This window comes from Leuciscus leuciscus (genome assembly GCF_965113295.1).
Source record: "Leuciscus leuciscus genome assembly, chromosome: 1".
NCBI lineage: Eukaryota > Metazoa > Chordata > Actinopteri > Cypriniformes > Leuciscidae > Leuciscus > Leuciscus leuciscus.
In genome coordinates this window covers 52,533,092-52,602,024 of record NC_138725.1, presented here as the reverse complement: position 1 = coordinate 52,602,024, position 68,933 = coordinate 52,533,092, and the positions used below count along the sequence as shown (strand labels likewise).

Below are 68,933 nucleotides of genomic sequence, written 5' to 3'. Positions count from 1 at the left end.
ACTGATATGTTTTCTCCCCATTACAACTGTTATGTTTAGGTTGATCAGAGTGTTTGTGGATTCAATGTAGACTTTATTCTTTCTTGAACTATACTATATGCTGGTCAGCACCAAAAGACTATAATCTGAACAGTCTACTACAAAAATGTAATTTAAAATATTAACAAGTATGAACAAAAGACAAGCTCATTAATGGACATTAAGAGCTTAAAGAAATGTTGGTGTTTAAAGCATGTTTAACAAACTCCGTAGATTTTTATATCCAACTATATCTATACTGAAAAACATGGCGAATGTAGTAAATCCAGATTACATTCATATAGGCTACACACATTCATACATGGGGTGAGCAGGGCTAGTTGTAACACACATGGTTTAAAACTTTCCACACTTGCATGACAAAACTTGGTGTATTTACTAGTTGCCATATCAACACTATATATATATATATATATATATATTTATATATATATATATATATATATATATATATATATTTTTTTTTTTTTTTTATTAAAAAATCTTTGTAAGAAATCACTGAACATTTATTTAACCATAGCAAAAGTAAATTTCTCACTGAAGTTGATTTTTCATCTCTGTTTTTGTGTTAATTTAAAATTCGACAAATCTGATATTATTTTAATCTCATCTGTTATTTAACCAGCAGAAGACACTAGCAGGGTTTAAATTAGTTGCGCAGGTGCAGGGGCACAACCCTATTAGAACTATGCTATTCTATACATTTATACAATCTATTGAGAAGCCATGAGAAATAGATGAATTAAGACTGAAAGTCAATGTTCAGAAATTATTAATTATTATTGTTTTGAACTATGCTGTATAGCTGTGTTTTGCGGTGTTTTTGTTGTCAAACTCAAAAATGTGTTTATTTTTAATTATTAAAAAATCCCATTATTTTATATGAAAAAGTTAATAATTGTATTTTATTGATAAAATATTTTAGTTTGTCTTGTATATTTTTTTGATTAGACCAGATAACATTTGAATCTGTCATATGATCATGTTACAATGTGCCCCTCACATGTTACAACATGCCCTATCTATGGGGCATGTTGTCACATTTTACTTCCATTCTTTCAGGGTAAATCAAGAAAAAATATACACTGTATTAAAGAAACAAAACCACATAATTGTACTAGACATGTGTGAAATTAATGTGGAAAAGAAATTCCCTGAACCCCAAGTGGATTTACACAAACTGAGAAAGTCAAAATGTGTTAGGTTGTGCCCTGCTCTCCCCTACACATGGTTCTTTACGCGTAGTAACAGTTCTATTTAGAACTGTATCATCCTGAAGAACCATGTTCTGAAATGGTTCTTTGTGTAAAAGTTTAGGGTTCTTTATTCCCGCCTTTTTGTTTTTCAAATCTGTAACTGTCAAAGCCACCTCACTACTGGTTTTCTGGAGCTCATGCAGCTGTACAACTACACAGGCTGTCAACAAACTCTCAACAGGTAAATTATTTATTTCTTAAAATGTCTATACATTTTCATTTTAAAAATTGTGACTAGTTTCCTATCAATTATGTCTTTTTCTCTTTTTAGTTTAACAGAACATGTAAGTGTGAGCAGCTCTGCTCAATTAGGGACACTCATCTTCTCTTCTCCACAAAGTAAGAGATATTGAATTTATGACTTTATATCACTTTTTCCTTTTAACACCATTTTTGCTAATTTTGGCCTTCATAAATATAACTGTTTTTACATAATCAATTGGAAGAGACAAACTTTAACTCTTAACTCAATTGTGTATTTCAGGTGCTGTCCCGTATCATAACCTCATCGTCTGCAGAGAGAAATTGTCACTCAGAATACACACATAATGAAGGACGTAAAGACATCATATATAGAGAGCATTGTAAAGATATTTCACTGGAACTTCATTACATCTGTATCATGTTTTTGCTACAGTTTGCCATGTCAATCAAAAGTAGAAGTACCTAATTGACACAACATCCTTTTTTAATATGTAAAACCCAAACAGAGGCAACAAAATATTATAAAGACCAGGCAGATAGAGGACAAAAAAAAAAAAAAAAAAAGTCAATACATAATATATAAAAATAAAGTTAATAACACTAATATGAATAATATGAAGATACTAATATTGCTGAAAATAAACTATTATTAAAAAGGTTATTTATATGACCATTAAGGTATAGCACTTTCAAAGCATTGTTCTTTATGGAACCTTATTATAAGGGTTCTATTTATTACCAAAAACGATTCTGCTATTGTTACAAGCCAAATAACCCTAATTTGGTACTAGTCTTCTTTTCTTAAAGGTGCAGTATGTAAAATTGACAGCTAGTGGTTGAAATGGGTACTGCAGTCCAAATTCAAAATATTGGGAGAGTGTTGTTCCCCCGCCCCCTCCTCCTCAGACTTAACGCTCACGCGGGTTGTCAGATTGAGGACGCAATACAAATGAGTGCAATTCACAATACAAGACATCGAGCCTCTGTGTGTTGATGAGCTGATTTATCCGCGTTTTAATGTGCGTCTGCTCATAGAGCTTACTATGGATGCCAAGGATTTTTAGGTCGGGTAGAATCTGCGATCTTTGACCCGGCTCGTTTGCTGGCTTTCATAGTTGCAATACACTTGCTGTGACTCAATTTACTTATTCTACGCCCTAAAAGTATGTACTCTTTTTGTGAAGAAAAAGTAGATAGCCTACTTTTGAGTGTGTAGCAAAAAAAGTAGACAAGCTTTGGGACATACTAACACGTCATACAATTGTGTCTTTAATGGTTGCTCTCTGTTGCATCCTGTCACAGTAAACTGGCCTGTCAATCATCTTTTCACAGTTAAAATCCTCCACGTTTAATTTTATTTCACGTCCTACCATATCGGAGAGAAATGCAGTAGCACGTTGATCTGCAGTCGCGGAGAACTCTCCTCATATTAATGCATAATGATGCATTTAAAAGTTAATGGCCAAACATATATATTCATAAAAGTCCACATTGTTATTGCAGATGAAATATAACACAGATAACATTAAATCATTATTATTATTTTTTATCAGGTTAAACTTTAATTAGTCACTCAAACCTTTTAACGAAACCTCTGTCGGTCGCGCATATCCACCATGTTCTGTAGTTTTTTTTAAAGGGCACCTATTATGACTCTTTTCACAAGATGCAAAATAAGTCTCTGATGTCCCTAGAGTATGTATGTGAAGTTTTAGCTCAAAATACCCAACAGATCATTTTTTACAGCATGTTTAAATTGTCATCTTTTGGGGCTCAGAAAAATGCGCTGTTTTAGTGTGTGCCCTTTAAATGCAAATGAATTGCTGCTGCCGGCCCAGGGGGCGGAGCCTCACGAGCTCGCTCAGAGCCAGGACAATCTCATCTGATAATATCAGAACAGAAACTCTCAGTTGCGGGGTTCATTTCGACCCGGAGTCGGACAATAATGCCCACAGAGCCAGAGAATATATGCTGTATGGAGATAGAACAGGTATAGTTTAGTTTAATTATGGTTATAATTTACTTGTCATCTGCTTTTATCCACTATTAATACAAGCCTGCTGTAGCAGACCCTGTCCGAATGATGACCAAAATATACTGATGAGTTCAGTGAAGTTTATTGTACCTCACACAAAAGATGAAGCGTTAGTTTTACTCCAGAGAATCACAGTAAGAGCTGTATAAACACAGTGTAAGAAGTGAGCATTAAAGTCTTATCCATAAACTCTCTCTCTCTCTCACTTTCATTATCATCAACATAGACAGCGAAGTACACAAAACACTTGTTACACCTACTGTAACAGTAAACAATATAAACACACCTTTTCAGTGGGTGCTAAATAAACTGGTAAACCTTATATCCGTAAAACGACTCGATGAGCTGTCATAAAGAGCGCGCTCTCACTTTCATTTCTGCCGTGGTCAGTAACGTTAGGCCTGTCGCTCTGAAGACCGTAAGCTGGATCACAAACAGTACAGATCCATCCTCGAGTAACAACGAGAGTAAATGAAGACTGCTATGTTCATTCTTACATCCAACAACAACACACCTCAATCGCTTAGGAGACATTCTTGTCTACAGCTGCTCAAGCGTCGAAACAATGGCAGACTCTGTGTCCAGCTCACTCAGGGCGGGTCTATGTTCAAACTACAGTGTCAATCAACAGTCGTGGGCGGGGCCTGTGCAATTCTACGTCATATTGCATAGAATCTTAGAACAGCTCATTCTGAGACAGTGCTTATGATTTATTGAGATTGTAAAAAAAACACTTGGTGGATTTTTATCATACTAGGGTGGTTATGCTCACACACTGCCAACACACATTTATGTTCAAACACCATGTAAAAGTGAATTTTGCATAATAGGTGCCCTTTAACACTTTTTACTCATGTTTGTAGTTCTGAACTGGATCCTCCTCCAAAGCGCAATGGGTTGTGGGCAAATATTGTTATAGTGAGCACGGAAATAGTAGACCATCCGGGGACTTCTGGCATACTCTTTTCAACATACTATGCTTTAGCACACACTTATTTTATTCTCACATACTGTTTAGGATGGATAGTATATACATTGAGACACGGGGACTGTGTTTTATGGCAACTGGCAACCTGGGGTGTTGAAATACTACTGGATAAATTGGAAGTGGGCGGAATCACACAGACGAAAACTAAAACAGACATTCCCGAAACGCACATTTCAAAGTAGAATATCTGGCTGTAGTATTGTTTTTCAGAGAAACCGCCGGTATGTAAACTTGGCATGTTTCCTAAATATCTGAAACATATTATGGTATTTTTATGCTTTAGAATGGTCAAAAAATTTCATATAGCACCTTTAACAGTATAGAACGTACTTTGTAATTAGGTGTGAAGTAATTACTTATTCAGATAATTACCTACTTACAAAGCCTGACAGCTCAATATTCATTGGCCGATGGAGGCCATGTATTTCGAGATGCGCAAATGTCCTCAGACAATATACTGGCACCTTGAACAAAGACACTGCATCCCAGTTTTCAAGTCAGTCTGACTGATTGTTGCATAGCTACAGCCATATTCATGTTTTGTCATGTTATAGCACGTAATTTTTCACACGACCACAGACTGAGCCCATACATGTGTACAAGAGGGATAGCGGTTTTAGTAGAAATGACCATGCCCACTTCAAACTTTTGGCACCCTGTTGCAAAAGTGAATTAAAAATTGACAACCAGACTGCAGAGAATCTTTCTGCACAGGTTTGGTTTATGAGTTCTGAGCCATAACATACTTTTGATCACAGTGGCGCCACCATCAGGTCAATTGGGGTGAGCCTTGGTGACAGACAGGTTGGGTCTACTGCCATCCCTCAAAGTTTAAGTTTTTACTTGGAAATTCTATCAATTACAACAGGGTTTCAGCATACACACTTGAACCCCCAATAATAAAGCAAAATCATCCAGTAAGCATCAGAAAGGATATGCTATTGAAATGCCCTTTAGTGTTGTAATGGGGCCTAGCCCCACAAATTACTTGAGCAATATGCTCCCCCACATAGTCAAGTCAAGTTTATTTGTATAGCGCTTTTCACAATACAGATTGTATCAAAGCAGCTTCACAGTATTAAATTAAAATAATACAACAAAGTTTGTTCCAAGAGGAATTTATTGATTGATAAAATATCCCCAAAATATCCCCAACTGAGCAAGCCAAAGGCAACAGTGGCAAGGAACCAAAAAACTCCATCAAGTGACCTAATGGTGTCCTAAAACTCCATCAGGTGACCTAATGGAGAAAAACAAAAAACCTTGGGAGAACCCAGGCTCAGTCGGGGGCCAGTTCTCCTCTGGCATTTATGAGCTAGAGGCCAGATTGTAGTTTGAACTGTAGGATTATATGAATGCCTGGCTGAAGAGATGCGTCCAGAGACTTTAGTTTTAAACTGGGAGAGCGAGTCTGAGCAACGAACAGTCTCAGGAAGACTATTCCAGAGTTTTTGGAGCCAAATGTGAAAATGCTCTCCCTCCTTTGGTGGTTCTGGATATCCTAGGTATGACCAAAAGCCTTGAATTTAGTGATCTTAAGAAGCGTGATGGATTATAGGGTGATAGAAGATCCGTTAAATAGACTGGAGCTAAGCCGTTTAGGGCTTTGTAAGTCAGTAGCAATACATAGTCTGAACAGAAACAATGTAAACTGAATAAATATGTTTAAGTGTAGTATTTGTGCAAGTAAAAACAAAGACATTACAACATATTATATAAAAAATTTATTAATCACCAGAAGTCACATGACATTCAGTTATTTTTGGCCATAGCCATATTCTTTAACGTCAATGGGGCCGACAGATGCTCTTTCCCAGCGTAGATCTGAGGAACAAATGATTAGTGAGACTAAAGCCATGCATGACAACAACAAGATAGCAGAGTTAAACCAAACCTGTAAGCAGCTGATCACTTCCACTTCTGATGCTACAAGTGGTGTCACAGCAGCCACACACCTGGTCAGAACCATCTGCAGACACCCACCTGAAAAAGAAAACAACCTCAATTAAGTTAAAGCAACTAATTACCTGTACACTTATCTAGCAGGCAACATACCCATTAGCAGAGAATGAACAAGCTTTCTGTTCAGAACTTGGAGAGGTTGCCACCTTCAAAATGCATGTGATGTAGACCTGCAGAGACAATTGTTTGTACACCATGGCAGCATATCATACAAATGGTCACATAATTACAAGACATACATACCAGCCCACTGTCTGCTTGCTGGAACCTGAACGCCTCTAGCTGAAACCCTAGCTTATCACCTTGAGTCCGGGGCATAAAGTGAGACGTGGAGCCTGTGAGCTTGGCATCAACCAGGCACCTGTGAACAGAACACAGTTAGAAGTCACGCAACCCTTCTGGAAGCTGGGAAACATGAGGTAGCACCTCTTACCCATTATTCTCAATAAAGGAGTATCTGGGGACAGAAGCAACATCAGGGACTGCAGTAGCCACGCAACGGTCCACAAACACACGGACGGGAACATGGCTGTACAAACCCACTGATGCTTCAAGATTTATCATGTCACCCAGGAAGTACTGGTTAGAAGGTCTCTCAAATCTCCAGTCATCTGCAGAGAGAGAGAAAAAAAAGAAGTCTTAACAGATGATTCACAAGCATACTAGAAATCTGTTTGGCCTACACCAACCAGTCATGAGCTTGAGGGAGAAGACAAAGACTTCCTCTGCAACCTTAGTTGAGGCATATGGGATCCAAGTGGGCATTAAGGCATCACTGCTCACATCAAACACTCTGTCAAGGTATAACAATCAATCCCCTTTTAGTGCAAATTATAGCATATTCTTCAATCCTGAGTTAACAAAAATCTTACCTTGGATAATGACACTCGATACCAACCACCGCAACACTGCTCCTGACAATAGGACTACCATATGATGCCTCTTGTGGGGTGTAGATAATGTTGAACTTATAAACAAGCTCATCCTCAGTCACCTAAACAGAAAGGTTAATAGAAGAACAGTCACATGGACGGTTCAGAATACCTATGATTGTCACAACAGAACCTTACCATTGATGTGCTGCTACATCCATGCAGTTCAGACTCAAAGATCAGCACTTGAGCAGAAGAATCCTCTCCAGTTGCAGTACAGCCTCCCAGTGTAAAGCCAGAGGACAACACTGGGTGCCCAGTCCCAAAGAAGTCCTTCATCACTTCCACATATAGTGAATTCTCTCCACACTGAGCAGCTACACTGTTGGCAGGAACAGGAAAAGGCAAGTCAAAAGGAACGTCTGGCTGCTGTGGCTCCTCTGGTAGACTTGGAAAGCTCCACGTCAGTTTCGCCACTGGACCCTGCAACAGCTCTTTTAATTGAACACCCATAAGATCTTGAGAAGACTTCCCAAAGTCAGTCCTGACTGGTGTCTGGACAGGAAACTGAGCGGGAAACCTTTGTGGTGCAAATACTGTGTTACTGGGAACCAAAGACATCCTGGAATCAGCCTGTCGAGAAGCTTGAGCTAATGTTCCAGGCTTAAACTCGCTTGGACTCTGATTATCTGCTGCTCCTGCTTTCCATTGTGCTTCAGAAAATCCAAGTGCAAGACTCAACACCAATCCAAAGCCAACCTGCCAAAACCCCATTATTGCCAAGCTTGTTTCAATGACACGTTAGGGTGCTACCATCCAAATTTATGCAGATGTCAATCAGAATGGCTCCACCTCTCTCGTGACAAGCATCATTTTTCTCTGCACCTGCCAATTTACTCAGTCAATATAACACAGGTGAAAGTCATTGATTCTAAATGAAGTACCATATAAGGGCATGTTATTAATAGCTAAACCAAATAATTGCTTATTTGAAATATCAAAATGATAGATCAATTCCCCAAGTATTTTTGTGTCTTCCTTTTTTATTCATTCAGAAACATGGCCACAGACAGATTTGTACACTATTCAAAATAACAAAGTTTAGTATGTTTCAGGTTTAGATTGTTACAAACGTTCTTCCCTCACATCAACAGCAATCTTCACAAGGGACTGAAATGGAGAATTTTAGTTCAGAACCAAAGGAATGCAGGATCATAACATTATTTTATTATAGATTCACTGATATGTTTTCTCCCCATTACAACTGTTATGTTTAGGTTGATCAGAGTGTTTGTGGATTCAATGTAGACTTTATTCTTTCTTGAACTATACTATATGCTGGTCAGCACCAAAAGACTATAATCTGAACAGTCTACTACAAAAATGTAATTTAAAATATTAACAAGTATGAACAAAAGACAAGCTCATTAATGGACATTAAGAGCTTAAAGAAATGTTGGTGTTTAAAGCATGTTTAACAAACTCCGTAGATTTTTATATCCAACTATATCTATACTGAAAAACATGGCGAATGTAGTAAATCCAGATTACATTCATATAGGCTACACACATTCATACATGGGGTGAGCAGGGCTAGTTGTAACACACATGGTTTAAAACTTTCCACACTTGCATGACAAAACTTGGTGTATTTACTAGTTGCCATATCAACACTATATATATATATATATATTTTTTTTTTTTTTTTTTTTTTTTTTTTTTATTAAAAAATCTTTGTAAGAAATCACTGAACATTTATTTAACCATAGCAAAAGTAAATTTCTCACTGAAGTTGATTTTTCATCTCTGTTTTTGTGTTAATTTAAAATTCGACAAATCTGATATTATTTTAATCTCATCTGTTATTTAACCAGCAGAAGACACTAGCAGGGTTTAAATTAGTTGCGCAGGTGCAGGGGCACAACCCTATTAGAACTATGCTATTCTATACATTTATACAATCTATTGAGAAGCCATGAGAAATAGATGAATTAAGACTGAAAGTCAATGTTCAGAAATTATTAATTATTATTGTTTTGAACTATGCTGTATAGCTGTGTTTTGCGGTGTTTTTGTTGTCAAACTCAAAAATGTGTTTATTTTTAATTATTAAAAAATCCCATTATTTTATATGAAAAAGTTAATAATTGTATTTTATTGATAAAATATTTTAGTTTGTCTTGTATATTTTTTTGATTAGACCAGATAACATTTGAATCTGTCATATGATCATGTTACAATGTGCCCCTCACATGTTACAACATGCCCTATCTATGGGGCATGTTGTCACATTTTACTTCCATTCTTTCAGGGTAAATCAAGAAAAAATATACACTGTATTAAAGAAACAAAACCACATAATTGTACTAGACATGTGTGAAATTAATGTGGAAAAGAAATTCCCTGAACCCCAAGTGGATTTACACAAACTGAGAAAGTCAAAATGTGTTAGGTTGTGCCCTGCTCTCCCCTACACATGGTTCTTTACGCGTAGTAACAGTTCTATTTAGAACTGTATCATCCTGAAGAACCATGTTCTGAAATGGTTCTTTGTGTAAAAGTTTAGGGTTCTTTATTCCCGCCTTTTTGTTTTTCAAATCTGTAACTGTCAAAGCCACCTCACTACTGGTTTTCTGGAGCTCATGCAGCTGTACAACTACACAGGCTGTCAACAAACTCTCAACAGGTAAATTATTTATTTCTTAAAATGTCTATACATTTTCATTTTAAAAATTGTGACTAGTTTCCTATCAATTATGTCTTTTTCTCTTTTTAGTTTAACAGAACATGTAAGTGTGAGCAGCTCTGCTCAATTAGGGACACTCATCTTCTCTTCTCCACAAAGTAAGAGATATTGAATTTATGACTTTATATCACTTTTTCCTTTTAACACCATTTTTGCTAATTTTGGCCTTCATAAATATAACTGTTTTTACATAATCAATTGGAAGAGACAAACTTTAACTCTTAACTCAATTGTGTATTTCAGGTGCTGTCCCGTATCATAACCTCATCGTCTGCAGAGAGAAATTGTCACTCAGAATACACACATAATGAAGGACGTAAAGACATCATATATAGAGAGCATTGTAAAGATATTTCACTGGAACTTCATTACATCTGTATCATGTTTTTGCTACAGTTTGCCATGTCAATCAAAAGTAGAAGTACCTAATTGACACAACATCCTTTTTTAATATGTAAAACCCAAACAGAGGCAACAAAATATTATAAAGACCAGGCAGATAGAGGACAAAAAAAAAAAAAAAAAAAGTCAATACATAATATATAAAAATAAAGTTAATAACACTAATATGAATAATATGAAGATACTAATATTGCTGAAAATAAACTATTATTAAAAAGGTTATTTATATGACCATTAAGGTATAGCACTTTCAAAGCATTGTTCTTTATGGAACCTTATTATAAGGGTTCTATTTATTACCAAAAACGATTCTGCTATTGTTACAAGCCAAATAACCCTAATTTGGTACTAGTCTTCTTTTCTTAAAGGTGCAGTATGTAAAATTGACAGCTAGTGGTTGAAATGGGTACTGCAGTCCAAATTCAAAATATTGGGAGAGTGTTGTTCCCCCGCCCCCTCCTCCTCAGACTTAACGCTCACGCGGGTTGTCAGATTGAGGACGCAATACAAATGAGTGCAATTCACAATACAAGACATCGAGCCTCTGTGTGTTGATGAGCTGATTTATCCGCGTTTTAATGTGCGTCTGCTCATAGAGCTTACTATGGATGCCAAGGATTTTTAGGTCGGGTAGAATCTGCGATCTTTGACCCGGCTCGTTTGCTGGCTTTCATAGTTGCAATACACTTGCTGTGACTCAATTTACTTATTCTACGCCCTAAAAGTATGTACTCTTTTTGTGAAGAAAAAGTAGATAGCCTACTTTTGAGTGTGTAGCAAAAAAAGTAGACAAGCTTTGGGACATACTAACACGTCATACAATTGTGTCTTTAATGGTTGCTCTCTGTTGCATCCTGTCACAGTAAACTGGCCTGTCAATCATCTTTTCACAGTTAAAATCCTCCACGTTTAATTTTATTTCACGTCCTACCATATCGGAGAGAAATGCAGTAGCACGTTGATCTGCAGTCGCGGAGAACTCTCCTCATATTAATGCATAATGATGCATTTAAAAGTTAATGGCCAAACATATATATTCATAAAAGTCCACATTGTTATTGCAGATGAAATATAACACAGATAACATTAAATCATTATTATTATTTTTTATCAGGTTAAACTTTAATTAGTCACTCAAACCTTTTAACGAAACCTCTGTCGGTCGCGCATATCCACCATGTTCTGTAGTTTTTTTTAAAGGGCACCTATTATGACTCTTTTCACAAGATGCAAAATAAGTCTCTGATGTCCCTAGAGTATGTATGTGAAGTTTTAGCTCAAAATACCCAACAGATCATTTTTTACAGCATGTTTAAATTGTCATCTTTTGGGGCTCAGAAAAATGCGCTGTTTTAGTGTGTGCCCTTTAAATGCAAATGAATTGCTGCTGCCGGCCCAGGGGGCGGAGCCTCACGAGCTCGCTCAGAGCCAGGACAATCTCATCTGATAATATCAGAACAGAAACTCTCAGTTGCGGGGTTCATTTCGACCCGGAGTCGGACAATAATGCCCACAGAGCCAGAGAATATATGCTGTATGGAGATAGAACAGGTATAGTTTAGTTTAATTATGGTTATAATTTACTTGTCATCTGCTTTTATCCACTATTAATACAAGCCTGCTGTAGCAGACCCTGTCCGAATGATGACCAAAATATACTGATGAGTTCAGTGAAGTTTATTGTACCTCACACAAAAGATGAAGCGTTAGTTTTACTCCAGAGAATCACAGTAAGAGCTGTATAAACACAGTGTAAGAAGTGAGCATTAAAGTCTTATCCATAAACTCTCTCTCTCTCTCACTTTCATTATCATCAACATAGACAGCGAAGTACACAAAACACTTGTTACACCTACTGTAACAGTAAACAATATAAACACACCTTTTCAGTGGGTGCTAAATAAACTGGTAAACCTTATATCCGTAAAACGACTCGATGAGCTGTCATAAAGAGCGCGCTCTCACTTTCATTTCTGCCGTGGTCAGTAACGTTAGGCCTGTCGCTCTGAAGACCGTAAGCTGGATCACAAACAGTACAGATCCATCCTCGAGTAACAACGAGAGTAAATGAAGACTGCTATGTTCATTCTTACATCCAACAACAACACACCTCAATCGCTTAGGAGACATTCTTGTCTACAGCTGCTCAAGCGTCGAAACAATGGCAGACTCTGTGTCCAGCTCACTCAGGGCGGGTCTATGTTCAAACTACAGTGTCAATCAACAGTCGTGGGCGGGGCCTGTGCAATTCTACGTCATATTGCATAGAATCTTAGAACAGCTCATTCTGAGACAGTGCTTATGATTTATTGAGATTGTAAAAAAAACACTTGGTGGATTTTTATCATACTAGGGTGGTTATGCTCACACACTGCCAACACACATTTATGTTCAAACACCATGTAAAAGTGAATTTTGCATAATAGGTGCCCTTTAACACTTTTTACTCATGTTTGTAGTTCTGAACTGGATCCTCCTCCAAAGCGCAATGGGTTGTGGGCAAATATTGTTATAGTGAGCACGGAAATAGTAGACCATCCGGGGACTTCTGGCATACTCTTTTCAACATACTATGCTTTAGCACACACTTATTTTATTCTCACATACTGTTTAGGATGGATAGTATATACATTGAGACACGGGGACTGTGTTTTATGGCAACTGGCAACCTGGGGTGTTGAAATACTACTGGATAAATTGGAAGTGGGCGGAATCACACAGACGAAAACTAAAACAGACATTCCCGAAACGCACATTTCAAAGTAGAATATCTGGCTGTAGTATTGTTTTTCAGAGAAACCGCCGGTATGTAAACTTGGCATGTTTCCTAAATATCTGAAACATATTATGGTATTTTTATGCTTTAGAATGGTCAAAAAATTTCATATAGCACCTTTAACAGTATAGAACGTACTTTGTAATTAGGTGTGAAGTAATTACTTATTCAGATAATTACCTACTTACAAAGCCTGACAGCTCAATATTCATTGGCCGATGGAGGCCATGTATTTCGAGATGCGCAAATGTCCTCAGACAATATACTGGCACCTTGAACAAAGACACTGCATCCCAGTTTTCAAGTCAGTCTGACTGATTGTTGCATAGCTACAGCCATATTCATGTTTTGTCATGTTATAGCACGTAATTTTTCACACGACCACAGACTGAGCCCATACATGTGTACAAGAGGGATAGCGGTTTTAGTAGAAATGACCATGCCCACTTCAAACTTTTGGCACCCTGTTGCAAAAGTGAATTAAAAATTGACAACCAGACTGCAGAGAATCTTTCTGCACAGGTTTGGTTTATGAGTTCTGAGCCATAACATACTTTTGATCACAGTGGCGCCACCATCAGGTCAATTGGGGTGAGCCTTGGTGACAGACAGGTTGGGTCTACTGCCATCCCTCAAAGTTTAAGTTTTTACTTGGAAATTCTATCAATTACAACAGGGTTTCAGCATACACACTTGAACCCCCAATAATAAAGCAAAATCATCCAGTAAGCATCAGAAAGGATATGCTATTGAAATGCCCTTTAGTGTTGTAATGGGGCCTAGCCCCACAAATTACTTGAGCAATATGCTCCCCCACATAGTCAAGTCAAGTTTATTTGTATAGCGCTTTTCACAATACAGATTGTATCAAAGCAGCTTCACAGTATTAAATTAAAATAATACAACAAAGTTTGTTCCAAGAGGAATTTATTGATTGATAAAATATCCCCAAAATATCCCCAACTGAGCAAGCCAAAGGCAACAGTGGCAAGGAACCAAAAAACTCCATCAAGTGACCTAATGGTGTCCTAAAACTCCATCAGGTGACCTAATGGAGAAAAACAAAAAACCTTGGGAGAACCCAGGCTCAGTCGGGGGCCAGTTCTCCTCTGGCATTTATGAGCTAGAGGCCAGATTGTAGTTTGAACTGTAGGATTATATGAATGCCTGGCTGAAGAGATGCGTCCAGAGACTTTAGTTTTAAACTGGGAGAGCGAGTCTGAGCAACGAACAGTCTCAGGAAGACTATTCCAGAGTTTTTGGAGCCAAATGTGAAAATGCTCTCCCTCCTTTGGTGGTTCTGGATATCCTAGGTATGACCAAAAGCCTTGAATTTAGTGATCTTAAGAAGCGTGATGGATTATAGGGTGATAGAAGATCCGTTAAATAGACTGGAGCTAAGCCGTTTAGGGCTTTGTAAGTCAGTAGCAATACATAGTCTGAACAGAAACAATGTAAACTGAATAAATATGTTTAAGTGTAGTATTTGTGCAAGTAAAAACAAAGACATTACAACATATTATATAAAAAATGTATTAATCACCAGAAGTCACATGACATTCAGTTATTTTTGGCCATAGCCATATTCTTTAACGTCAATGGGGCCGACAGATGCTCTTTCCCAGCGTAGATCTGAGGAACAAATGATTAGTGAGACTAAAGCCATGCATGACAACAACAAGATAGCAGAGTTAAACCAAACCTGTAAGCAGCTGATCACTTCCACTTCTGATGCTACAAGTGGTGTCACAGCAGCCACACACCTGGTCAGAACCATCTGCAGACACCCACCTGAAAAAGAAAACAACCTCAATTAAGTTAAAGCAACTAATTACCTGTACACTTATCTAGCAGGCAACATACCCATTAGCAGAGAATGAACAAGCTTTCTGTTCAGAACTTGGAGAGGTTGCCACCTTCAAAATGCATGTGATGTAGACCTGCAGAGACAATTGTTTGTACACCATGGCAGCATATCATACAAATGGTCACATAATTACAAGACATACATACCAGCCCACTGTCTGCTTGCTGGAACCTGAACGCCTCTAGCTGAAACCCTAGCTTATCACCTTGAGTCCGGGGCATAAAGTGAGACGTGGAGCCTGTGAGCTTGGCATCAACCAGGCACCTGTGAACAGAACACAGTTAGAAGTCACGCAACCCTTCTGGAAGCTGGGAAACATGAGGTAGCACCTCTTACCCATTATTCTCAATAAAGGAGTATCTGGGGACAGAAGCAACATCAGGGACTGCAGTAGCCACGCAGCGGTCCACAAACACACGGACGGGAACATGGCTGTACAAACCCACTGATGCTTCAAGATTTATCATGTCACCCAGGAAGTACTGGTTAGAAGGTCTCTCAAATCTCCAGTCATCTGCAGAGAGAGAGAAAAAAAAGAAGTCTTAACAGATGATTCACAAGCATACTAGAAATCTGTTTGGCCTACACCAACCAGTCATGAGCTTGAGGGAGAAGACAAAGACTTCCTCTGCAACCTTAGTTGAGGCATATGGGATCCAAGTGGGCATTAAGGCATCACTGCTCACATCAAACACTCTGTCAAGGTATAACAATCAATCCCCTTTTAGTGCAAATTATAGCATATTCTTCAATCCTGAGTTAACAAAAATCTTACCTTGGATAATGACACTCGATACCAACCACCGCAACACTGCTCCTGACAATAGGACTACCATATGATGCCTCTTGTGGGGTGTAGATAATGTTGAACTTATAAACAAGCTCATCCTCAGTCACCTAAACAGAAAGGTTAATAGAAGAACAGTCACATGGACGGTTCAGAATACCTATGATTGTCACAACAGAACCTTACCATTGATGTGCTGCTACATCCATGCAGTTCAGACTCAAAGATCAGCACTTGAGCAGAAGAATCCTCTCCAGTTGCAGTACAGCCTCCCAGTGTAAAGCCAGAGGACAACACTGGGTGCCCAGTCCCAAAGAAGTCCTTCATCACTTCCACATATAGTGAATTCTCTCCACACTGAGCAGCTACACTGTTGGCAGGAACAGGAAAAGGCAAGTCAAAAGGAACGTCTGGCTGCTGTGGCTCCTCTGGTAGACTTGGAAAGCTCCACGTCAGTTTCGCCACTGGACCCTGCAACAGCTCTTTTAATTGAACACCCATAAGATCTTGAGAAGACTTCCCAAAGTCAGTCCTGACTGGTGTCTGGACAGGAAACCTTTGTGGTGCAAATACTGTGTTACTGGGAACCAAAGACATCCTGGAATCAGCCTGTCGAGAAGCTTGAGCTAATGTTCCAGGCTTAAACTCGCTTGGACTCTGATTATCTGCTGCTCCTGCTTTCCATTGTGCTTCAGAAAATCCAAGTGCAAGAATCAACACCAATCCAAATCCAACCTGCCAAAACCCCATTATTGCCAAGCTTGTTTCAATGACACGTTAGGGTGCTACCATCCAAATTTATGCAGATGTCAATCAGAATGGCTCCACCTCTCTCGTGACAAGCATCATTTTTCTCTGCACCTGCCAATTTACTCAGTCAATATAACACAGGTGAAAGTCATTGATTCTAAATGAAGTACCATATAAGGGCATGTTATTAGTAGCTAAACCAAATAATCAACGCATTCTCATCCTAGGGCGTCATATACTGACTTTTGACATTTCGTCTACATCGAACGCACATGGCACCCTTTAGCGTCAATATGACACGCACAGAGCTTTGTTCGGTTATGGGTAGGTTTAGGTCTGGGGTAGGGTTAGGGTTAGACCGCTAGGAGGCGCCTTCTGGCCCATATCTATCTGCGTCTCATATTGACGCTAAAGGGTCCCATAGATGTGCTTTGGATGTAGACGAAATGTCAAAAGCGTCAGTATATGACGCCTTGGGATGAGAACGGGCAGAAATAATTGCTTATTTGAAATATCAAAATGACAGATCCATTCCCTGAAACACAAACAACCCCAAGTCTTTTTGTGTCTTCCTTTTTTTATTCATTCAGAAACATGGCCACAGACAGAATTGTACACTATTCAAAATAACAAAGTTTAGTATGTTTCAGGTTTAGATTGTTACAAACGTTCTTCCCTCACATCAACAGCAATCTCCACAAGGGACTGAAATGGAGAATTTTTGTTCAGAACCAAAGGAATGCAGGATCATAACATTATTTTATTATAGATTCACTGATATGTTTTCTCCCCATTACAACTGTTATATTTAGGTTGATCAGAGTGTTTGTGGATTCAATGTAGACTTCATTCTTTCTTGAACTATACTATATGCTGGTCAGCACCAAAAGACTATAATCTGAACAGTCTACTGACATTTTTATTTATTTAAAATATTAACAGGTATGAACAAACGACAAGCTCATTAATGGACATTAAGAACTTAAAATGTGAACACGCTGGCGAATCTTAAAGAAAATATATAGTTCACAAATAGTTTGTGAAGCAACACAGTAATAAAAAAGTACTCAACTATTTGAAATCAGATTATATTTCCAGTTACAAAGCCAGAGTCAACATTTTCTCATTGTTTTAGTCTCTTCAAAAAGAAACAACTTGTGTGCCACTGAACAGGTATCTACTTTAACACAACACTTGGGCTCAAGATGCATTTGATTAATCATCCTGCCAATTCACAGCTCTAAATGGTAAAAAAAAAAAAAAAAAAAAAAAAAAAACCCACACAGACAAATAAAGACACTGTTGGGGAGACTGGGTGTGTTCAGATATGAGAACAGTTGACTGCTTCTATCCTATACACTTTAATTGTCCCATCTGCTTTTCTTGCGTTTGGGGGGATCAGGAACTGCAAAGCTGTCTTTATGAGTCCCTGACCTCTCACCCCCCTCTCGTTCTGACCGTCCCTCTCTGTCCCTATGGCTCCCTTCACCGTTTCGGCTATCGCCATGACGATCTCTGTCACTATAGCGGTCCCTTTCCCCATAGCGATCACGGTCTCCCCCACTATGCCTGTCACCATGACGATAATGACTTTCTCCATGACGACCCCTGTCGTCAGCATTCCTATCACTACGGGACCCCTCTTTTGAAGAAGAGCTAGAGTAAGAGTCTGAAACCGAGCTCAGGGAGCCAGCGCTACTGAAGCCGCTCATTTTGGTGCCTGAGCTGAGGGCAGGGGGCGGCAGCATGGAGGAAAATGAGGAGGACGACGATGGAGAGAAGGACAGGTGGGGTCTGTCAGGCCCCTCAGGTGCTCCTGAAGGCAAAGAACTTAGACTTCCTGCACTGGTCCACCCAGAGGAGCTGCTGGACTTTGTAGTAAGTTTAGGAGGAACACCAGATGCCGCCACAAAGTGGTTTTTATACTGAGCCTGAGAAAAAACAAGAGCATGTTTAACAAACTTTATAAATTGGTATATTTACACACATGTAAACTATATCTATACTGAAAAAAACATGAGAGAGGGCTTTTTTTTACGTGAAATGCTTGCTTCAGGGCAGACATACGATCTCCCATGGCTCCAGTGGAGGGTTTGTAGGCCTCATAGTTACCAAGAGCAGCACCACTACTACTGCGCTCCTGATTTAAGAAAATAAAAAATGCATTAGCAATTAATTGGCTTGGTTCCTGTTTGTATGGTAATTGCAAACAGGAATAACTAGGTTTTATGGAAAAAAGTGCAGGAAAAACACGAACGGACATTTATCAAATAATATATTTAAAAAAAGAAAATACTAAAATAAAAAAAATGAAGCAAAAGTAGTATCAAACTAACAGTGGATTCAGATCCAAGTCCAGGTCTCTCTCTGTAACCCAGGCCTCCACCTCCAATATTTAGCTTCTTCCCTTTCCCTCCCTTAAAGCGGGATTTCCGGAACCAGGGATTCTTAAAAAAAGAAAATGCAAAGTTGGTGAAAAAAAGAAACAAACCATGTACAACGAAGAATGTACATTGCAAACAGGATGTTGTTTTACCTGCATTGCCAGGTCCATCAGCTCCTTTGAAACACTCTGATTGGCTCCCTCTAAATTGCGAACCAGGTCACCAGCGAATGAAGTGTCTTTAGTGGTGAGCAGAGTGTAAGCTACACCTTTCTCTCCTGCACGACCTGTTCTACCAATTCGATGTGTGTGTGTGTCAATGTCTCGTGCTACATCGTAGTTCACAACTGTACGGATAGATGGAATATCCAACCCACGAGCTGAAAAATGCAAGAGAAATTTTATTTGAATGAATACAGAGTTATATATAATAAAGGGAATAAGTACACAAAAGGAAACAGTTCATTTATCTTGAACAGATACAGATAGTACACAAAATAAGTAATGAAATGCCTCAAGTGACACTAACCAGCAACATCAGTAGCTACCAATATGGGCAGATTCTTCTTCTTAAAGTCAGCAATGACTTTGTTCCTCTCACTCTGATCCATGTCTCCATGGAGCAGCCCCAGGCTATAACCTTCCTGATTCAAATTTGTAGCCAGCTCCTCGCAGTTAGCCTTTTTAGTGACAAAGACCAGCACGGAGCCAGCGGAGGTGAACTCCACCAGCCTGCGGGTCAGCCAACCCCACTTCTCCTTCCCAGTCTGCAGCACCTCCACTATCTGAGTGACATCTTCATTAGCCTGGGAGGATGAGAAAAGAAGTTTAAATAAACGTATTCAAATACTACGTGTACAAATTCTTTTATAAGAAACAAGGGCTGCACCTCTCCTATATCTCCCTGCACAACACGGATGGGGTCGACCAAAATATCTCGTGCCAGCTTTTCGATTTTCTTCCGAAATGTTGCACTGAATAACAGAGCTGTGAGAGATCAGGTCATGAAGGGCTTATAAATAAATGGAGCCATGCTGGAAACTAGTAGAAATGTTTTAAAGCAGCACAACAATATGAACATGAAAGATACTTACTCTGTCGATCAGGTCTGACATGGCTGGCAATGGATCTCACTTGATATTCTGTATAATGCAGGTTAAATTTAAGACAAGTTAAAGACAGGTTAAAAATTTTTTCCTTAAAGGAATAGTTCACCCAAAAATAAAAAAAATTCTACCATAATTTACTCACCCTCATGTTGGTCTGAACCTATAATACATATCACATATAAACACTGATCAATGCACATACATAGAGCACATCGAATATGGTAAATGTCTGAGGAGTGAGAACCAATGATGTTTGTTCTTGCAAGAACATTTGAGCTTCCATTTACCATATTTGATGTGCTCTATGTATGTGTGTGGATCAATGTTTATATGTGAATAAAAGCCTAACTTAAATCTGTTCACCATTTAAGTGATCAGGTCTCTTCAGAAGACTGAATTAAACAGCCTTTATGGACATTTTGAAGCTTGTTTTGGTGGAATAGACTTAAGTGGAAGGACAGAAATATCTTAGATTTCATTAAAAAGTTGTTAATTTCTGTTTCAAAGATAAATGATAGTCTTATGGGTTTGGAACAACATGAGGGTGAGTACGTGATGAACGAGAGTACATGATGAACGAATGATCATTTTGGGTGAACTATCCCTTTAATTCAATACTTTGGTGACCAAACAGCAATTGTGAAATGCGCTGCTTTTTTGACAGTGCTTTTAATAGAAAGAAAAAAAACCTTGGGATAAAAATGAATGAGATAATAAAATTTTTTTAAAAAAGTGACATTTCACACATACCGAAGCCCATATCAAACATGCGATCAGCTTCATCAAATACCAGGTAGGTCACTCGCTGCAGAGATGTAGCTTTCTTCTTCACATGATCGATTAGACGACCCTATGTGAGAAGAGCAAACATATGAAGGAAATCTTCATACAATATATTCACTTTCAAAGACAAACCAAGGAACACCTTTAGTATATAGAAACAAGTTGAATGAGGTTGTGTATTGAAAGATAAATGCCTGGTTTCACAGATAAGGCTTAAGCCTAGTCCCAGACTAAACTGAATGTTTGAGCTGTTTTAACTGAAAGTAACTTGCACTGAACATATCTTAAAATATGTCAGTGCCATTGTTTTATCTCAAAGATGCACACCAGTAATGTTTTTTATAAGGCACGTTTATAAAAGTTACTTAAATGTCCTAATTTAACTAAGGCCTAATCCTGGCTTAATCTAAGCCCTGTCTGTGAAATCAGGCAGAGATGTTCTTACTGGGGTGCAGACAACAATTTCAGCTCCTTCCTGTAGAGCTTTGGCTTGTTCCCACATGCTGCCACCTCCGTACACTGCCACTGAGCGAAGGCCATATACCTTCCCGAATCGCTTGCATTCAGAATGGATCTGAACCACGGAGATAAGCATTGCAAAGTGATTAAAACCCAAAACACACTACACAACCTTGAATGATGACCAAGACTACTTTATAAGAAGAACATATTTAATTATTTTGCTCAGAAGTTATTTTTCCACACGAATCCCTTCCACCTTCTCCTAACATGAAGGAGCTTTCTTTCTCACTGACCTGTTGACAGAGCTCTCTAGTGGGGCAGACAATCACAGCAATAGGTCCTTCTCCCGGCTCCAGCTCCTTCTGGTCCATGATGTGCACCAGCATTGGCCAAATAAAAGCTGCAGTCTTTCCGCTGCCGGTTTTGGCAATGCCAATCATGTCTCTGCCACTCAAAGATATGGGAACACCCTAGTAAAACAACACACACATTACTTTAGAAAAATAATCCAATGCCTAAAATGACTACTTTGATGACAGCATAAATGAACAAAGGGCCATTTGAATGGGATTGACAGCTCACCTGGCACTGGATGGGTGTGGGTTGAGTGTACTCGGATTTACGAATCTGGTGCATAAGCTGCTCATCAAATCCAAAGTGGGCAAAACTGGTGGATGGTTTAGGAGGGGCTGCACCTGAAACCTGTTCATTTTGAATATGGTTTAACGTTGGTTGAAAGAAGGAGAACGATCATTTGTGTATGTACTTGTGTGTGCTGCCATTGACCTTCAGGTTGAGTTTCTGTCTCAGTTCCACCACTCCAACCCCAGTCAGACTGCTGAGTTCCTCATGCTCAATATAAAAGTTCTTCTCAAAGGGAGGATAGTCAATCTACAAACAGAAGAGAGGTAAAAAGTCATTGTTTACATCTCATACTTTTCTTTCAAGTATATACAGGGGCTTTTTGATATGAGAGATCTAATAAACTACAATGTACTTGCTCATCAATAGAGTGCAGCAGGAATGAATAGGAAAGCAAGTTAGCAATTTTTTACTTCCAGTTCCATCGTTCCAAAGTCAATGGGTCTTTCGTTAAATGCCTGAAATAAGATTTTATTCTATGACATAAGAATCCATAATAACTCCCTTGTGATTTTTTTTTTATAGTTTTATTTTTTTTATCATTAACGTTTGCTAGTCAAAGAGCATATTTTTCTGCAATAATCCAAAAGCCAATGCACAAATTCCTAACAGCTTTTGGTTGAGCGAACCAGGGAGATTACATCATCCCCACAGCACTCTATTTAGGGATGTTAATGCAACAACTCCTGAAGGGAGATGCAGTAACAGTACCTCTGAGTGGTCTATGGGGGGCAAGGGCAAGATAATCTTTTTGGTAGTAGGAGCAATGGGATTCCCATCGCTGTCATAGTCCACTTCTTCCTCCTCTTCCTCTAGGGTCAACCCAGCTGTTGGATTCTCCGCCATGTAACGGAAATATGCTTCCTGCAAAGAACACAAAACCATGCTTTAGATCAAGACAAAGAGCACCAGGCCTTTATCTGAAAATAAGAAAGTAATTCAAATGGAACTACATCAAATTCAACTTTGAGTTCAAATTCAAGTCTGAGAAAATACGTATTGCCTAGGAATTGACCCAGAATAAGTAATTATATGACATAGCAAGTTCTCACCAAAATTTCAAAACCACATCTTTGACAGCACTGATATGGTGTCAATGACATTACAATACATTTAAATTGATCACTGATATTTTAACACACACATTTAACATGGACTCAAATCTCATGTTTCAATTACAAAAGAATCACTCTACCTGTAAACTTTTAAAGAAAATAGATAATGACTGAGAACTTTTGAATCTGTTGAGAAATCAAATCTGATGAGTGTATTTATAGCCTTAAAAACAAGCTCTTTTGCACCAACTCCATTACCAAAAGCACATTTCAATGGCTCAGTCTGTAAACTGATGTGTGTGAGTGTGTGTGTATATATATATATATAGTGTATAAGGAAGAAATATAAAAAGAGGGTTGGGACACAGCCATTGCTGTGGCAAAGATACGATGGCGGTAGTAACGTCAAGAGGGTCACTCACTTGGTCATCTTCTTCTTCAATGTCATCCCGTATACCCCTGGAAGAAACAAGCGGAGAAAAAAAACTTCCCTGCGACTCGCTCAATCACCCATGGAAACCCATATTCTACCCATTAACCCCCATTTTCTATTCCCATCCTCTCTGCTATAAATATTATCTGAATGAATGGTCTTAAAATTATATATTTTTTCTGTGGATAATTGCAGAATCTTACTTGGCCAACTTTTTCTCTTTTTCCTTTTCCTCAAGTTTCTTCATGTCCTTTGCTGCTTGGTCCTGAAAGAAGTCAAAAGAATTACAAGAGAAAGAATTAAAGCAAAAGAGCAGCAAGGTTCACTGCCGGTTCTAATAGAGATCAGTTCAGGAACGCAGCTCCCACCTCCACCTCAGCCATAAAGGCATCAAGGGGGTCATCCTCACTGTCTGAGCCTCCTCCTCCTCCTCCTCCTCCTCCTCCAGATTGGAACTGCTTTCTAGTGGGAGAGTTCTCGGCGGGTATATATGGCAGATCTGCACTGCTAGACTCCTCTTCATCATCCTCAAAATAACTAAAAATACATTTCAAGCATTAAACGTAATAGCCTCTTTCGTCCACCTAACACTAATTCATTTACTCAACCTCAAAAGGAGACATTAGGTATAATAACAGTGTCCGTCAACTTTCATTTTCATGAAAGGTGCAACAAAAGCAATGAAAGTGAATGCTGACTAAAAACTCATCTCCTTTTGTGTTCTACACAAAAAAGGAAGACATATGGGTTCTGAACAACATGAGGGTGAGTAAATAATGACAAATGTTCTTTTTGGGTTAAACTGCGTTTTTCTAATTTTATTTTGGGGTGCAATGTCTCTAAAAAAAGACACATTTTAAGTACTTACGCATTCTCCTCGTCGAAATTGGCTCGTTTTGTTCCTATTTTGTAAAAAGATGAAAGCTGCTGATTCTTGCCATATCCACCTGATGGTCCTGAACTTCCAAATGCGGAGTGGGCCTTCTGGGTAACAGGAGGTTCCTCTTTCTTCCCACTAGCAAGAGAGAATCCCCCGAATCCAAAGCCTCTCTTGCCACTGGGGCCTCCCTTGTTCCAGTTCATCATGGCTGTTGGGCTGCAAAAAAAAAAAAAAGCATCAGATTGGAGGTTTAAACACCTTTATAAAACACACACACACACACACACAGACACACACAAAACCCCATCAGGCTATTGAAGCACAACAATTACAGATTCTGCTTGTAAATATCGCTCAGCTTTGATATTGTTGCCATAACTTTCATTTTCAGTGTTCTCTTCTTTAAAATTTCTCTCAATATTTCTGTTGTCAAACAGCAGGTAAGCGACAGTGTTTTGTTATGCTGTGCTTGATGGCCGTGGAGAGGCCTTGAGCTGTGCATAAACGGATTATGTTTCGATTACTTTCACTATGATTGCGTGAAAGAGTAATCGATATATTTCTTCGCTTTCTGGTTATTTACCTGTCACTGATACGGTGGGAGAAAAAGCGATCTTCTAAAGTGGGTGGACACCTTATTTATCCACAGCGTATTTACCACTTGAGGCTATCTTGCACACTTCTTGGAGATTGTGTTTTACGTAATTTACAATGGACTCGTTTTGTGCTGCGTAAAATTTACGCGACGCGTTTGGTGTAGAACGTAGAATGCAATGTTGCCAGATCCTCATCTTATTTCAGTGTATGATGTATAGTAATAATATGAATAATATTGTATATTTATATTTATATATTATATTTATATATTTACAATGTAAATATATATACTATTATATTAATATTATTATAATTTATTTATTTACGTTTAATTTAGCTTTTGTTTATCTTTTTTATATATTTAGATCTGTTGAACATTTCATGCTAGTGTATTGTTGATTGACTGTTTATGCCATTCATATGTTGTTAAAATAAATAATTAAATAAATCTTAAGTGTATGAATTGAGAAAATGTGTATTGCTCTGCACAGAAAACATAGAATACATACAAAAACCTTTGATTAAATGATAATAAATTATTGTAATGCATTTTCAAAATAATGCACAATTATGATTTCAAATTAAAATAGTTAATATATTTTATACAGACCTTCTAGATAAATTAATAAATCCTTATGCCGGTGGTGGGATATTTGACAGTTGCGATAAGTCTTTGGACCCTAAAACTGCAACCTGCAAAAGCTCTTCTTTATACGCGATAATAAAAAGATATGGCAACACAAACCGCAGAATATTTCATTTGCTCACGAATTTACACCAATAGGGAGACACGCATCCAACCTTTGATCCAATAGTAACACGAGGAAACCGAGTCGTCAACGACGCTTGTCCAATCACCTAACGTTTTTTTTAACACGACCCAGCCCACTGCGAGGAGAAGAAATACGTTACATCCCCTAGTTTTAATGACAACTTAAAAATCGGACTATTTGGTCAATAAGACGAACGCAAGATATAAACAGAAGGTGAGTTTAACGATTATACTGTATTACTTACACAAGTACATTGGACCTCCGAGCTCTGTTTATCATAACAGAGATATTCTTGTCGCTGCTTGGCTAGCTGAAAGATTCTGACCTGTAAACTTGCATGCTACGTTGTTTATAAATGATTAGGCTAACCCTGCTTTTTATAATATAGCGGGTTTGTGTGAGTGAATACACAATCTCTCATGCTGCTCACTAATTGAGCAAGTAATTTTATGTACAAGCACATGTAGTAATCTAGTCAATAAATCCTATTTGCTTTCGAGCATTGTTCTTCTCAGGTGACGAACTGCTGAAAACTCGGTCGTTTAATAATTTATTTGCTTAATTCAGAAAGTATCAGAGCAGGAGAAAATAATCCGTTATCATTTTATGAATCTTAGCAACTTCTGCTATGTTCTTGCAGATATTTACTCTTTATGTGTTTGTGAAAGTATTGCTACCTGTCATCACCATCTCCAGGATCCATGTCTTTTTTGGTGAGTGAGCTTGATTGAGTTAAAATACTTGGTTGTCAAAGTGACTGATTTTGTTTGCATGTGGGTCAATGACATGACTTGCATATTTTTGTGCCCAAGTGCATTATTTCCATTTATTTTAATTTGATAAATTCATGACATATATCACTTTATTTTATAAAACCTATTTAGGCTAGTTTAAATATTATAATTTTTTTGTACATTTAAAAATAATACATATTAATTTATGTTTTGTTATCTTAAAACCCCAAAATGTCAGGTGGTGCAACTGTCTGGACAAATGAACAGACTAAGACATTTTTTTTTAAATGGTGTCTTAATAATAAAAAATGTAAAACTAAATACTATGGTGTAATTTTAGGTTTGAAACCTTTCATATAAACAAATTTGATGAATATCAGTATTTATAAATCAATTTGTATATTCTTAAATGTCAGGGTGGCCCAACTGCAAAACATTTTATTATGAATTGACAAGGTAATATGATAATGCATCATCCTTGTGGCAGTGTGAAAAGGTTTGTAGATCTCTCTCAAATATAGGTAAAAACTGCTGATTTCAAGTATGGGTAGGTTGGTACACTTTCCATGTCAGGTGGGACATCTACAGTATATAGCCTACATAAAACTATTTGGTTGTACCACCTGACATAAAAGCAGTCAAAAAATGAATGTAAACACTTTGTTCATGACTCAAAAATATGCATTACATCAGCTTTGAAAAGTTTTTTAAAACACTTTTTTTTTTATTATGATTTCACTTTTCTAACTTTAGTTAATGTGTAATGTTGCTGTTTGAGCATAAACAACATCTGCAAAGTTATGAAGCTCAAAGTTCAAAGCAAAGGGAGATATTTTCTTAAAAAAAAAAAGAGCTTTTTAAAGGTGCATTGTGTAATATTTAGGAGGATCTGTTGACAGAAATGCAATATCATATACATTACTATGTTTTCAGTGACCTTACTTAATGAACCGTTGTTTTTATTACCTTAGAATGAGCCATTTCTATCTACATACACCGCGGGTCCCCTTACATTGAATGCGCCGGCATGTTTCTACAGTAGCCCTAAACGGACAGCCGCGTTTCGTAACTATGTTGTTCTTCGTGCAAAGAAGCTATTTAAAATCAGCAAATAAAACAATGACACAATGATGAATAAGTAACAATAATATTCGCAATAACATATAGTTTTACTGAATAATTAAGTAAACCTAATTTCTTAATTTATCTTTGTAAACAAACCTCATTGCTTAACTGGCTCTGCTGTCTCAGATGACGACATCTTCCTGTCGGCCACCGTAACTTCTGTTGGTTGCAATTCGCAACCTTACCACTAGATGCCGCTAAAAATTACATAGTGCACCTTTAATGACTACAATAAACAGCTGGTAAGGACTACACGAGCTTCCTCCCGGGTTAGTGACATAACTAACCCTTAAAGGGATGGTTCGGAGTAATTTCAACCTAGGGTCCTTTGCACCATGACCTCAAGCCAAACACCCCCCCCAGAAGTTGTTTTCCCGTTGGTCGAACATTATTAAAGTTAGAGCTTATTTAGAGATATCAGCCGAATGGATCCAAGGTTGTATCTCGTAAATTACCCCACTAATAATGCCCGGAATGGTACCAAACTTCTACAGTAGTACAAATAGGTTCTGTACTCATAAAACGAGGCATTGGAAAGTTTGTAAGTACATCAGGAGTTTATTTAAATAATACTTGCCTGATGGCTTATGCTACTGCTAACCTGGACGTCGAGTTTGGGAAAAGCCCATAAAAGTCCTGGCAGAAAGCGATGCATTTTATATTATTTTTTCCGAAGTGTTGACAAGTTAGTGTTAACTAATAATTGTTGCAAACTGGCACTACCAACAAAATATTAGTGCATTCCTGGAACTGGGTGTCGTTACACAACATCCTTATACATCCCTATCGCTTTCTGCCAGGACTTTTACAGGCTTTTCCCAAATCACGGAAGTGACCTCGACGTCCGGGTTAGCGGCATTACATCAAAGACTTATTTTACATCTTGTGAAAAAGGCATTATACCACCCCTTTAATTGTCAAAATGACCCATGTACATCCATCTCTCACTTTCTCTCAGCGCTGGGTGTCAGAGAAACTTAGTGTGGAAAGCCTGAGGGACCTGGAGCTATTTGGAGGTGAGTTCAATAGTCCAGCATCTGATGTCGCTGTGCTTCTCGTACCTCTTTCGGCAAACCCCACCCGCCTGAGCTTATTCCACTGTAGCCAGGGTGAGTGTGAAGGGGAGCCCTAGAAACTCAAACCTAAAAAAAATTCCTATAATACATTCATATTTCAAGATACTTCTGCAATATTCAAATGGTCAATTGGCCCATCTTGAACTTGTCAAGGAGATAAATATTTTTTCACACAAATCCCCCTCATAGTCAGCTATGCAGGCACATAGCAAAAGAGAAGCTCTGCATATGCAGATTACCCATGATCGCAACCAACCAGTACCTTTGCAAAAGCAACAATACGGCTTTTGGCTCACTGTTTGTTTTGCGTGTGCTTCATTAAAGGTTTTGTGAATTTAATATTGTCAATCGTTGTGGGTTTTTGTTGTAAATGTGTCATACGGTGTGGTGTGATACTGCTCTGTAATGGAACAGATGCGTTTCATGCGTTTGTGTCATGGTGACTGATGATGGTGGTAACCGCAGATTCTGTGTGTCCTTGTGCCTGTGAGGCTTTTTAATCTCCTTTCTGCGGTGATGTATCTGTATGTATCATGTAGGATGACTCTGATGTAGTGTAATTGCTAGGTGTTGACGGATTGCTTCTGTGGTGTAACTGACAGCTGAGTCACTGCAACTGATCTGTAGGGGAGGTCTAAGGTGAAGCCATATGAAATCTGTTACAGGAATACTGTATGTATTGGTAGATTGTGAGCTTTACTTATATACTAGTTTACAGAGAAATCCAGGTATTAAAAAGGCTTCATATCTTTTTACATTTTAATGCGATTGCCTTTTGACAGCATTCTTCTTACATCAGTATAAACTTTAATTTAAACATTTAAAAATGAAAAGCATTATTTCAGACTTGTCTGGTGTATAATTCCAGACCTAATGATATTATATAGCCTATTAGTGTTGTCACGATACCAAAATTATTGTTTCGATACCGATACCAAGTCAAGTATTGCGATTTCGATACTTTTTCGATACTTTTCCTGAAAAGGGAGAAACACTCTCAAATATCATTGCTGTGCTTTATTTTAAAACCGGGACAACATTCTAATCATATAACACACTAATAAATAAACAAATGAACAGCAGATATATTAAACATTTGAACAAAATATGAAATATAAAAATATAAAAAATAAATTAGAGCAATGACATTCAAGGTAAAAAAATTATAAATTTAGCAGCATTATCTCATTTATCATAAGAAACATAAGAGCTTTATCTTGATTCTGAACTTTGAATAAAAATATGAACAGCGATTATATTAAACAATGTTTAATATTGGTAACATATGATAAGCCTCATTGGTGATATATTTGACATGTGGGGAGAGAGAGATGTGTGGAAGGCCTATACTTCATGTTAAAGGAACACTCCACCGTTTTTTGAAATAGGGCTTATTCACCTTCTTTCCTACATTTAGATAGGTGGGCAAATGCATTTTTGTCTCAGTGCATGCATTGTTTTAGTTTGACAGGGTCGGCGCTAGCTTAGCTTAGCATAATGAATGGAATCCTTTGTTGCCAGCTAGCATGTCCTGAGTAAAAGTGATATAAAAAAAAATTAAAAACCCACCTAATTACTTCCTGTGGCCTGCGTATTCACAACAAGTACAAATAGCGATGCAGATGAACACTAGACGATTTCCTATGCAGATATTGACTTGGGACTATATTAGGGGGAAGCACAGGTGAAGCACTGCTACTTGTGCACAGAGATATCACGCCCAAGTAGCAGTGCTTCGCCTGTGCTTCCCCCTAATATAGTCCTTAATGTATAAGTCAATATCTGCCTAGGAAATCGCCTAGTGTTAATCTGCATCACTATTTGTACTTGTTGTGAATACGCAGGCCACAGGAAGTAATTAGGTGGGTTTTTAAAACATTTTATATCACTTTTACTCAGGACTTGCTAGCTGGCAACAAAGGATTCCATTCATTGTGCTAAGCTAAGCTAGCGCCGACCCTGTCAAACTAAAACAATTCATGCACTGAGACAAAAATGCATTTGCCCACCTATCTAAATGTAGGAAAGAAAGTGAATAAGCCCTATTTCAGAAAACGGTGAAGTGTTCCTTTAAACATAAATATATAGCAGCAAAGACAACGTCGGCAGTGTTGACAGCAAAATAGGCTACAGAATAATTCGTTCTGTATTGAGAGGTGCAATATTTGAAAATCGATAATATTTTTTTTAATTACATTTATTGTATTTATGTCAAAACTTTCAAACATCAAAAATGTCATTTATTAATATGTATTCGTGTCAAAATGACATAGAAACAGCTTTTCCTATTGTATTTTGCCTGGAAACGCTTCCAACACGCTTGCGTGTCGCGTGAAAAATAGGCGTCGGTTCTATTTCTAGCATGCGGCTCGAGCTGCGCCCAGACGCGTGTGTCACGCAGGCAGTTAACATGGGAGCCGAAATAAAAACGGACACGACACGCAGCCAGTGTGTCGCCGGCCTTACAAATCTGGAACGCGGTCATTCTTAGAAGTATCGATACTAATAAATTAAGGAATCGTGACGTTTTTAATTTCCGATTTACTTTTGAAGTATCGGTGCACCGTGCAACAGAGCAAGGTAGGCAACGTACTTCCATATGTCACTCCTCGCGTCATCTTTTTCTACGAGTCGTGGACCACTTGTGCTCGCACATGCAGCCATCTCGCTGTAGTGTTTTGTCCTATGGTTTTGTCACATGACACTGACAGCGGCAGGTTCTTTGCTGCGTGCGTCAGGAAAAAAACACAGACGTCCATAGGGAGGCGTTTTTAATTTTTTTTTATTTTTTTTTAAGTATCGATACTGAAAAATGTAGGTATCGTGACGTTTTTAATTTCCGAGTATCGCGATACTTTTGAAGTATCGGTACACCGTGCAACACTATAGCCTACATATATATCTCAATTCGTTTTCAAAGCTCTAAAATGGTGTGTAAGTGTAATCCATGGAAAATGAAGGGATTTTTTTAGATGTTGCTTTTTCTGTCTGCTTCCATTCCTTTTGTTGCAGTCCATAATTGCTGCTTCATGTCTGCTTTAAAGACGCTAAGTTTCGTTTGCTTTTGGCTGTTACATGTTCCATGGCAATGCGTAAATAAAAAGGGTTGATCACCAATGTTGTTCAATTTAAAAAAAAAAAGATGTTAATATAGAAAGAAAGAAGATATTAAAGAATGCTTTTCTGATGGTTTATCCTTTTTGTTGAATTGAGTGTTCAAGTAATATAAATATAATTTCTGCTTTCTTTTATTATTTTATAGGCCTATAGGCTATATGCAGTTTGCTGCAATATAGATCATATGTGGTGTCAATTTTGACTAGACAAGTAAAAAAAATTTTTTACAGATACTGTGTTTCTTATATTTATTTATGTTAGAATCTTTCTTATGTTATGTTTCATTGTTTGTTTGTTAGGAGAAAGGGAGGACAACTATTTAATAAAAAGGTGTGTGTGTGTATATAAAAAAAAAAAAAAGTATATTTATTTTTTATTTTATTTTTGTATACCAAGGATGTAGAGCGTTTTGATTGGCAGGATGTTGATAATAAGCTAAGAAGAGAGGTTCTCAGAAAACTAAAGATGTTCTTGATGTTTCTTAAATTTGTGAGAACCACTTTAAAGGCAGATTGTTTGTATGTGTTTTTTGCATCATTTACATGGTTTCTCTACGCCAGAGCAAACTCAGGCAAGCCCACTAAGGAAAGTAAGTGTGGAATATCTTCCAGCTTTTCCATCCGCCTGTTGGTGTGGGTGTGCGATAGGTGTGCGTGGATGAGCATGTGAGCGGGTGTGCGCTTGTGTAAATGTGCAAATGTAAGATTAATGATGTGTGTGTGTATATGCTCAGATGAATACATCCCCCTGTGCTCCTGTGTTTGCGTGCATGCACTCATCGTGCTGCTGTGACACTCATACCTCCACAGGGTCCAGAAAAGGGAACTGCTCATATTTTAATGAGGAAAAGAAAAATTACGGCCCAAGAAACTCACTGGGTAGGGGTTTATTATTGTGAGTGCTTGATAAACCAAAGGGAAGCAAATACCTGGGGTTCAGTAATGCAATAGTAATGCAATACTTAAATCATAAATAAGACCCTGAATTAAAGAGCAAACAGATTAAAAGAGCAATGTAACACATTTATGCTAAAGAACAGATACAATAGATATGAAGGATAGTTCACCCAAAAATTCACTAGAAGATTTGGCCAAACTCCAAAAGGGTTTGTGTTGTTTTTGTCATTTTTCTTTGTCTTGTAATTTGCAAGCTTGATTGTGTTAAGACACTAATACCGGTAGTCTAATTAACTTATTTAATAGTCTGATTAACTCCAATAACAAAAAATGGACCCTTATTATCATCAATGTTGAAAATAGTTGTGCTGTGCTTTTTTGGGGGATATTTTGTATATATTATTGAAAAACATGATTTTCATGATTTGAATAATACAAAGAACTGCATTTATTTGAACCATTATAAACACAATGTCGCTTTTACTGTCGCTTTTGACCAATTTATTGTACCCTTGCTGGATAAAAGTACTAATTACTTTTTTTTAAATACTTAAAATTGAAAGTTGATAAAGGCATGTGGGATCCTAAGGGATGGTACTAGTACATACTGTTTGCACGTATGGGTGAGCTGTCCCTTTAATGAAGGAGGACATAAACTTTGAGTGAATTCACTGAATTGCTTCTTTGTCTAATAATTAGCAGTCTAAATCAACAGACTAATTCTGCATTACACCTTGCAATTTAAGGCATCTCTCTTACGAAATTTACTCATAAGAGTTGTCACAAAGAACGAACCAAAACCAGGAATAATGATGTTGTCATTGGTCACCTAAGCATGTGAAGTGGGATGATGCTCATTGTGTTAATGCAACACATGACACATCCTGTCAAAGCCTGGGCTTGCTGCACTGTTCACTGAAATAGTCCTGCAAACACATCAAAGGGCATAAAATGATTATTATTATTATTATTTTTCATGAATTGCCATAGACCTGCATGATCTCCTCTGACAAATACTCTCATCATATTTGAGAGGATGTTATTGTTAATATTATCTGTAAGTTCCATGGGAGTGCTAATGGAAACTAATGCAAGTAAAAAAAAATTAAAAAGTACTTGATCTTATTGGGATCATGTATATCTATGACCAAATGCAACACAGTGTATTGTAAAAAATTGTTGATGCTTATAACATGCTTTTGCAAATATGCAGAGTTTTGTGAAGCCATTCCTGCTGCAGTTTCAACTTCTCGTCTCGTCTCGTACTGAGTTTCAGAACAGTTGGACTGAATCTTTAATTAGCCATAATCTGCCGTTTCTCAGTACTTGATCTGTATGATTCTCTGAAGAGCTTTGCAATGGCTGGGATTTATCAGTGTATGTGCAATAAAAACCCTTCCCCTCTTCAAAACCAGGTTGGTTTGTGCAGTTTTCTGTGATTGTATATGTGTGTATTTGAAATGTTTCCTAATTCACTGAAACTGACATGTTTCATATGTCATAGTATATTTGGTTGACATCTCAAAATACTATGATGCTTTTGAAGTAAAGCTAACGTACTTAAAATGTTTGCTACCCAAACACTGCTTGCACAGTGACACAAATCCTGTCAGAAACACTAAAGGTTGATGCTGGGTCACATTCAAAAGACTTTTATGTTTCATGTTATTATTTTCTACACTCCCTATACAACATCTGTGAATGTACAGTGAGTCAAAAAATACTTTCAAAAAATGTCTTTGCATTAGAAACAAAATATCAAACTAAGTGGCATCTGCAAACAAATAATGCTAGACCTTTATCTTTAACTTTTTGCTGTGGCTTTCAACTAACTGGTCCTAAGGTCATTGTAGGCTAGTAGATTTAAGAAATTCACACAGGTGCACCAGCAGAGTAAGCATAGATATACACTAAAGTTCAATAGTTTGGAGTTGGTTTTGTTTAATTTTTTTGAAAGAGGTCTCTGATGCTCACCAAAGCTGTATTTATTGGGTCAAAAATACATTAAAAACAGTTATATCGTTTAATTCTGTTACAATTTCAAATAATGTAATGTTTAATGTAATTTATTCCTGTGATGCAAAGCAGAATTTTCAGCACGTCTTCGGTGTCACATGATCCTCCAGAAATCATTCTAATATGATGATTTGCTGCTCAAGAAACATTTATTTTTCATAATAGAAAGTATAAGTATAGCATTTATTTGAAATAAAATGTTGTAAAATTAGACATTTCTTTACTGTCACTTCAATTTAATGCAGCCTTGCTGAATTAAAGTATACATTTCTTGAAATATTATTACTGAGGCCAAACTTTTGAATGGTAGTGTAGTTCATCCACTATTGATCAGATTTCACTAATGTTTACCACCAGAAATTGTCAGACTCCAGGAATGTTTTCTTAATTTCGTACAGTAGTTCTATTGTTTTATCGTTTAAAACCTAACATGCTTTTTTGTGTGAAATGTCTTGCTTGGAAAAGAGAACTAGAACGTTTCTTCAAAATCGATGCCATTTGATTTGATATTTGATCATCTAATGTAATGACATTCATACGTTTTTAAGTGTGAATTAAATGTTGAAATACTTTTTTGGGTCACTGTATGTCTGCGTACCCACAAACCACTTTCACGAATACACCTCCAGTAAAATCACAGGTTCACAATCTAATAATTCAAGTATGTTAAAAGGATTTGATTGTGTTGAATGGGCTATGCTAGGAATACTGAACTGGGATCTGACGTGTGTCTCAATCCGCTCCCTGGTTTCTCAATATTTAGTGGATCAAGGCCCATTATGATCTAATGCCTGAGTTTATGTTCACGATAAGCTGTCTGACATCAGGAAGGTGATCGAGACACAGCCATATTCAGTTTGCACTTTGTTTATTTGGCCCCGCCCCCAGTGGCATAACTGTAGAGTTTGTAAGTACTTTTGTGGGCCACACTGTGTTGCCTCATTGAACTAATGACTCTTTTCATTGACTCAGGCCCATGAAGACAGTCGAGAGTCTCTGAGCCCTATCCCACGCAGGGACACCATGGGAAGCTTTCTTCCAGATAACAACGCCTATGAGCTGCGCACTGTCATAGGTGAGGCCAAGACTGCACGGCACTAGTACAGACATCTCTGTGAGGTTCTCTGTGATTCCTACAGCTGAAGTGTGTGTTTGTCTGTGCTTGTGTAGGTCGCGGTTTGGAGGACTTAATGACAGTGAATCTGGCCAGGTACAAACCTACAGGGGAACTTGTGGCCATCCGGCGTATTGACCTGGATTCCTGTACTAATGACATGGTCAATTATTTACAGGTCAGTAGAAAGTGACAGCTGGGCTTCTCTCAGAATATACTAGAGATGGACAATTTGAGTCATTTTATATTTATTTTTAATGAATGTAGCAAAATATCTGAACTGCTTAAATGGGCAATATACATTAATAATGACATTTTAGATTTTTCAGTTTAGATACAGATTCAGTTTATCTTATATTTTATTTAATAGTTTTAGTTAACAACACTGATTCAGTAAGAGTTTTATTTAAATTTGTATTTCAAAAATCCTTTTGCAATGTTTGAGTAGTGTTTTTATTAGGCGACTAGTTGGTGCGGAACAAATACTTAACTAGTCATTTAGTCACGCACATCGCTAGTATATACAGTAAACATAAGCATTGCAACAACTTTCTGTTTGTTTTTCCAAAGGGAGAACTCCATGTCTCCAAGCTGTTCCACCACCCCTGTATTCTCCCATACAAAAGCGTCTTCATTGCTGAGAATGAACTGTGGGTGATCACACCCTTCATGGCCTACGGTTAGCTGAGACACTCTGCATCCACTATATCAAGTCTGAGCTGCTCATAGTACCAGTTGAAAATGCTTCTTTTGTGTTTCTCTTCTCTATCAGGATCAGCACGAGACTTGATCAGTACACATTTTGCTGATGGTTTGAGTGAGCAGACAATTGCCTACATCCTGCTGGGTGTGCTGAGAGCGCTGGAGTACATACATCAGATGGGCTACGTTCACCGGTGAGGAACGCATGTACACTCATGATTAGTTATTATTGTTATTAGTCAAACAGGTTAATATATCAACCAACCACTCCAGACTGTTGGTCTCGTGTTTTTAATGTAGGCGCTACAAGAATACTTTTCAATCATCTTAATCTATGTCTGTAGGAGTGTGAAGGCCAGCCACGTTCTGATTGCAGCGGATGGGCAGGTGTATCTGTCCGGTCTTAGGAGTATCTTCAGCTTGATCCGTCACGGTCAGAGAGCACGTGTTGTACATGATTTTCCCCAGTACAGTATTAAAGTACTACCTTGGCTCAGTCCAGAGGTTCTGCAGCAGGTATGTTTGATATACTGTACCAATCTAAATTTTGGGGTCAGTAATAATTAGGGGTGTAACAATATATCGTGTCACAATATATCGCAATACAAAAATGTGCAATATGTATGGTGGATAGTGACAATCTGTATTGTGTATATTTCACCCAAAATGAAAATGACTGTGTGAGGAAAAAATGAAGGTTTATAGAGTTTTAGTGTCAGTACTACATTAAACTATATATAATGTTGAATATAATATATAATAATGCAATGGGGAAATATTTGTGGGTCCTGATAATACCTAATTTCGTATGTTACCAGTAAAAAGTGGCCTAAATAATTTTTAATATATCTAGTCAGTGACAGAGTGGAAGCATATTCGTCTAAACTAATTCTGTATTTTCAGCTTCAGAATCATGAATATTTTTATTCTGGTGTCATCATTGTCCTGTGCATTTTGTTTCCAGCACCAAGTCCAAGCCTATTCATTTCCACCCGCAATGTAATATCAAATTTTCCATTTTAATCAACAATATATTTTTTGTTAACCTTTCGCCATATGTCTTGGAGTATCGCAATAATATCGTATTGTGAGTTCAGTATCGTGATATGTATCGAATCGTGACATGAGGGTATATCGTTACACTGTGTTATCGGTATATCGTGTTTATTGTTTTAAACACCGATAATGACAAGAAATGCTTCTTGTGCACCAAATCAACACATTAGAATGCACTAAAACATATATATATATTACTGTATATATTTAATTACTGTATTATTGATCAAATAAATGCAGGTAAGCATAAGAGACTTCTTTCAAAACATAAAAAAAATCTTACTGGCCCCAAACTTTTGATCAGCATGAATACTGTACTTATAATACATCAGAAATTAGCAAATTACATTTTTATTAAATCGGTATTAATCTGTGCATATGACAGAATCTTCAGGGATATGACTTCCGCTCAGACATTTACAGTTTGGGCATCACTGCATGTGAGCTAGCTAATGGTCACGTGCCTTTTAAAGACATGCCTGCTACGCAGGTAAGACAAACACTTGCTTTTTTTGATAAATTTTTAGCTTTCCCTCCTTTTTAACTTACATTTAGCTTCATAAACTGTCTCTTTGCCTGTTGTCAGATGTTGTTAGAGAAGTTGAATGGTACAGTCCCCTGCCTGCTGGACACCACCACCATCCCCCCTGAAGAACTGAGCATGAAACCGTCTCGCTCAGGGGCCGACTCTGGGATCTGCGAGGGCCCCAGTGCCGGTGGAGCTCGCCACACAAACGGAGAGCCCTCATCCTCCTCCGCGGGAAACCCATACAGCCGGACCTTCAGTCCTCACTTTCATGCCTTTGTGGAACTTTGTCTGCAGAGAGATCCTGAGAAAAGGTCAATATAACACTCTAGTGCTTCATTTATTTTTAAAGAACTAATTCTAAATTCTTTCATGATTTACTCACCATCATTTCATTCCAAACCTTTTACTGTGGAACACAAAAAGAGAAATTTAAAGGAATGGACATAACACTCTTTTCCTTGTAATGAAAGTGAAAGGGGATCCAGGATGTTGAGCTCCAAATTGATAAACTGTAAAAAGTTTGTCTTTACTTTACAAAAGGTCTAATTTCTTAGCAACTATAAGCAATATTTTTTTTTTATAGCATTAATCTTTGTTAATGTTAGTCAATAAATGTAAATGTTTTCATTGTTTAGTTGTGTTACGGAGGGCAGCTAGTAGTCGCTGTGCGAGTAAAACCTCACTTCCCTGATCTCAAGAGACCCGGGGCGAGTAGGACCTGGGTGAGGGGTAACAGTTGCATTAACTAATGTTAAAGATTAACATTCTCTGAGGAGACTAATGTTCAAAAATGTAAATTCTGTCATCATTTACTCGCCATCATGTCGTTCCAAATCTGTATGAATCTCTTTCTTCTGCTGAGCACAAAAGAAGATATTTTGAAGAATATGGGTAACCAAACTTTAAAAATGTATTAGTAAATGTAAAAACGAACTTTAACCAAGATTAATAAATGTTGTAGAAGTATTGTTCATTGTATTTAACTTTTGTTAACAAATGAAACCTTTTTGTAAAGAGTTACCAAGTAGGTTATACTTTTGTGGTGCAATTAATAGATTGAAATTGATGTTATGTCTTCCACAGACCTTCTGCCAGCTCTCTGATAGGCCATTCCTTCTTCAAACAAGTACGTTTTACCCTCTTCTGAGCAAAAACCTGACATATTTGTACAAATTTAAACAGAAAGTTGTTGCACACTTACTCTCCTCAATGTTTCATTGTGGTCAATCTAACGTTTCAGATAAAGCGCAGACCATCCGAGGCTCTTCCTGAGCTCCTGCGTCCAGTTTCTCCAATCAGCAGCCTAGACTGCATGCAGCCTCAGGATTCGCCCACTGGACTAGCCAATCTGGAGTCTGATCTCAGCAAGCTGGATGTGGATGACTGGGACTTTTGACATTAAAAACGTATGAGAGATGGAGGGACGATGGATTGGATGGAAAGGGGGTGATTTACCGTAGGACTCTGAATGAGAAATTGAGAAATGTGGATTTTGTTTTGTGTCTTTTTTCTTTTTAGTTTTAAGGGAGAAAAGGGGAAGGCCTGTGCTATGCGAGCGTGATATAGACATTACAAAGAGCTTTAAAGAAGCTACAAGAGACTCTGGAATGTCTTTGTGATTTGTGTATGTCACTGAAACTAAAATAAGAGACTATAAGAAGAGAAATGAAAAACCAGCAGCCACTTAGCCTTGCTAATGCATCCAGAAGCATGAACTGAAGCCTGAGGCATGCACTGCGCACCCTCGCCTACATTTTAGTTACTCTTACAGACTGGCCATGTGACAATGGTGATCACTTCAGGCTACTGAAATGTGTTCTATGCGTTTCAACTGAACTAATGACACTCTATGAATGTCCACCAGCTTACAGCAACACCAGTTCACAGTTGAATTACCATGTATCCTAGCATATTTGTCCAGTGAAGCATAAAGAGCTGTCAGTAAAGTCAAACTCGACTGTCCAATTTATGGATGGATTGTGGGAATGGTGCTCAATAGTGACGCCACAAAAAATAATGCTAGATTACTTTTTTTTTTTGCCTGCTATCTGGTGCAGTTGTTGGTTTAAAAATATTAATTCTGTTGTATTTTTGCTAAGATTAATTTCTGTTCTTGGCATGTGTTACAGAAGGAAGTACTTCAATGGACCGTCTGTGTATTTTCAGCATATTTACATCTTGGTCAAATGGAATAAATGTTGCCATTGATGTTGTTTGCCGTTATAGATTTTTTTTAAATATATTTAGAATGTTGTTCATTACATTACAACTTGTTTTGAAAAACAACATCTGCAATAGTGATTTCACTACATACTATGCAGTTTACAATAGGGATTGTCATGGAAATTCTTGTTATGAATACAACCTACCAAATCTGACTTCTTCATCATGGACAATTTAAACAACTTATAGTTGTTGTTAATAATAATAACTACAGTATTTCAAGGTAATTCCCTGAATACTTACAATACAATACAATACTTCCCTGAAGTATGGTGACGGCGTCCCGTCAAGAAGCTACTATCACTACCTTAATCACACATGAGCACACAGGTCTTTAGCATCTATACACTCTCACCGTCCTTCTCAGGTGTACGCTGGTCCGACACAGGATCATTAATACTAACTCAGAGTATTACAGCCTCACCCTGAGGGTGGCTCTATAGTCTTCCAACACTATCACTGTCTCTGCTGTGGTCTTTTGAGCGTAGAACACGACTCCCAAGTTTTATTCACGGCCGGGAGAACACTGGCCAGTGAAACAACCAAGTGAGTCTCTTGAATAGAAAGATACATGTACATTTAAATCATACAGTTGAGTAAAAATCAGTGTCACTCAAGTCTTCTTCACTGTGATTTGTTCTGGCGATTGATTTGTAATGATCTAAGCTAATCATATGACGGTTAGTTCTACTGTGTTAAGCACTTTTTGGGTAAGTATATATGGTCTTTGACCTGAGCATCCTTAGTCTGCACTTCTCTGTACATTTAATGTTGAAAATACATATTACATAAAATATTTCTATCATAGAATGCACTGACATTCAATTTTACAGATAAGCTTATAATTATTTTCATGTTTTGACCGACAAACGAATAAATGGCGGATATTAAAATTGTATACTACTAAAAATAAATAAGTCATTTTAAATGGTAGGCATTTAAGCATTAAGCAACATTAAAATGTACAGGGTGAAAAATGGATATTCTTTTTGAGATGAGTTTTGTTAGTAGAAAAAATTTACTTTACCTTTGTCATCATTGAAGAACACTCACTTGTGTGAGAATGTAAAGAAAAGAATGTTTACCAGAATGTAAAAATAGGGTAAATGAGCATGAATAATTAAATGTCCAATATCAAATGATACTGATAAGAAAACACATTCCAAAGTCCTCTTCACAACAAGAAAGATTACTATAACGTTTATATATTAATAATTATATTGGCATCCACACCGACGATTGATATGTCATCTGCAACCTTGAATGCTCAAGCCCTTTAAAGTAGGGTGAATTCTGATTGGCTTTTAAATGTTTTTATCCTTCATCAGCTGGAAAACAATTGTTCTGAAAGTAATTGCAATGATATTGCTCCTCTGCGTCATTACCATTATAGCTGTGGTGTGGACGTCACTACTCTCATAGAATAAGAACAATTATTAAAACTTGGTGTGAAATATTGGCCAATAATGTTGTGCGTCTCTGGTGAATGACGTACAGATTGTCGAGTTCTCATCCTGGGAGATTTCTGAGAATCATGAAAAAAAAGAGTTCTACAAAAGATTGCATGTTTATTTCAAAGGTTCTGAAAATGTACAACCCAGCTGGAAATCTGAATGATTAAAGTAGAAAACAGAAGGGGAGGCTGTGTGGTGCTAGTCTTCCTCATCAGAGGGAGGCTGGTCGGCAGCCGCCTGCTGTTTCTGCATCTTAGCCATGAGCTCTGAGGAAAAATACACCAAATAATGAGTTCCTTTATTCTCCATTTCATATTATATATGACACTAGTGAGTGAATTTATCAGGGCTCCAAGAGTTAATGACCAATTGACCAAACATTGTCTAGTCATTTGTGATTAATGGAAACGATAAGTACCTTTGGCCGGGTTGAAGACGCCATTGGTCTGCTGGTTACAAACATAGCAGCGCTTAGACTTGCGGTAGTGCAGGAGAGCACAGGCCTCGCAGAAGTAGTGCCGGCACCTGGAAAACAAAGACATTAGGAATACTAGGTCTGCAGTCAAATATATGGCTACAACATGCAAACACAATGTCAAACAAAAATATAGATATGATGTACACAGGCTAAAGCATCATATTGTGGATTTGTGCCGTGGTAAAAACAGCATTTGCAATTCAAACTGGCCATGGCTTGATGTAGCACTTACTTTGTAATAATGGGGTTCTTAAAGGACTCTCTACAAATGAAACACTTGAAAGGAAGATCTTCCTCGTCGCTGCTCACTTCATAGTTCTCCTCGTCTGCGAGATAAACAATACGTCAGAAAGAAGAACAACGGAAGCTAAATGTTTTCAAAGACCTGTACCTAAAGGTGGCTCACCGTTTGCCCCATATCTTCCTTCTTCGAGCTCTCGCTCAATCTGCCAGCCGTGCTTGTAGTCTGAGCGGTCATGCAGAAACTTACAGCTGTCTGAGGATAAAAGAAGACATGTTTGTTCCTGCAATGACATTTGTCATGGGTGTTAACATGAACCTCAAAAGAAAGGCAAAAACAGAGAGGAAACCGGTGGCTTACTAACCTCCAAACCCACAGAAGCCCGTCTCTTTATAGTCTTTACAAATGTCAGGCTGGTAATCCCACCGGACTGTGGCCCTGAGGTGCTCAGGGGCTCTGATTGGCCCTTTCCTATCACATACAAGACATTGTGGATCAGTTAAAAGTTGTGTCAGCATATTTAGTCACAGCAAACAGGACCAGCATTTCTACGGACTCACCTGACCATACCAGAGGAGGCGTTGCCCATGGTGGAATCTTTGGGTTTAATGTATTTATGGTAGTTGTTGATGCCACGATAAATCTTATCGTCATCTTTACCAGTCAACTCCTATAAATAAAATACAGACATGCCACTGAATTAGGAGATTGTGCCTATTGTGCCCACCCAAACAATATCAATAACCATGTATCCTTAAAGTCAGCATGAAATGGAAATTCACCATCTGTTTTCTAAAAGCATCTTAATGATCTTACTTCATTCACCCATGAATGCGTTTAATTTTTTGGTAGCACTTTACAATAAGGTTCATTTATTACACATTAGTTAATGTATTAACTAACATGAACTAACCATGAGAAATACATTTGTTGCTGTTTTTGTTCATCTTTGTTAACACTAGTTAATACAAATACAACTGTTCATTGTTTGTTCATGTTAGTTCACAGTGCATTAAATAATGTTAACAAGATTTTAATAAAGTATTAGTAAATGTTGAAATTATAATTAAAGATGAACTAATGCTGTATAAGTGCAGCTCATTATTAGTTAATGTTAACTAGTGTAGTTAACTAATGAACCTTATTGTAAAGTGTTACCAATTTTGTTTTACCTCATTATGTTTAATGTTAACATTTTAATATTAAAATGTCATAACTCATTCTTTCTGTGAAACGACAGACTTCTCTCTGGTGACATGTTGAACTTTGAACCTAATTGTGCCATTGTATGCACCAAATTTCAATATGCACATATTTAACATCACACAAATGAGATTCGAGAGCTGAGGCTGAGAGGAAGAATTTCTGTGCATAATGACTTTTTGTTCCTCACACAAAGCTACTGTATCATTTTTGAGGACTTAAAATATAACACACAAGTTGTGTATTAATATACTTTTATTGATCACTGTGTCTTTTTAAATTCATTTCAGTTTTAGAGAAGCATTAAGATCCTGCCTTAGATCTCCTTTTGTGTTCAATACAAGAACATTTTGAAACAATATGAGGGCAAGTAGATGATGACTTTTTTGGGGGGGGCAAGTATCCCTTTAAAAGCAAGTTCATCATAATATCTGTTTATTGAGAGATTGTTTCCACTTGTTGTTATAGGCCATAAAGTTTTTTTTTTCCCCTAATATATTTATTCAATTATATATTTAGACAATTACTGTTCAACAAAATGTATCAATTCTGCTGTGCTCCAATTTTTGAATGAGGTCACGAAAAAACTGAACTGATTTGATTCTTTTGTAGAGCTGAAATAGGTGTAATAATAATAACTGAAAATAATGAATTCTGATATGACAATTTTGCAATGCAGATGCTGTTTTTCTATTTACTGCTGTAAAGCTGCTTTGAAGAAATCTGTAATGTAAAAATAGCTGTACAAATAATCAGTTATTAGATTTCAAACCATACCTCTTTGTTTTTTGTATTACATATTAATATAATCCCCCGTACCTCTTGAATCTTCTGGCTGCGCTCAAAGATGGCCTGAGCATCTTTGTCCCTCTCTGTGTCCAACTCATAAACAGCAGTGGCCCCCATGTCATCTGGTCCCTCTGGTTTCTGCAACACAAACACACACACACACACACACACACACACACACACACACACTGAATTACAAGAATCAAATGTTTGGAATGGAATCAAATGGGTTTGCTATAAATCATAAGAAAACCCCAGATGTAAACATCTGACAGACTCACCGCTGACCGAGTGGACTTGTACGCGACAGTGACACTCTTGCCTTCTTTCTCCTCTTCACTTTCACTTGATGAGACTGCTTCCCTCTCCACTTTCTTTGTCTATACGGTGGGATGTGCAGTATTTAACTTGCGGTTATGGCTTCAGATGAAGCTAAACAGTAGCTTCGTAAAAGACTAAAATAATGCAGATTTCATTAAACATTTAAAATACCAACATACTTTCTGAATCATGGGGTTAGTAATAGCAGCTTTCTTCTTTCTGACCACAGCACTGCCTTCCTCGCCGCTACTTCTGTCTGATGAACACACACAAACTGATTTAATACATCAGTTACTTGGTTGTAATCAGAATTACGTTGGGCATAAACATTGACTGAACAGACAGCTTACTGTATTGACTATGGAAAACTGATCAAACAATACATGCATTACCGAGGACTGAGGGGGAAATCAGCACAAAATACCTTTATCGCTATCACTTGCATTTCTTTTCCGAGCAGAAAATTTCTTGTTTGATTTCTTAAAAAGAAACTTGCAGATTGTTTTAGGCTCTTCTGGCTCCGCCATCTTTAACTACAAACATAAACCACAGAATAATATGCGGAACTTCAGTTATAGTGCCTCTTGTGTTTGGGAATGGGATGAATAATACAGTGCAAGTTAAGGGTATATTGTCCTGAATCAGAGATGGTCTTTCTGCTACTGTTATTAACATTTCATACATAAATATATTCACATTTTAATGAATAATGTTCAAATTGTATTATGAAGTCTATTATTAGACTAACTGTCAGAGATATCTTGAAAGCATATATAACTCAAATGTATGGCAGCTCGCTTTTCTGATACAAACAATAACATTTAATACTGAACTGTACTATTCTTTACCCCAGAGGTTTCAGACATTCTCAATGCCAAGAACTTACATGTGTAAAATCTAAAAATATTACAGACATTATAATCTTTTGATTTCCTTTTGTTTGAGTAAAAAAAAAAAAAAAGAGTATTACTTGAATGAAATACAAAACATGCCTCTATACAAAACAAAAATTAACAAATCCAAATAGCAGCTAAACATTCCTGATAGATAGATGCATTAAAGAAGATCACAAAATCTTTATTTAAAATCAAGACATTGGAATCTAGCAATGAGTATAGAGGCCATTATAAGTTATTTGAATCTAGTCAGAGCATTATTTGGCAACACTTAACCACACCCCTGTCGTAAAGTACCAGTAGACGGGCAAAAGCGTCGTAAAATACCACAGTGGTTTACGGCCTCGCGCCATTTTAAGAAAGGAACGACTCGTTCAGCTTGGTGAGAGAACACGTTGTGTATTGTGTTGACCGAAATACAGAAAAATACTAAAGGGATTTAAGAAATTCATGCACGAAGATTCCCCACAGAAACACGCCGAGGTTATTGGGCTTAAATCGGAGGTTTCGTCGGAACCGGATGAGAAGTTGAGGTAATTCGCTATTGGAGGCCGCCCGTGGAAATGTTGGCGATCTCTGATCTGAACAGTAGCCGTAACGTTACGTTACTGACCCTAACCAGGATTGAGCTTTGCTTTACACGCGTGTAACAAAACGTGCACTACCATTACTTGTGTGATTCGTTCCGGTTTGTTTATTTGTATATTACACACCTGATAATGACGAAGCTGGTTATTCAAGCATTTGTGCAAAGTAAATATGGGGATGTTGGTTTGCCCGAAGCTAGCCGAGCTAGCTGGTACTGCTAGCTGCTAACTTTTAGAACCTCGTTTAGGGGGTGTTTCCTTATCGATACAGATACTGAAAGATACTTGGACGCCACATTTTCATTTAAAGTTTACCAACATCTAATTAGTCCGTGCTGTGGTTTCGGCCGATCCTGTAGTAAGTTAGCTAGTAGCTGAATTCTCCTCTAACTTCTCAATCATTTACGTTACCCACCGTAACTGCTTAAAGTATGCAGGGATTCTGTTAAGGGTTGTTGTTGTGGATTTTAATTGAATCGTTTGTAATTTCTCTTTTCTAGGTGAACAATGACTCAGTTTCTTCCGCCGAACCTGCTGGCATTGTTTGCCCCGCGGGACCCGATACCTTTTCTGACTCAACTCGAGAAACTTCCCCACGAGAAACACCACAACCAGCCCTACTGCGGAATTGCCCCTTTTATCCGGCATTTTGAGGTGCTTTTTGCAATGTTATATTCTATAAAATGTTTTAAATTGGTTTTTGTTGTTTTTAGTTTTTTGACTGCTAGTATTAAAGATTACAGATCAAGTGTTCTAATCAGACGATTATTTTATGCATGATGCAAATTACTTAAGATATATATTTTTCAGTATTTTGTGGCAATATCTAATGTTAATTTGTTACCCACTGTTGGTTAGGACCCCAGAGATGCTCCGCCACCAACAAGAGCAGAGACGCGAGATGAGAGGTTGGAGAGGAAGGTGAGGAAGTCTTAACTTTTTACATTTCTGTGGGAATTTCACTGATGTTGTTTACCCATGCTGAATGGCTTTTAAATTCAGACCTTCATTCAGAAGGGTTTCAATTGTGTTATTATGAGTTGAGGATGGCAAACATTTTATCTTTGAAAAGCTTCAGTGGAAGAGTGACTTTGTCAGTAGGATAATCTTTTTAGTACACTTATGAACAATGTTCACGTATTTCTAGAAAATGACAACATGGGTGATTTTTATATATATATATATACATACATACATACATACATACATAAAAATCAATATATAATAGTGTATGTGTGTATATATATATCCATATGTTAATATTTGTATGTAATATGGTCCATTGTTATTTCCATTCCAGAGAAGAGAGAAGATGGAAAGGAGGCAAGTTGTGGTGGAAACAGAACTGAAGCTATGTAAGTATCTGAAATTAAGTAAAACGCTGAAACGCACTGTATTATAAAACCTTATCAATTGTTTCTTGTATCTCCACAGGGGACCCACATAATGATACTAATGCTCAAGGAGATGCTTTTAAGACCTTGTTTGTTGCTCGAATTGTGAGTGTTTTTGTTTTATATATGGGCTTGTACGTAAGAATTAAAATATTTTGAGATCTTGTCCTGAAAATGTTAATCTTATGTGTTCTGTTCTTGCAGAATTATGACACCACAGAGTCCAAACTACGGCGTGAGTTTGAAGTCTATGGTCCTATCAAACGGGTAAGTTGTTGAATATGTACATTTCTCCACTTTCCTTTCCTTTTTTTTTCTTTTTTTTTTTTTTATCCCACAGGCTCATCCTTTAATGTTTTTGCCTTTAATTAGATCTACATTGTGTACAACAAGAAAACTGGAAAACCAAGAGGCTATGCGTTCATTGAATATGAACACGAGAGAGACATGCACTGTGAGTAACCAAGACATCTCGTTCTTCTTTAAACTCTTTAAATGACTTGGGAATACTACACCATATTTTACTGCAATGTAAAAAGGCATTCATTGTCTTCTCATGAACTATTTTTATTTGAAGCATCAAATGATGTTAGTCATAGTCCATCTATTTAGATTTTTTCTTTTCTGCCGGCGTCACCACAAATGTAGAATTAGCCAACCAATCAAAAATGTAAAAACATATGAGAATGTGTAACTCTGTCATGTTATAAAACTCCATTTTGTGTGTGTGTGTGCTTGTATGATGGCTTGTCAACCCTATCATATCTGTGTTCGTAGTATATTCCTGTTTTTTTACCCCGTGTGTGTGTTGCATCTGTGTGAGTGTGACGGTGCAGCACATGTGGGTGAAGAGCGGAGTGTGGCTGTGCGTTAGCCCAACACACATTCTGATGAATGTTGCCACTCTATGGCATCTCTGTAATGTTTAGGCAGTGTGACATAGCAGTGTGTTTCCGGATGGAGCGGTGATGGTAAGCTAAAGGCTAAGGCTGTCTGTAGTGAAAAAGGTGACCCATATACTTACACACGTGTTCATGTCTGGTGCACAAACAGCCGTTAATATCAAGGCTTTTTATACCTCAGTTCACACAGGGGCCTTTATGATTGAAGTGTTGCGGAGCGAGTCAATGCTTTCTATTAATTGTGTGTTGTTCTCATTGCTACTGCAGCCGCCTATCTCTGATGGCTATTGGCCAGAGCTGGCTTGCAGATCATGATGATGGTTTTGATACATCTACACCCTACTACCACAGCTCAGTATATGGTTGGTATGATGGGTTTGTATGATGGGTAAGATTTCTTTACACCCCTCATCTAATTTTAGTTGATAGGTGTACCAAATCACTTCTCATCTGCCCCATTTTAGGGCTAAATATAGGGCTGCCAGTTGTTATTGACTGTGGCTTGGGCCAGTTATAGTGAGTGCGAGCCTGTCATTAATCTCTTCTATTAAAGCCATTGTACTACTAATGTGGTTGTACCCCGCAAGATTTAGACCGTGCAGTATTGGTTACACTTGAAACCGAACTTTGTTGTAAAGAGAACCTGTTTGTTACATTACAACACACAATTGCCGAGTTAAAGTGGATGGTGGTCTCGTTGTTAGATATTAAAATATAGATGCATTTATTTTGCACACATAGTTAAATGTCTTCTCTCTCCACAAGGTTGGGTAATCCCTGCCATAAAAGTGCAGTTACATTTACAGTTTAAGTGAATTTTTGCAGAGGAAATCCAGTAATTTCAATAGTAATCCATGTGATGTGGAATTTTGCATTTCAGGTGGGTAGAAGATTTACCCATGCAGATTTCGCGTAGGGTTCAAGTTGGTCACGTAGATTTGGCATGTTGGAAAAACAGAAAGCTGCTTGGTTTGATAGTGACTTAGCTACACTTAACAATTTGACCGTGGATATTTTTACCTTACCTGCAACATTTTGTGCTAATGTGATTGCACCTTAACACTGTTGCTATGCAACAACTAGATGAAAAGGATCTGCTCTTGTGTTGTCCAGTGACAATGTGAACGTGTCTCATGTTATTGCTATAACTTGCTATATTGCCAAGCGTTACTATATCAAATAAGCCAGGACCTTAACTTTTTTGTAATGTAAATAATGGCACAAAGACTCATTTGGTAATGCGTTTTTATTTAAATAAAAATTCATAGTGTGTGTAGGCACTATTTGCTGAAATGGTGGTGTTGGCTTTAATAGAATAGGTTAACTAAGGACTTTGGATATTTAAATCACTGCACGGAACCTGATTACATTTAAAGATTCTTATTGCCATGGATTCACCTTGTAGAGCATCAATGGTTAAATTCAGTCCCAGAGTTCCTCTGTGAGACACTTGATCCATAGGCCTCAGAAATGTCTATTTAGGTTAAGTGAGGAGCTGCAACCTTTCTTGTGACTTTCCTTGTGTCCAAACTGGCTATTTACCACTATTTACAAAGCTCTTAATGGGCTGAAAAAATGACATGGATACAACCAATAAAATAAGAATTATATTTTACTTTTCTTAACACATGTTAAGGGTTTATACAATTTAAGTTCCTAATACGCATTTTTCTCAATCTGAATTCTAGTTTAAAAAAAAATATATATATATATATTTCCTTTAAATTTTCACTTGCAAGGCCCTGTAGAATCATAAAGAATTTAAACTAAATGGAAAAACTGATCTGAGAGATTTTATGGATATAAGGGTGGATGGTAAGCCCCTCTTGTTGGTTAGGTAGGTGAGGGTTGTGGTAAGGCCCTCTGTTAACTGTTAAATGAGGGTGGATGGTAAGGCCCTCTTGTTGGGTAGGTGCGCTGAGGGTGTTTGGTAAGCCCCTCTAGTTTGGTATGGTAGTCTGAGGGTTGTTGGTAAGGCCCTCCGGATGAGATGTCAGGACAGATGTGTGTGAAATAACTTGAGGGTTTGATGGTAAGGCCCTCATGATGGGTTTCAACTGAACGCCGTCGACAGTGCAGACCAGAATAGCTTCGTGGATTTCATCGTATCCCTTGTTGATGGATTGGATCCCTAATTCCTTGGTTCAAGGTTGTCCAGTTTTGATAAAAAAAAAAAAAATCATTTGTATCAAATGTACTGAAAGACATTTTGATTCGAGGCTGCTGGAATCGCCAGGCTACATTTCCGTGGGGTGTTCCATCAAGGACTTCATCCTTGGCCAGGTGTTATGGTAAGATAGCATCTCCAGGTAATGTGGTAAGACTGAGATAATGACTAAATACTTAAGGGCTTAGACTTATCTTAGACCAGCAGAAGGAAAAGACCTAAGGGTATTGGCCATATTGAAGTGTGTGGGAATTGTGTAACTTTCTTAAAAGCTGTACTTCTAGCATACCCATTATTTATAATGTATAGAAGCTAGAAGTAAAGCTCTGCCAATTTTTTTTCCTCCCCTTTGGTCTACCGTGATGTGAGCGTAAATGGTGCTTTAATGCTCATAGAAATTCTGTATGAGTGTGAATGAATGTTTGAGAGATTTTGGAGAATGGAAAGAGTGGCTTTTAGTGTAACTGTATTCACTAAGTGCCTTTTTTTCTTGTGGCTTTCTATCAAGATTTAATGAGAATAAAATGGCGTTAATGGGCAGTTTAATGTGGATCACAATTTGGAGATGGTTAGTTGTCCAAGCTGTTGAGTACAATGCTTTTGTTTTTGCGATCCACATTGCACTGTTAGAACTGCCTTACATTTTATTTGTCAGTTTTAAGGTCTACCATAGCACTTAAATGTTACTTCATATTTCTTTCTGAATACCAGAGAGATGGCATTTTGCCTGAATATTACATCGTTTTTAGAAAGCACATGTTTTAGTGTCTTTAAACTCTAAAGGCAGGCATACACTGCACGAGTTCAGACACTCAGGAGGTTGTGCGCCATTGCACATGTTATGAGTTAATTTGATTATCGTGTCAAAGTAACTGGTACACTGCACGACTACTGCACTGTGAGCTGGCGGCAATCATATGAGCTTTCATGCTTAACACGGAGATTCTGGAGCATGATGCTGCTATACCTTCAGATAGAAAAAAGACCCAAAATAAAAAGACGAATGTGCAAATGATTTGGTAAAAAGCAAAAAACGGCACAGCCATTCCTTTGACAAATACATTCTAGTTTATGTTGAGTGTATGCCCTGTAGGGTTGCATCCACTGGGCTGTAATTAAATTGATAGATCTAGCCTATGTGATGTGGTTGTGTATGATTTGGCAATAAGGGACAGCCTATACATAAGGCAAAATTGGGCTGACTCACCCAATTGTTGAATGTTTCAAACAATTATCGGGTTGTTTGGAGGTGCTCGTAACGTTCTCTGCTCGTAATTCCTCACACAGTGCGAGCCGTGACAATACGAGCATCAGCAATTTCCACGCGATTTCTCCCGAGAGAAGAAAAATCGCCTGTGAGATTGTACGACATAAAAAATCGTACCGTGTGCGCCCAGCTTAAGTGGTATCTGGAGTTTTTATCTTCAATACTGAGAATTTAGATGCCACTGCAATGTTCTCACATTCCGTGATGCGTTACACTTAAATTTAAGGTATTTGGCATATTATTCTGCAACTTGCAATATTCAGTTTAGTTTTTGTTAACTGCTGAAATAGCATATGGATCATGAATTCATATCATACAGGCTATTTCTTATAAAAGCATTATTGTGCTTTGGAATTATTTTAAGGAATGCAGTCTGGAAAATCTGCTTAAATCTATAATCCAAATCATGAACTTCAGTAATTTACTAAATGCTTTTTTTAAATACAGGCAATGTTTTTGTGATTTATTTATTAATGCGTCTCAATCCATGAGTTATCATTAACTAAAACTAAGGTAGAAGATTTTTTTTTTTGAGCTCATAGCAGAATTGTCAGTTTATCTCATTCCTGGTGTCTTTATCAATTCAGAGGTAAGCGTGTCTTCAAATAGCTTAATGTTTTTAATGGAGTTCATCCCAAATTCAAGGTATGTAATAGGAAATACTGTTGTGTGTATTCTTGTTTTCTCATTGTCTACCTCTTTCTTTCTTTTTACTCTTTATTCTCTTCATTCCTCAATCTCCGCTTTTCTATTGCTCGTCTATCAACTCTACTAGCTGCCTACAAGCATGCGGATGGCAAAAAGATTGATGGACGCAGAGTACTTGTTGATGTTGAAAGAGGACGAACGGTCAAAGGATGGCACCCCCGACGACTCGGTAAGCACTTGTTCCTAAGTGTTCTTTTCCAGGCCAGGGGTGTCCAATGCTGTTCCTGGAGGGCCAATGTCCTGTAGCCTGCATCAACACTTGCCTGGATGTTTCTAGTAATCCAAAAGACCTTGATTAGCTTGTTCAGGAGTGTTTGTTTTAGGGTTGATAAAAAAACTCTGCATGACTGTCAGTCTTGAGTTCCAGAATTGCCCACCCCTGGTAAAGATGGTATGGTTGGGATAGCAAGTGTTAATACTTCACATCATCAATATATATATATGCATTTTATTCTCCAGGTGGAGGTCTTGGCGGTACAAGGCGAGGAGGAGCAGATGTCAACATCAAGCACTCTGGCAGAGATGACACCTCCCGTTATGATGACCGACCAATTGGAAGGTAAGTTGCGTGGAGCATAATTGTGTTTTTAGTGTTTTAGCTTTCGGTCCTTACCTCTATTGTCTATTATCCTGCAGTGACCGTGATCGGGATCGTGGCGAACGCAGGGAACGCAGTCGTGAACGTGACCGAGAAAAGGAGCGTGGGGAGCGTGGAGAGCGCCGCCGCTCTCGATCCCGAGAGAGACGCAGACGCACCAGATCTCGTGAGCGTGAGAGGGCCCTTGTGGTTCCGGGGGAGGAGACTGGGGGCGGCAGCCGACGTCGAGACAGAGAAAGAGAGAGAGGTGCCACCGGAGACAGCCGAGAGAGGAGTAGAGACCGGGATAGAGAAAGAGACCGCAAGAGGAGAAGCAGGAGCAGGGATAGAAAGAGAGATAGGGAAAGAGGCAAGGGTGCAGAAGGAGGAGAGGAAGGCATGGGTGGGCTTGTTGACGGAATTATTCCAGAAGGGGGAGAAAGGGGTATGGAGGACCCCTTGGGTGGTGAACCAGGACGAAGTGAGGAGGGAGGGCCTGAAGGAGAGGAGAGAGGGAGGGATCGAGACAAAGACAGGGAAAGAGACCGCGATAGGAAGCGCAGCCATAGAGATAAAGATAGAGACAGGGATCGTGAGAGAAGGCGAGATAGGGATAGAGATCGGGAACACAAACGGGACCGGGGTGATCGGGACCGTGGAGACCGGAGGGAAGATAGACATGTATCCTCCTCAGGAGATCAAGAGGGTTTGGGTAACGGAGGTGATGGGGGTGAAGAGCCAGTGCCGCCACAATCAGAAGAAGGTTCACAGGATGGGATGAGGATGATGATGATGGATCAGGATTCCATACAGTCAGGAGAGGGCTATGCCTCCAATGAGAATGGGTACAGGATGGAGGGCCAGGGTGACGAGTACTGAAAGTGCCACTGTTGTGTGAATGATCCAAGGTTATCCAGTTGTAATATTGATTTGATTCACAAATATCCTCAACCGTTATTTAATGCCTACACCCTCCTTTGCTTGCACTATGTCCACAGTGTGTGAGTATTATACTGTACTACCAACAGCTATCACTGAGAGAGCTTAGTGTCTCCCTGGTAAGAAGCGTACTTTTGTTAAATAAAAAGATTATGTAGCTGAACTGTGAGGTTTTTTTTTATTTTAGTTTTAGCCTGTTTAAATTATATCTGGGGCTTTGTTTGCATAAAACTTCACCTAATAACTAGCCTTATGATGCATTTGAATTCCCTGTGATAACATCAACTAAGTATCAATTGACCGTGTTTGCTGGGACGAGGTCTCTTGACTGAAGTACTGTATATTTTTACGGTGTAGTTTCAGTAAGGGATGGGTAATTGATGGTTTAAAACGTTTCTGTACATTGTTCCTTTTACATTAGTCTTCCCCACCCCCCAGTTTCTCTTCAGTGTTTTTTTTCTTTTCTTTTGTACATTTATTTTATATATTTGGTCCAATATGTGGATCGTTTGCAAATCGTACAGTGGCCCCTAATTTTACTGAAGGAACAAATACAGGAAAAATGTACACAATTGTGTTTTTAAATGGGAATGTTTGCCATGGGTTCACGAAAATTGCTCTTAATTTTCTTTCTTGAATATATTTTTTTTTTCTGTTGCTTGTATCTCTGGTCGTATTGGTTCTGCCTTTCATTCTTGAATAAATACTTTTTTATTGACAAATTGAGTTCTTGATTCCTTGTCTCACAAACGGCATTGAACTTGCGCCTCTGGCTCTGACGTGCAGAATTGCGTCATTCAGTAAGCGGCTGCCTGGGACGAGTCGAGTGCACTCTTCGCGCATCTCCACATTAGCTGAAGCATCTACGCTTTCACTGGAGCTGCTGCAGATACGATTGATTCTTACAATTGAAAATCCGTTCCTTCTGATCCAAAACGATATCTTCTAATTTATTAAAATTTTACCTCTGGTGAAACGCTTCAGTCCTCCACTGCAGCAGACGATCTTCATGATGTCATCGTATTATCATACGGGGAAAGATGTGGACATGGCGGCGATGACGGAACCGCTCTGCTTGGAAAGAGGTAGTTTACTTAGTCCTATTTATTATATCCCAACACACCAGTAGCATTTGGAAAATGCTATGGCAGGTAGCTTAGCCAATGAACTGACAGGTTCTAGTGTCTGTTAATCAGGCAGCATTAGTGACCTAGGCTATAAGCGGGGCATATCGTGCCCATAATGTGAGTGAATCAATGTGGTAGTTTGTTTTATGCTTGAAATTCATTAAATAAAACCGATTCATTTACAGGTAAATGTCACATCTTTGCATATGGAAGCACATTAGCAGAAAGTCATTTCCCTGAGCTAATTGGCATCCGTACGTGTTCATTTTTACGTTGTATACGGGTGTATGTTCTCTTTTCTATGCTAATATCTTCCACCGTTGATTCGTGCTACCCCCCGGTTATCAAAAGAATGCAGTTGTTCGTTATAGACCGCGGGGCGTCTTTAGTCATTTGATTAAAAACGGCCCTTTAAATAAATAATAAATAAATTATATATATATATATATATTGTTGTTGTTGCTTCAGTCCTGGTATCCATTGTAGTGGACATGGGAAAAAAAATCGAATAAAAGAGTTTGCACAAATCTTGTTTTTTCGACTAATTTATACATTGGAGAAGATCAAATATCAAGTGGATAATTTTTTTGCTCAGTGGAAAAACAATCAGGTCTGAAGGGTTTAAAGCATCATTACTTAAAAATATGGTGCTTTAAAAAAAAAAATCAGCAGAGTTTCATAATAACCAGAACTCTCCTTGACTAGTTGGCTTTCAATCCCAGGTTAACTTTGCTTGCAAGTAGGCTTTTTATGTATATTTCTGTAATGGTTTATTTCTCTCCAGATGTTTGCAGAGTGATAGAACTGTTGGACAGGCTTCAAAGAAGCGGTGAGCTTCCTCCTCCCAAACTTCAGGCTCTACAGAGAGTTCTACAGAGCAAGTTCTGTGCTGCCATCAGAGAGGTAAAGGCTACTTCAGTCCTTCAAACATGAGGACGCTTGACTGTGAATTTGCTTCTATTAATAACTGTTTCTTGGATTCTCTTGCTTTCAGTTGGAACAAATTACCTTCATTAAAAAACAGTGAGAAATATTTACTAAATCTTTACCTTTTATCTTGTGCTGATTTCACAGAACACTAAAGGAACATACGTAGTTAGGTTAAGGTTTGAAATGTAGAAATTGTCACCACATAACACAGGACTTTGTCCTTTTCCACCCCCACACATATATGGTCGTTTCTCATAGAAAGTATTGTGCTGCACTGTTCCTCCTCCTGAATGACTCACTTTCCTGTCTCTTTGAGACTGCATCTCACTTCAGCCTCCATGTCTCACTCCTTGACTTGCGGTAATCGGTTCCTATGCCAGGAGTCCAGTCTGTTCACAACAATAAAACAGATATTTACCCTTTTCAGATTTATTCAGTTTTCACATGTCTTTCTGATGTCCTGCTCTTTGCGTAGCTTAGAGAGAAATGTCTTATGGGAACACAAGGTTTTGATCTGTATGTCTGCATTGGTTGATTTCTCCCACTAAAATTAGCCTTCTACTTCACAAATTTTACATTGGAATTAACTGGAATTATGGCTCTTGATTCTGATTGTTAAAAAATGGTAGTATGTCAAATATTCTTCTAAGAACACTAAACTGTGTACCAGTAATTGACCATTGTTCCAAGAAACTGATTTCCTACACAAGCTCTTAAAAATAAATGTTCTTTTTTGGCATCGATGATTCTATGAAGAACATTTAAAAGTGCAGTAAGTGATTTCTGAGAAATGCTGTTGAACGTGAATCGGACCGAGCGCCATAACACACTTGTTTCCAGCAGTAATGGGCGTATACACTCATGAGGGTGGAGTTGCCTGTGCTGCATATTGTGTTTGTGAATTTGGGGGCAGAGCTATCAAGATAGGGTGACGGGGTGTGATCATTTTGGGTATCGTTGTGTTCATTTGGTGATTTCAAATATCAACAGCGCTTCTCAGAAATCGCTTACTGCAACTTTAACGTTCATGGAACCTTTCCATTCCACAAAAGGTTATTTATAGTAAAAAAAAAATAAAAAAAAATAAATAAAGGTTAATTCAGATAATTATAATGTTCTTCAAGCTAAGAAAAAAATGGTTCCTTTAACTGAACCTTTGACTGAAAGGTTCAATTGGGGAGCCAAAAATGGTTATTCTATGGCATCACAGTGTAGCTCTGCTAGATTCATGTCTCTCATATCACCGTGATGTCTTTTTCCTTTTATATAATTAAAGCTAAAATCCATATTTAATGTCCATTTATTTATTTGGTAATCAACAGCCATGTAATAAGCAAGATAATGAACAGTCACATGGTCATTGTCACAAAATAAGCCCCTACTGGATGATCAAGATCCTGTTGTGAAGCAGAAAGGTTTGTGGCATACCTTGGGGGTTTATTTAGCAATTGTGACCAGCTGATTGTGCATGATTACCCCTTATGAAGTCATTAACAATCATTTATTTAAATGTTTAAACACATCAGTAGTCTGTGTACATCCCATAATGTATGCAAATGAAAATATCAAAGTTTCAGGAAATTTCTGGTATTCAAATGTTTGTTAAATAATGATCTGCAAAACAGTTTGTAAAGTATTTTGTTAATATTATTAATTGTGAAGTTTTACAAACTCACTGTAAACTACAAAATACTTTCTCACAATATAGTTGAATTTTTTTAGGTCTACGAGCAGCTTTATGATACGTTGGACATTATAGGTGGGCCCGAGGTCCGAGCACAAGCCACTGCCAAGGTAATTTTTTACCAAAAACCTGCAACTAAGTTAATCAAGAATGATCATCATACACTGAAGGAAACACTTATTTAATCTCTTTTTTTCTTTCCTCCAGGCCACAGTAGCAGCGTTCGCAGCCAGTGAAGGCCATGCACACCCAAGGGTGGTTGAACTCCCTAAAACAGACGAGGGGCTCGGGTTCAACATCATGGGGGGAAAAGAACAAAACTCTCCCATCTACATCTCCAGGGTCATCCCAGGAGGTGTTGCTGACCGACAGGGTGGTCTGAAGAGAGGAGATCAGCTGCTCTCTGTTAATGGAGTGGTATGTTGGGACAGTGTGTTTTTGAGATGTATAATTTAGCAGCTATATTTTTGCATGTGATCATGGCTTTGATTTCAAAAGCTGTGGTTTGCCATAATAACGTGTTAACATGCTTGCAGACTTCAAAATGTCCTTTATTTCTTTATCATTGTGTAGAGTGTGGAGGGAGAACACCATGAGAAAGCTGTGGAGCTGCTAAAGGCAGCCCAGGGTTCAGTGAAGCTGGTGGTGCGTTACACCCCTAAAGTCCTAGAAGAGATGGAAGCCAGGTTTGAGAAGATGAGAAGTGCCAGGAGACGCCAGCAACATACCAGCTACTCGTGAGTGTGACTTTATCACTTTCTTTTCCTTTCCTTTTTTCCCCCTGTGGTTCTTTCCTTTTTCTCATCTTCTCTCAGCCGATTAGTAATCAGAGGACTTATTTGTTTCTTTAAAAGTACGCTACTGTTCAAAAGTTGTTCAGAAGTCTCACCAGGGCTGTTCTATTTTAAAATATTATTTATTCATGTGATGGCAAAGTTATTTATTTTTTATTTTTTTTACATTTACATTTATTTTCAGTCTTCATTGTTAAATGATCCTTTAGAAATCATTTTAATATTCGTGTTCAAGTAACATTTCTTATTATTATCAATGCTGAAAACAGTTGTGCTGCTTAATAGTTTTGTCACATTTTTCTCAGGATTCTTTGAATAGCGAGTTCAAAAGAACAGCATTTATTTGAAATGGACATCTTTTGTTACATCAAACTAAATATATTACTGACCCCAGACTTTTTAATGATTGTGAATTTATTTATATAATTCGTTTATAAAATCACATTTATAAAATTAGTTTGAAGCTGCTTTTTTCAGTGTGCAAACTTTTTTTTCAATGTTTTATGGTCCTGCACCCGAGTCCAATTAGGCTGTTTGGGATGTGCACACCTTCTTTCGTATTTATTAGAATACTTCGTATTCTTTTGTGAATATAACATCACCATCACATTTTTTTTTATTACAGTAGACTGTTATACAATAGACTGCTAAAAAATTTAATTAAATAAAAAATGTCATGTCCTCTGGCAATTGAAATGTTTTTAATGAAACACGGGAGATGCTATTGAACGTGCAAATAGCCTATGAGCTGGTTCACACAGAACAAAGCAAAAACGCGAGGCTCTTGCAGTGGAATGGGGAAAAACCGCAAGGTCTCCATGTGTCTTTTAAAAGTTGAACTTTAACTTGAGCGCCACATTTTTAGAATGGCGTGTCATGCGCGAGAAGCTACAAAAGACACGAGTGCAACAGTCAAACATGACCGTCAACCGCTTTTACATAGAAAAATAATGGAAAAGTAGCGCCGTGGAATGGAAAAACTTTAGATTACTTTAGATGAACTTGTTTTTCTGTATATAGAACTATCTGTATTTTAACATTTCCCCATCATTGTCTTTTCACCGACAGGTCTTTGGAGTCCAGGGGTTAACCAGTCTTAACTTCTGACTGGCCTGCTGATCCATTCTTCCACCCTTTCTGCTCCTGTAGGATGACAGAAGACCTTGGGGAGATCAGTGTAACTACCCTTAGATATTTATGTTAGTGGAACGATCTCAAAACATGTAGACCTCAAATATACTATTTTCCCTGGCCATGCAGAGGGAGAGACTGCATAGTGCATCTGGTCTGTCTTGAGTCTGATTTTCTATTGTATTCTTATGTGGAACCTGCACCCTGGGATATGCTGGGTGGTTGTGTGTGTGTGTGTGTGTGTGTGTGTGTGTGTGTGTGTGTGTCTGTTAGCACAGAAGAGAGCTTTAACAATTGCCTAGAGGGTGCAAATAGCACACAGTATGTGTACTTGTAGGACAAAATGTGTGTATTTTACTGTAAGATTATTAACTGAATGGCATGATGGTTTCTACTTAGACCATTACCCACTCACTTATCGAGTCTGTGTTTCAGAAAACATGCATTGACAATAGAGTTAAAGCTATGCATCAAATTTACAGTACAAGTATTCTTGTCTCATGTGTTCCACTCTGTGAGAACTACATCAGGAGGACAAACACTGTTATTCCAAAAGACACTTCCTGAATGAACTGATTGCTCTGTTCTAAGCACGCCATACTCAAATAGGTTGTCATGAAAGTGTGCTCCTATGAGTGGCTTTGTGCTGCCAGTCATAGTGCCTATGTTCAATGCTTGAATTTTTTTGTTTATTTATATATTTATTCATACATTAAAATCAACAATGTCATTTAAAAGTCTGGTGAGTTAATTTATGTCAAATGTCAGTTGTTTATATATGGTAATAATCATAGTTTGGACAAAATATTTCAGGTCAAAATTTCAGGATTGGAGAGACCAAATGCACCATAATGAAAATATATTGGGTAGAAATGTGTCTTTTGTCAATGGGGGACTCATGAAAATCACCCATGAAAAAGATTAAAAATAAAATTGCATTGATGTTTTTATGAAAAAAGAAAATTTAAATGTTCATAATTCATAAATCATATTTTTTTTGTTTAAAATCAGAATGGTCACAACTTCTTTCTTTCTTTTGATTTTGGAGAGAAATTTGACTGGCACAGAACTTGTTTTAATAGATTTTATTAAATTCACATCTAATGTTGTGAACCTCCTGAATATTAGGGTGTTTCTGCAACTACGGGCACTTTTGACTATCCCAATTTTAAGTGAAAGTGAAAGTGAAAGTGACACGTGACGGCCAAGTATGGTAACCCATACTTGGAATTTGACCTCTGCATTTAACCCATCCAAGTTAATGCACACACATTAGGAGCAGAGTAGTGAGTAGTTAACACACACACACTGCAAACATGGATACACACACCCAGAGCAGCGGGCAGCCTTTGTGTGGCGCCCGGGGAGCGATTAGGGGTTAGGTGCCTTGCTCAAGGGCACCTCAGTCATTTCCCACCGGTTCTGGAATCGAACCAGCAACCTTTGGGTTACCAGTTCAACTCCCTAACCACTAGGCCACGACTGCCCTTGATCTTAAAAAGATCAACCTCCATGAATTTCAATTTTAACCATCACAGTCTGTAATACATATAAAGATTTACACAAAATAGAATGTAGTCGTTAAGATTTTAATCTGGAACATGTTTATTTTTTATGTTTTTCGGGTCATCTTCTTAAAAAGTGTCCTTACTGCAATGTTACAATAACGTTAATTTTATAAATTTTTCTTTAGTAATTTCTATACATTTTTTTACATATTTAAATAGCTTTTTCAAATTTGATGCAGTTTTGTAAATACTGATATAAAAAAATAATATACAAAATAGGGAATCTCATGTTTTTTTCTATGCCATGTAAAAAATTTACAGTAACCTTAGATGTCAATTGTTTCCATACACACAAAAGATAACATAATTAACTTTTTATGACAGATGTTGCAATTTCAATGTGTTAATCATCTCAACTTAAGTGTAAAAATATTTTTTTTGCAAATCAAAATGTGAAAAAAAATGAAAATAGAGCAGTGCTGCGGTAATGACATATTGAGTCGGTCAGGACAAAATGTTATTTTTAATGTAAAAAATTGCATGTTTATATATATATACTAATAAATATACAAATATATACTTCAGTACTAATAATATACTGAATATTTGTCATTTAATATACAGTACACCTTGAATTTGTCTCTACCGCAACACAAGGTCTTTACCGCAACACCTAAATTTGCTGCGGTAAAGACATGTTGCGGAAATGACATTTTTGCTAATATTTTAGCTAATTGGCAGCTATCAAGGCCTACCACATTAGTTTTGAATCTTAACATCTTAATATACATGAATTCAACAGTAAAATACATTTATTTTTAAAATGTAGTTATAAATACACAATTATTAAGCTGAATGGTAAGGATGCACAATAAATACTAGAGCAGAAAAGATGATGTTTACCTTATTTTTTTGTTATCTTGTGAGTGAGGTAGTGTCAGCAATGTGCTCAAGTGATAGTTTCTGTTTCCATAGAAACTAGACTTGTTTGTGTTCGATACAATTTCATAATAAAAGGTTTTTTTCATTGTTGCGGTAAGGACTCAAAAGTGTGGGACAGGCACATTTAGTTAAAAAAATCATAAAAATGATCAGTAAATAATACAAAGATTTTTAAGATTCTGTAAATGAATCTGTATATTAAACAATTCCATTTGAAATAATGTCATATTGTAAAAGAATGAGCTAATTCTAAGAATCTCAACATTGAAACCACGGGTGTGGGACATGAGCAAAAATGGTGTTTGGACCTATAAATGCTTCATAATTTTACATTAAATCATATTATTTATTCATAATTATTTATGTCAAGGTGTGTATTGACACTGCGTTTATATTTATGAAACATCAAATGACAAATTTTAACATAAATCTAAAATTTCACTCCTGGGACTTAAAAGTGCCCGTAGTTGCAGAAACACCCATTAACAGCTGTCACAAAAGAAAGAAAAACCAAATGAAAATGTTTTTTTAAATCTCATCGTAGTATCCTAATAGTGACAGAAATTACTGTAATTTTTTTTCTAAAGTTTGAATTTTATTTTTTTACTTCATTTTATTGTTTCAGCTTTTTAACTATTTAGGTTAATGTTTCTTCAAAAATGAAGCTCACATGATCGAGGACTATTTTACCGTTTATTCCTCGCGCAGTAATTTCTCAGACCGCTAAAGGACTCGTGTTCGTTTCCATAACAGCAGATAAACTAAACAGTCTCCATGGATGGATTATCTGACTAAACACATCAAGGATCTTTTCACATCAAGGATATTTTCTGTAATATGCCACTTGTCTAATTTTCGACGGATAGGAGTTCCAGCTTCTATTTGGTTGTTTTGTGGATAAATCATGGATAACCACAGACGAAAGTTCCAAACTAGCACAACCATTGGACATATGTATTTGCAGCCTTCTCCGTTTTATTTAAAAACATGCAAGGTAGGGTCACCACCTGTCGATTTATTAAGATATACACAATTATGGTTACAGCAGTTGTTTTTACTGTTACTGTCAGTTTAAAACGAGACAAATAACAAAGAATTTCGTCTGTTTAAACGCCTAAATTAACTATTTACATTTACAAAACAATAATTGTAGAATAAGAATTACACTTTGTCAGAAACTTTTAGTGTGGGATTTTGTTGTTGTGAATTAGAGCTTTGATACCATGTTACTGAACATGGACTGTAAAAGTACTGAACATGAAAGACCTGAAGAAACAAGATGTGTTATAGATACCTTCAAGCATCTTCTTGTCACTGCCAGAATGCCCCTCTTCCTCCAGTCCTCCAGCGCCAGAAGAGAGTGCCGGCCTCTGCTCACTTCTCTCTCACCTCACACACTGAGCATGACCGAAAGCCACTAAATCGACCTCTGTACAATGAAATCCACTCTAAAGCCCCTCCGCACTGGACCACACACTTCCTCGATGAGCTGGCCCAGAGGGTGAGATCTGTGTGTGTGTAAAAGATAGTTTTTCTTTGGACAATGTCCTTTTTGTTTTTGGAACTTTATATACACTTTTGTCATTTATGTTTGATCCTCTGCAGATCAGAGACCATCCAACGGTGCGAGTGGTCTCTAACCCCATCAGTGAAATGCAGGACCAGTTCAGAGGTCAATTAGCAGCATGTGCACCTCTTGGTGAACACTATAGCAAGATACAGGTGAGATGATGAAGCTGATCATTATAGGCCCAGGTGAAGTTTGCACTTGTCCATCCCTTTCTTTAAAAAAAGCTCAAATCTGGGTCACAGCGAAGCACTTACAATGGAAGTGATTTATGTCAATCCTTGAACATTAAAATCCGCACTATTTCAAAAGTATAGCAAACAATATGCATCGTAACATGATGTTATAATGTGCCACTGTAATCTAAAATTTTGCTTTATTTAAAAACAAAATGAGTGATGAACCATTTTTCTTTTTGGTAATCAGTATTAAGCTACAAATGCTGTCAAGTGAGCTTAAAGGGAAAAAAATATCATTCTGGCAAAAGTTTCTCTCTCTGTCATGGTTTCCAAACCTGTATGACTTTCTTTCTTATGTGAAACACAAAATAAGATATTGAAGAACCTTGGTAACCAGTTTTGGTGATCTTTGATTTCCATTGTATGGAGAATTCTGAGACATTTTTTGAAATATCTTCTTTTGTGTCCCACTGAAGAGAAAGAGTCATACAGGTTTGGAACAACATAAAGGAGAGTCAATAATGACAAAACGTGGATTAATGAGAGTACTTTCCCTTTAACTTATATCAACCCCAGAATATTCCTTTAACTGTGCTCTGGGTTTAAGAAGCTTTTTTGGAGAGTGGAGAATAGAAATGTATTTTAAAAATGGTGTGGATGAGGGAATTTCAAACATCAATATAAAAAAATGCTAATTCATGCAAAGTATCTTAATGGATGACTCTCACAGCAATGAGGATTCAGCAGCACTCCGGCTGTTTTATCTCCACCCGAGCTTCTGGGCTGATGGAATGACTCACACTTCTCTTGATTTTACTCAGGCACTGTACCGACAGCTGGAAACGACTCAGGCGTTCATGCGAGAACCAGCCTGTAGCACAACCAAGGCAGACTTCAAGCACTTTCACAGGTAACTCTCCACCCCTAGAGGGCAGTGTGAATGCACTGGTGGATTAAATGCTAATTCCGAGATCTGAGGTCAGCAGTGGTGGCTTCTCAAAAGTGACGATTGAGATCAAAAGGTTTACCGATCAGATTCAATCCCAGGATGTAAGTGGAGGATAATGTACTATTTGAGTAATCAGCTTTCTGGATACCATTAGAGCAAAGCATCCATCCCAAGAACAACACCTCAGGGGTGATGTAAATCTGTGATCTGGCCCATAGTGAATCATGCAGTTAAAGCTGCCACTGGTTCTTGACTTTTGAACGTGTAACACAGAGCTGCAGACAAGATATCTCACATTGCTATGATTAGTTAGAATTACAGTGCGCATAATACACTTTTAGTTATCTAACTGATCAAATAATGTCTTCAAACATGGTCAGTTTAACAAACCTTCAGGGTCAGATCTGATCACAACACAGTTTTTTAGGTGACTTAACGAAATAGTTCAATTAAAATTCTGTCTTTATTTACTCTTAAAGTTATTTACTCAAACTTGTATGACTTTTATTCTTCTGTAGAACACACAAAAATGGTAATATTTTTTTAAAGTTGTCTTAGCATTTGTTTTTGTCTGTACAATGATGTTTTGGACCCCATTTACCTTCATTGTATGAACGAAGACTGTTGAAACATTCTTCAAAATAGTCATACAGGTTTGAAACAATATGAGGGTGAGTAAATGATGACAGACCTCTCATTTTTAGTGAATGATCCCATTAATAATCATTAGGCTTAAGGTTAATCCAACACTGAATATGGCACATCAGATGAATGCTTTATTTTTCATGTTGGCTTGCTGCAGGCAGATTGAAATGATTTAGTGAAGCATTGCTCATCTCATCTTCTGGCCTGGCCTCCTGAACCTTGTCAGCTCTTGATTGGTGGGCTGCACTCAAGGTCACAAACACACATTGACACTAATTCACACACTTCTTCACAGCAGGTTTATGTTTGACAGTGTAACATATGGGGAATGTCTCTTTTTGTTTTTTAAACTGCATTTTTTTTTTTTTTTTTTAAACTGGTACATCTGCTTTGCTGACTTCATAACTAAGAACAAATAGTTTTACTTAAAGTTTTACTTAAAGCTTCATGTGTTTTAGCTTATTTTTTTATAGAGAAAGCAGTGTCATATATGGCATATATACTAAGATGTTTCCTATGCTAAGAATGAAGAGCTTTAGTCTCTTAACTTTAGTAACTTTAGAGGACCCACAATCTCCCAAATGTGTTTCCATTGACAAAGTAATATATGGGCTAAGTGAATGGTCAACATAGAGATAAGGCAAGAAGATAATGGACCTCAAAGCACTAGTGCGTGCATGCAATGTATTAATACTCTTCTGTGAGCCCTGTGCCTCCTCTTTACCCACTAAATCATTTTCTCTTTTTTTTTCTTAGTCACTGATAATCCTCTTTTTCAGGTCAGATTTGTCTCCTCGTTCCGTCCTGGATGCAGCTACCTTCAATGGAAAACTTACCAAGAGCGGGGCTCACAGCCGACTTCCTGCTCACAAAGCTCCATCCACTTTATCATGTCAACCCCGGCTGCCTCGCCCACCTCTGCCTTTGCCCCACAGGGTATATGGACAGTTTTATGGTACCTGTGGCTCCCTCAACATCACAAGCTGCTGATATTGCACAAAGCGGGGTGAAATGGGAAGAAGATGGTGGTAGAGGCCTGTTACTGGACATTTTAGGTGTTCCTAAAATGTATAGTACTGAGAATCAGACATATGGAAGAAAAAGGATGTCAGTGGTATAAGAAAAAAAGTTTGATTTTCAGTTTTGCGGTAATTGATCTGAACTTAAACAAAAAATGGTTTCATCAATATTGCTTGATTTCTGTTCTTTTCTTGCGTCACTCAGAGGGTCTGTAATACATGGAGAACAAAACATGTTAGAAGTGATTGGTGGAAACATTATTGATTTATTGATCTGGAGTGTGTACCTTTTGTGGCTATGTATTCTTTATCCTTAAAGGGATCGTGCACTCAAAAATGATCATTCATGATTACAGGAAGTGTGCTAAAAAAAAATCCTTGAGAAAAAAAGATGCAAGTAAAAAAGGAAGACCATGGGGAGGCCGAAGTTTCACTGAGGAAGCAGCTGGCTGCACATCTAGACAACCCAAGAGGGTTGAGAGCCAAAAACATAAAAGAGAGGGTGGTAGTTTGTCCTCAGATACTATATTTTAATTAGAATATTATACTATCTAGCCTACAATTTTTTTTATGCAATTAAGCCACATTTCTGAAGTTTCCAAATGTTGGTGTGTCCCTTCAGGATATATATATTTTTTCCAAAATCTACCTCCTTTTGCCCAGCTTGCATTATTTGATTTTCTTGTATGTTGAATCAGTTTGAGCAGAATTCTGAGACCTGGCCTGGTGCTTGTCCTAAGTGGTGGTCTTTCACACAGAGACACAAACTGTGTATGGGACTCCCATCAGAAAGAGACTCAAATCTGTATGGAGTGTCTGTAGATCAGGGCTACAGATTTACACTGGTAATTTACGAGCCCAGGAAAAACACACTGACCAAGGTGAAAGACACTCATACTGGCCAACAGTGGAAGTAATCTGGATGTCATTTATACTTTCTTATACTGTATACTATCATTTTTGTGTAATATTTCAAATAAATGTAGTTTAAAAGTGAATTTTAAGCTCCAAGTATTGATCCTACAATTTATGTGATCTAGTTTGTGAGTTCAAGTCTATCTATTGTAGTGGAATATTTTAATAAGGAGTTAAATGTACCTCCAAATACACTCAGACATACGCACGCACACAGACACACAAGAAGCACAAAGGAAAGAAACACCATAAAAAGATAAGAGTGACACAAGAGGACTTGTCTGCAACTATGCAGAATGGCATGGTGCAAGCTAAGCATAAAAGTCAGAGGACTGTGTTTTCCTCAGTTCCTCTAGAAAAACCCAAAGTGGCCTAAAACAGGAACAATGTATGTGGTTTAGGTGTATACCTCAGAAAAAGAATGTTCAAGTGTGTTCATTTTTGATGTTCATAGAGAGAGTGAATTCTCTCTAGATCCTTATTTTTGCCTGCTGCTATTTCATAACCTGAGAAGCTCAAGACGAGAACAGGTTATTTTTTTATCAGATTGCTTGTGTGAACTGCTTAGAAGTAAGTTACTCTTTAGGCCTACATCCATTTTCTGGGACTGCCCCGGGAATGGATTAGCTGAAGAATCATAATCTGTAACCTTTTGATTTTTGCTTACAAGTTTTGGGATTATTGTGTAACCAAGTATATTTCTCTTTTGTTTAAATAAACTTTTATTTTATAAAGACAAGTATTTTTTTTTCATCATACTTCAGCTGTACAAAGAAAGTTCAATAGCAATAGAGTAGGCACTTGTATATCTTCACCTGACCAGGACAAAAAAAGATCCAGGAAGCTTTCACCTGAGGGTAAGCATGAAAGATATTTTGAGTCAATGATTGTTATTGTTGTATATGGTGTTAAGGGACATACCTTTGGTATAGCAAACTAGCCAGTGTAGTAAACCTGACCTGACAGCAAAAGACTACCTAAATAGGGGTTAATCAGGCAATGAGGTTGATCTTAATCGTTAATTTATAATCCCTTTTTAAAAATAATTCTACATGAAGTGGGTATTGGACTGTGTTCGTGTTTTAAGGGCAAAAAAAAAAAAAAAAATCGTGTAAAAACGTGACACTGGACGAAATGCTGGAGATAGCGACAGGTTTGATTCTTGGCGTGTATATGGTTAAATAGCACAGGGTGGGGTTTGGGGAGGGGGCACCAGCTGCCACCTTTCCAT

General features: G+C 37.7%; 9 protein-coding genes and 1 long non-coding RNA gene across 12 annotated transcripts in view; 5 read left to right on the top strand and 5 right to left on the bottom strand.

Annotated features, from left to right (window-relative positions):
- Positions 1-6,256: 6,256 nt before the first annotated feature.
- On the bottom strand, positions 6,257-8,085 carry LOC309479184 (zona pellucida sperm-binding protein 3-like). Its single transcript, XM_082143138.1, has 8 exons — positions 7,555-8,085; positions 7,357-7,478; positions 7,174-7,277; positions 6,918-7,095; positions 6,728-6,845; positions 6,578-6,654; positions 6,417-6,505; positions 6,257-6,346 (listed from the first exon to the last, which is right to left on the bottom strand). The coding sequence occupies exons 1-8, from the start codon at positions 7,975-7,977 to the stop codon at positions 6,279-6,281; spliced, it is 1,179 nt and encodes a 392-aa protein (XP_081999264.1). The 5' UTR covers positions 7,978-8,085; the 3' UTR covers positions 6,257-6,278.
- Positions 8,086-14,822: 6,737 nt separating this feature from the next.
- On the bottom strand, positions 14,823-16,883 carry LOC309479042 (zona pellucida sperm-binding protein 3-like). Its single transcript, XM_082142885.1, has 8 exons — positions 16,121-16,883; positions 15,923-16,044; positions 15,740-15,843; positions 15,484-15,661; positions 15,294-15,411; positions 15,144-15,220; positions 14,983-15,071; positions 14,823-14,912 (listed from the first exon to the last, which is right to left on the bottom strand). The coding sequence occupies exons 1-8, from the start codon at positions 16,682-16,684 to the stop codon at positions 14,845-14,847; spliced, it is 1,320 nt and encodes a 439-aa protein (XP_081999011.1). The 5' UTR covers positions 16,685-16,883; the 3' UTR covers positions 14,823-14,844.
- Positions 16,884-17,233: 350 nt separating this feature from the next.
- On the bottom strand, positions 17,234-25,158 carry ddx42 (DEAD (Asp-Glu-Ala-Asp) box helicase 42). The gene is made up of 18 exons (XM_082142349.1): positions 25,015-25,158; positions 24,420-24,647; positions 23,920-24,088; positions 23,755-23,816; positions 23,541-23,577; positions 22,775-22,927; positions 22,208-22,312; positions 22,004-22,123; positions 21,715-21,891; positions 21,405-21,533; positions 20,927-21,026; positions 20,162-20,209; positions 19,957-20,054; positions 19,597-19,873; positions 19,221-19,447; positions 19,021-19,131; positions 18,723-18,824; positions 17,234-18,615 (listed from the first exon to the last, which is right to left on the bottom strand). Exons 2-18 carry the CDS (start codon positions 24,635-24,637, stop codon positions 18,046-18,048), a joined length of 2,703 nt encoding a protein of 900 aa, XP_081998475.1. The 5' UTR covers positions 24,638-24,647; positions 25,015-25,158; the 3' UTR covers positions 17,234-18,045.
- Positions 25,159-25,875: 717 nt separating this feature from the next.
- On the top strand, positions 25,876-40,374 carry strada (STE20 related adaptor alpha). Of its 3 annotated transcripts, XM_082181841.1 has the most exons (13): positions 25,876-26,014; positions 26,442-26,514; positions 28,619-28,676; positions 32,414-32,442; positions 35,738-35,840; positions 35,936-36,057; positions 36,450-36,558; positions 36,652-36,775; positions 36,926-37,097; positions 38,023-38,127; positions 38,224-38,477; positions 39,250-39,292; positions 39,407-40,374. In XM_082181841.1, exons 2-13 carry the CDS (start codon positions 26,503-26,505, stop codon positions 39,560-39,562), a joined length of 1,287 nt encoding a protein of 428 aa, XP_082037967.1. In that variant the 5' UTR covers positions 25,876-26,014; positions 26,442-26,502; the 3' UTR covers positions 39,563-40,374. The 3 variants fall into 3 exon arrangements, with proteins under 3 accessions (XP_082037967.1, XP_082037969.1, XP_082037968.1); XM_082181843.1 differs by lacking the exons at positions 25,876-26,014; positions 32,414-32,442 and having other exon boundaries at positions 26,440-26,514; XM_082181842.1 differs by lacking the exons at positions 25,876-26,014; positions 26,442-26,514; positions 28,619-28,676; positions 32,414-32,442 and adding an exon at positions 33,867-34,164.
- On the bottom strand, positions 28,618-32,407 carry LOC309507808. Its single transcript, XR_014209241.1, has 2 exons — positions 31,611-32,407; positions 28,618-29,624 (listed from the first exon to the last, which is right to left on the bottom strand). It is a non-coding gene; the product is annotated as an uncharacterized lncRNA (long non-coding RNA).
- A 1,563-nt stretch (positions 40,375-41,937) lies between the features above and the next one.
- On the bottom strand, positions 41,938-45,452 carry rnf113a (ring finger protein 113A). Its single transcript, XM_082182102.1, has 10 exons — positions 45,300-45,452; positions 45,055-45,131; positions 44,836-44,934; positions 44,585-44,692; positions 43,123-43,232; positions 42,927-43,033; positions 42,728-42,817; positions 42,554-42,647; positions 42,262-42,368; positions 41,938-42,109 (listed from the first exon to the last, which is right to left on the bottom strand). Exons 1-10 carry the CDS (start codon positions 45,400-45,402, stop codon positions 42,042-42,044), a joined length of 963 nt encoding a protein of 320 aa, XP_082038228.1. The 5' UTR covers positions 45,403-45,452; the 3' UTR covers positions 41,938-42,041.
- A 667-nt stretch (positions 45,453-46,119) lies between these two features.
- On the top strand, positions 46,120-55,034 carry snrnp70 (small nuclear ribonucleoprotein 70 (U1)). The gene is made up of 10 exons (XM_082142688.1): positions 46,120-46,304; positions 46,859-47,012; positions 47,217-47,279; positions 47,659-47,713; positions 47,793-47,857; positions 47,957-48,019; positions 48,125-48,206; positions 52,864-52,965; positions 53,256-53,355; positions 53,433-55,034. The coding sequence occupies exons 2-10, from the start codon at positions 46,866-46,868 to the stop codon at positions 54,250-54,252; spliced, it is 1,497 nt and encodes a 498-aa protein (XP_081998814.1). The 5' UTR covers positions 46,120-46,304; positions 46,859-46,865; the 3' UTR covers positions 54,253-55,034.
- Positions 55,035-55,132: 98 nt separating this feature from the next.
- Positions 55,133-60,715, top strand: lin7b (lin-7 homolog B (C. elegans)). Its single transcript, XM_082143524.1, has 6 exons — positions 55,133-55,397; positions 56,224-56,342; positions 58,092-58,163; positions 58,261-58,470; positions 58,627-58,790; positions 59,916-60,715. Exons 1-6 carry the CDS (start codon positions 55,322-55,324, stop codon positions 59,935-59,937), a joined length of 663 nt encoding a protein of 220 aa, XP_081999650.1. The 5' UTR covers positions 55,133-55,321; the 3' UTR covers positions 59,938-60,715.
- A 2,341-nt stretch (positions 60,716-63,056) lies between these two features.
- Positions 63,057-67,903, top strand: saxo3 (stabilizer of axonemal microtubules 3). Its single transcript, XM_082146581.1, is given in 6 exon segments — positions 63,057-63,422; positions 63,750-63,929; positions 64,034-64,150; positions 64,996-65,084; positions 66,548-66,700; positions 66,702-67,903. Coding segments are annotated over 6 exon segments (816 nt in total). The 5' UTR covers positions 63,057-63,332; the 3' UTR covers positions 66,889-67,903.
- Positions 67,904-68,194: 291 nt separating this feature from the next.
- kcnc3a (potassium voltage-gated channel, Shaw-related subfamily, member 3a) overlaps positions 68,195-68,933 on the top strand; it is a 71,323-nt gene continuing 70,584 nt past the window's right edge. The window contains exon 1 of the mRNA XM_082146523.1: positions 68,195-68,559. The gene's annotated coding sequence lies outside the window, so the exon portion shown is untranslated. The remainder of the gene's footprint in view (positions 68,560-68,933) is intronic.

Bases quoted from the DNA above. Each gene is read 5' to 3' on its own strand.
- LOC309479184 (XM_082143138.1), bottom strand. From the start codon at position 7,977: ATGTCTTTGGTTCCCAGTAACACAGTATTTGCACCACAAAGGTTTCCC. The intron at 7,278-7,356 runs GTAAGATTTTTG...ATACCTTGACAG, and splicing joins ATCGAGTGTCATTATCCAAG to AGTGTTTGATGTGAGCAGTG. The intron at 6,347-6,416 runs GTTTGGTTTAAC...TTTGTTCCTCAG, and splicing joins AAGTGATCAGCTGCTTACAG to ATCTACGCTGGGAAAGAGCA.
- LOC309479042 (XM_082142885.1), bottom strand. From the start codon at position 16,684: ATGGGGTTTTGGCAGGTTGGATTTGGATTGGTGTTGATTCTTGCACTT. The intron at 15,844-15,922 runs GTAAGATTTTTG...ATACCTTGACAG, and splicing joins ATCGAGTGTCATTATCCAAG to AGTGTTTGATGTGAGCAGTG. The intron at 15,662-15,739 runs GTTGGTGTAGGC...CTCTCTCTGCAG, and splicing joins CTCCCTCAAGCTCATGACTG to ATGACTGGAGATTTGAGAGA.
- ddx42 (XM_082142349.1), bottom strand. From the start codon at position 24,637: ATGATGAACTGGAACAAGGGAGGCCCCAGTGGCAAGAGAGGCTTTGGA. The intron at 23,578-23,754 runs GTAAGATTCTGC...TGTTTCTTCCAG, and splicing joins AAAGAGAAAAAGTTGGCCAA to GGGTATACGGGATGACATTG. The intron at 22,313-22,774 runs GTACTGTTACTG...TTCTGTTTGTAG, and splicing joins CCCCCATAGACCACTCAGAG to ATTGACTATCCTCCCTTTGA.
- strada (XM_082181841.1), top strand. The intron at 28,677-32,413 runs GTGAGTTCAATA...TCTCTACGCCAG, and splicing joins GGACCTGGAGCTATTTGGAG to AGCAAACTCAGGCAAGCCCA. The intron at 37,098-38,022 runs GTATGTTTGATA...TGCATATGACAG, and splicing joins GTCCAGAGGTTCTGCAGCAG to AATCTTCAGGGATATGACTT.
- rnf113a (XM_082182102.1), bottom strand. From the start codon at position 45,402: ATGGCGGAGCCAGAAGAGCCTAAAACAATCTGCAAGTTTCTTTTTAAG. The intron at 44,693-44,835 runs GTGAGTCTGTCA...TTTGTGTTGCAG, and splicing joins ACAAGTCCACTCGGTCAGCG to AAACCAGAGGGACCAGATGA. The intron at 43,233-44,584 runs GTACGGGGGATT...TTTTATTTATAG, and splicing joins GCAGCCAGAAGATTCAAGAG to GAGTTGACTGGTAAAGATGA.
- snrnp70 (XM_082142688.1), top strand. From the start codon at position 46,866: ATGACTCAGTTTCTTCCGCCGAACCTGCTGGCATTGTTTGCCCCGCGG. The intron at 47,013-47,216 runs GTGCTTTTTGCA...ACTGTTGGTTAG, and splicing joins CTTTTATCCGGCATTTTGAG to GACCCCAGAGATGCTCCGCC. The intron at 47,714-47,792 runs GTAAGTATCTGA...GTATCTCCACAG, and splicing joins GGAAACAGAACTGAAGCTAT to GGGACCCACATAATGATACT.
- lin7b (XM_082143524.1), top strand. From the start codon at position 55,322: ATGATGTCATCGTATTATCATACGGGGAAAGATGTGGACATGGCGGCG. The intron at 56,343-58,091 runs GTAAAGGCTACT...GAATTTTTTTAG, and splicing joins TCTGTGCTGCCATCAGAGAG to GTCTACGAGCAGCTTTATGA. The intron at 58,471-58,626 runs GTATGTTGGGAC...ATCATTGTGTAG, and splicing joins TGCTCTCTGTTAATGGAGTG to AGTGTGGAGGGAGAACACCA.